This window comes from Euleptes europaea, chromosome 18 (assembly GCF_029931775.1).
Source record: "Euleptes europaea isolate rEulEur1 chromosome 18, rEulEur1.hap1, whole genome shotgun sequence".
Lineage (NCBI taxonomy): Eukaryota > Metazoa > Chordata > Lepidosauria > Squamata > Sphaerodactylidae > Euleptes > Euleptes europaea.
This window is the reverse complement of record NC_079329.1, coordinates 25,163,993-25,236,081: the sequence shown is the minus strand read 5'-3', so window position 1 is coordinate 25,236,081 and position 72,089 is coordinate 25,163,993. Positions and strand designations below refer to the sequence as shown.

The following is a 72,089-nucleotide window of genomic DNA, read 5'->3' as shown; positions in this document are numbered from 1 at the left end:
CGGCTCCAGTCTAAACGCACTGAAATGAATGGATTTGGATGGGAGGAACTCTCTTTAGGATTGCCCCGTTCATGAAGGGAAAGCTTTTCACTGCACCGCGGTAAATCACATCACCTGGTAATATCATCCCATTCAACCTTTGTTCGAGGGACAGGAACACTCACACCCTCCAAGTGCTGGCAACCCTAGAAAAGATCAGCGGCTGCTGACAATGGATGGGAATCCGATTGTCTTCTTATGTGCAGGTACTGGAGCGAGGCAATTGGGTGGCCTAGGCGCCCTGCTGAGAGGTTAAACTGGCTTTCCGACCCCTTGGAGACCCAAGCCCCCAGCAGATGCGCCTCTGGAGAATCCGATCTAGGCATTCACGTTCTCCGATCGGTCTTGGAGGGAAATAGAAGAGGTCGCAGCAGCGGCGCCCTCGGGCCTAGGGCTCAGGATTTCAGTCGCCACGGCGAACAGGTGCTTGACAATAAAGGTCATCTACGCACGGGAGGTTTTGCGGCTTTCTAGATGCACATTTCCCCCGCCTGAAGCCTCAAAACTCTGCATGGGGGCTTCTTTTTGAGTTGTGAGAATTCAGATGGGGGGGGAAATGTGCATCTACAGAGCGGCAAATCCAAGGCAAAACCTCCCGTGCAGAAATGGAAACAGAGCTACACCCTTCTAAACTCACATCGACTTCAGTGGATTTAGCTCTCTTTAGGATTGCACTGTTGTGCCCTTCTGAATCCATGAGGATTAGATGCGGGTGAGTCTGTCGTGGGGTGTGCGGTAAATGCCGTCTATGGCGTCGAGCTGTGCCGCTCTCTGTCATATGGAGCACAAGGCTTAATTTCGGCCCTTGGCTGCTAAAACGACGTATTCATTTTATTTTGCTGCCACTTCCCATCCCTTTAAAGGCTCTGCTGTATCAGCCTCGTTGGGCAAAGGAAGTATTTTGCATAAGAAAATGAAGTCTGATGCGAGTGATTGGAAAGGTGCAGAGGACGGGGCCCTAAAACATCAAAAGAAAAGAAAAGAAGGCGGGCCAGTTTTTGAGTTCCACAGAACCCTTCGTCGATATGGAAGTTCAGTACAAAATGGGGGGTGGGGGAGAGAGAGAGAATTCCTGGCTCGGTAGGAATTCTAGGAAAGTCTAGCCATCCAAAATTTGTTGCTCACAGAGCGATGCTAAATAGTGTCACACCCTTCTAAATCCTTGGAAGGGCAGGCTCTGTCCAGAATCGCACTACGATATTTTTCAAGACGGGGACCAGCAAATGCTGTGCCCCGAGGTTCGACTGGGGCAATCCTAGAAACTCACTTTCCCGGGAGTAAGCCCCATTGAAGAGACCTTAATAGACTTCTGAGCAGACCTGCTTAGGATTGCCCGCTAAGTAAAGCAGAGTTCAAACCGCACAACAGCCGTTAGGGACTGGGAAGAAAAACTGGGAAATATGGCCCCACCGCCTGATGTTTTCCTTGGTCCTAGTAAAGGGCACGATCCTGCTGCTTTCCAAAGCTGGAGTAGCCCTTAGTGAGAGACTAGGCACAACAGGGTGCAGAGGGTTCGGTTGGTTACTCGCGTGTCTCTGAAGCTCCGACGGCTGAAGATGAGTTCAGAGAAAAAGAACCGGGATTGACCACGGGTACCTTATAGGAATGGAGAATCGTGTAAGCCGCCTCCAGCTCTTGGGAGGAAAGGCGGTCATAAAAATACGACAAATGACTTAATGGAATAGGGTTTTTTTTTCCCACAGGGCAATCCTATGAAGAGTTACTCCAGCGTAAACGTTGCTTTCAATGGGCTTGGTTTGGAGTTACTCTGCGCAGGGTCCTTCTGCTAGTGGCATACAGCACGATCCTAGCCGCGTTTGCTCAGAACGGAGTTCCAATGCGTTCAGTGGGGCTTACTCCCAGGTAAGGGATTAGCCTTCGCCTCGAAGCCGCTGTTGCTAGCCAGAGAGAAACACGTCTGCGTCCCCCACACCAAATCTAGACAGATCTCCGAGGGTAGGTGTGTGTGAGAGAGAGAGAGCAGCTATTGGGGGGGGGGCTAAAAAGGGTACGGACATTTCGTTCTTAAGATATGAAGGCTCCAAGGCGAATTTATGGGAAGCAAGTTGAATCGCGGAAAGTGGGGCTTACTTCTGAGTAAACATTAAGCTAATCACTTAAAAAAAAAACGGGCAGGCTATTTGTTTGCCAGAACAGCAGAGGACTGAGGGCCATGCCCAGCTAAAATTAAACACTTGTCATTTTATTGAGGCAATGTGGTGTAGTGGTTATAGCAATAACAATCGTGACTTTCTTTTACTAGAGCGACCCAGTAGGGCCAAGCCTTCTGTAAAGACCTACTAAACCATCATAAAATACTAAGCAAAGTTCCGAGTTCAAATCCCTGCTTGGCCGTAATGCTCGATTGGTGACCTCGGGCCAGTCCCTCCCTGCGTGTCTCACCTACCGAGGGGTGTTTTGTTTGCCGTCAAGTTGCAGCCGACTTATGGTGACCCTTTAGGGGTTTTCAAGGCAAGAGACTTTCTAAGGTGGTTTGCCATTGTCTGCCTCTGAGTAGCGACCCTGGACTTCCCTTGGTGGTCTCTCACCCAAGTACTAAGCAGGGCTGATCCTGCTTAGCTTCCTGACGAGATTGGGTTAACCTGGGCTATCCAGGTCAGGGCCATGGATAAAACTGTGGGGGGGAGAGAACTGTATACACGGCCCTGAGTTCTTTGGTGGAAGGATGGGGCAAAATTGTACTAGATACATAGAAGGGTGGCCGTTGGAGAGTTAAGCAGGGACTTAAAAGCTTTGAAATCCCATTGAAAAAGTAATTTAAGTTGGGCAGGGTCGGGTTTTGTTTGCAGCTATCTCTAGTTGTGTGTGTCGGCTGTGACTTGACGGCACTTTACACACACACACTATGGGTGGATGGGGTGGGGGAACTAAAGCAACAGGTCTATTCAGCGGTAAGTGCCATGTTATTCAAGAGGGCTTACTCCTAGGAAAGTGTCTTTAGAGTTGGAGGCCCTACCAAGCCCCCTCTTTCAGACTTTGGCGAAGCTACCCCGAGGGACTGCTTCTTTTTTGTAATGCTTGAGGTTGGCTCATAGGAAGGGCCCCATGGGAATCAATGGGCATGTTCCCATTCTGTGCAGGAGCCTGGGATGATACCGACAGGCTGGCCTCTCAAGGCCTGCATATTCTCCTCTCCTCCACATGAGCAGTGTGGAGGCTAATCTGGTGAACTGGATTTGTTTCCCTGCTCCTCCACATGAAGCCAGCTGGATGACCTTGGGCTAGTCGCACTCTCTCAGCCCCACCTACCTCACAGGGTGTCTGTTGTGGGGAGGGGAAGGTGATTGTAAGCTGGTTTGATTCTTCCTTAAGTGGTAGAAAAAGTCGGCATATAAAAACCAACTCTTCCTCTTCTTCTTCGCAAATATGTTCAGATTTCATCAGCAGGTCGCAGTGTTATAGTTCCACTTTCTCTCACTCTGCCCACAGACATAGGGATTCTCTCTGTCCAAACTGCACCTTTCTCTATCTGTGTTAAAATAACTTCCCTTTATTTTCCCCCAGTCTGTTGGTTTCACAAGCATCCTTGTGGGAATGAGAGTGCTTGGAAGGAAGTACCAGTAATTTGAATATCTCTGTCTGTCTTTCCAGTGATTTTGTAGCACAGCCCTATGGAAATACCAAGTACTGTTATTAAAGGTGTTTAATAATAACCAACAAAGTAGATAAGACTGGGCAGAAAGGTGCAGTGTAAATATTGTAAGTAAATAAATTTATCTTGCTCTTTCCCCACTGTTGTGTTACACTTCCTGTTGCCACTTTTAGAAATGGTGACCAGGGAGAGGGGGTATTTTCCATTCGGCTTTCTTCCTCCTTGGATCGACTTCCACCTGACCCGGCAACCCGAAGAGTCATAATACTCCCAGGTAGCCATTTGAATGAAATGTGACCTTGCCTTCCCACCTCTGCTTTTACAAGCCAAAGCTGAAATAAAAAATAAAAAAATGTTTTCGTAGCACTTTCTCTTGGCTTGAAACAAAAAGAAAAGAAAAAGTCAACTCCAAATGTCACAGACAAGTCCAAATGGATTCAAGGGTTTTATTTACTGGATCCTTTAAAAGGGTGGCTGAGGATATGTCAACAGAGAAGGTGTATAGGAGCAGCCAGACAGCCAAGAATTTTAAAAGGTCAAAGGCAGAAGGCTTGGGCTGCCTAAAGTACACACCCATCATATACCTCCTTGTTTGCTTGCAAGGAGAGTGGGGGGGGGGAGAAGCCCCCTTTTTTCTTGTTAGCTTATAGAACAGCTTTGAACTATTTAAAGGCTGGCTTTTCTGATTCCTTTGTAGCAGGTCAGAATTCAGGCCAGGGTTCAACCCTAGACTATATGAAGAAGCACAAAAGAAAAGTTTCTTACACCATGTGTGTAAATGCCCTTTTCGCTCACTGCTAAAGAACCATAGTTTGGCACCTAGGAAGCCACCGATAGGCATGAAGGCCTGCTTGAAAAAGAAACTCTCAGGAGCAGGACACTTGTCATATTAAGACCTTTATAGTACAATCCTCCCTGACCTGGATGGCCCAGGCTAGCCTGATCTCGTCAGATCTCAGAAGCTAAGCAGGGTCAGCCCTGGTTAGTATTTGGATGGGAGACCACCAAGGAATACCAGGGCTGCTATGCAGAGGAAGGCACTGGCAAACCACCTCTGTTAGTCTCTTGCCATGAAAACCCCCAAAGGGGTCGCCATAGGTCGGCTGGGACTTGAAGGCACTTTACACACAGTGCAATCCTGAGCAGAGCTATTGTCTTCAACATCCACTGAAGTCAATGCATTTAGAATTGCAGTGCTGGATAACACATGTAATGGAGGACGGGGAGAGGAGGAAGAAGAAGAATTGGTTTTTATATGCTGATTTTCTTTATCTTTTAAGGAGAATCAAACCGGCTTACAATCCCCTTCCCTTCCTCTCCCCACAGCAGACACCTTGTGAGGTAGGTGGGGCTGAGTGAGCTCTAAGAGAACTGTGACTAGCCCAAGGTCTTCCAACTAGCTTCATGTGTAGCCCAGTTCTCCAGATGAGAGTCCACTGCTCTTAACCACTACACCACGCTGGCTCTGTATGGGAGAAGAAAGTGTCTGAGGAGCTGTGTCAAATACAGGCCACAAAGGATGAACTTTTAGAGCTAATTTACACATTACTAATTGTTGGAATGTGCATAGTTGCATATTCCTAATATTTAGCAGAGTGCCTTAAGCTTAGCAAACAGCTGGAGCTGACTCATGCATGCGTATGTGTGAAACAGAGAGAGCAGTCGTTTGCTCTATTCAAACTAAATACATTTATTGTGGAAATACACTTTGGATAGGAAAGGACATACAGGGTCCCCTATCCTAATCTATCTAGCTAATTCCTTAGATATAAAAGAAGTTACCTGCCTTCCACTCCATCTTTGGAGTGGGAAGGCCTGAGCTCACGAAGAGCCCGGCTCTATGAGACTTGCATCGAAGAAGGGTAAAGGGGAAGAGAGGGAGAAGAGGATATTGTCCCTGACAATATAGCTCTAAACATCAAAGGGCAGGAAATGAGGGGAGAGGTGCAACTGCTAACAACCTCCCATCTATCTATCTAACTATCTGGTCAGTTCCCCTCCTTTGAGTGTGGAGGCAAGTGACACCGTTAGGGAGAGCCCAATTTCCAACACTAATTAACTAATTACTTAATTTACTTTGTTTCTACTCCAGCTTTTATCATGGAGACTCAAGGAAGGTTACACAGTTTAAAACAATGCAATAAGGGCAGCATAATACATAGAGCAAACAGTGTAGCAAAAATGGATTATAAAATTAGAGATGAATTGCACTAAAACTGTATACATCATACACTGCCTAATCCTGTTCCCTTTGTAAAAATGCCCCCTCCACAATTTCATTTAACTTGTTCTGTAGAATGAGAAAGGTATGGGAGCCTTCATGACATCATCAGGCCAATTCACCAGGTGGATGCCACAACAGAGAATGTTCAGGTACAGGTAGTTGTTGGTCTTAACCCTTTGTAGGGGGTACCTTCAGAAGGCGCTGGTCAGATGGGGAAGGCACCAAGGCTAAAAAGCCTTCCCTGGAGAGTCTGAAAATCTGAAATTGCTGAAATATTAACAAAAATATCATTGAGCCTTACTATACAGGAAATAAATTATTGACTACCTTTTAATCCTCCTTACCAGAGAAATAGTAGATGGCAAATGAAACATCAATTGTTTAAGAAAACAGTCATCCAAGAAACTCCAGGCACGTCATCTGAACATCTGTCCCAAGTAAATTGGAAGAAACCATTATTAAGCTAGAATTGTTAAGAAGCCAAAATGAACCAGCAATGCTTCTATAAATGGAAGTCACCTGAACACACATGAAGCTGCCTTATACTGAATCAGACCATCAAGGTCCATCAAAGTCAGTATTGTCTACTCAGACCGGCAGCGGCTCTCCGGGGTCTCAGGCTGAGGTCTTTCAAATCACCTACTTGCCTAGTCCCTTTAACTGGAGATACTGGGGGTTGAACCTGGGACCTTCTGCATGCCAAGCAGAGCCTCTACCTCACAGCCCCTCCCCTTAAATCCCACCTCACTTATCTGGTAGACTTCTCTTAGGGTACCAACAAGTATGTTATGTTTTGTTATATCATTATAGTGTGGTGTAGTGGCTAAAGCGTCAGACTAGGATCTGATACCAGGAGAAAAAATCTTCAGAATTTTTCAGCAAGATACTAACAGACGTGGTTTGCCATTGCCTTCCTCTGCACAACAAAACTGGGCCCAACCAGTTTTTCTGCTGTCGAAAAAGGAAGGAGAGATAACCGCCCATAAGGTTGTGATGGGGGTCATGAGACCAGTGTAGACATCTAGAATGGGGGTTGTAGGAAAGAGGAGAATTGGGTGACACAGAGTTGAAAAATTGGGCGGATGATCTTTTACAGATCAACTATGTATTCTCTGGGGGCAGGAGACAGAGCTTGGATGGGTAGGAAGCTGAAGGTTATTTTATACAAGTTGATTTGCTGGTTGAATTCTATGGTTTAATATTTTTTTAAGCCCAGTTAGAAAATTCTAAACAAAGTGGTTTTTTTTTGTGTGTGTTTTTTTAATGATCATATTCCTCACCCTGACCTTTCTGCTTCACGATACAGTGGCATACTGTTTTGGAGTACACTTGTATACTCCGTTGAAGAAACTGCTGAAAGGAAAGCAGAGGACAACCAGTACTTTCATGTTGTAAAATAAAAGTCCAAGATTAAATTTGAAATCTACTCAAGATGAATGGAAAAGGAGGATTGACTGTATGAGGGTTAGATTAATATCAGGCAAGAAATTAATCAATAGACTGGCTCAAGGATGACAATAAATCTTTTCAACAACCACAAGCATTACTTCTGTAAAATTTAACTAAAAATATCACTATCATTACTAATAAGTGGGGGTTTGGATATTTATAAACTATAATATTCATTCAATTGTTATAAATATCAGATTTTTTTTGAACGTCAAGTCGCAGCTGAGTTATGGCTACCCCATAGTGTTTTCATGGCATGACACATTCAGAGGTGGTTTGCCATTGCCTGCCTCTGGGTCACACCCCTGGTGTTCCTTGGAGGTCTCCCCTCCAAATACTTGCCAGAGTCAAGGCTAAGAGTGTGTGACTGGCCCAAGGTCACCCAGCAAGTTTCCATGGCATAAGTGGGGATTTGAACCTGGGTTTCCTAGTTCCTAGTCCAACACCTTAACCACTACACCACGCTGGCTCTCTATAGTTATCCGATAGGTACAAAGAAACATTGACACTAGGGTTGTCACCCTTAGCATACATAATACCATGTTTGATTTGGGCAACCAGTTTGGTAAAGCACATGTTGTCACCCTGAGCTCTTGAAGGCAATGCAGGATTTTTTTTTTTAAGGGACTTGATAGACTTGCTGTATAGTAACAGAACTGTATGAACTTGCTGTTCATAGTAACAGAATTATAACACCTTATGAAGAAATACAATTTTTAAATTTGATTGGAGATGTATATCCTGCTCTTTCTTCACTCAAGGTAGCTCAAGTCAAATAAAAAATAAAAATTGAATCATTTAATAATAAAATACAAAAAAAAGTCTAATGAACTTGAATACCAGCTTGATTTCAGGTTGGATCCATTAAACTTCACTGTACAATTTCCCTTTTAATGCCAATAAAGGCTTTTGTATTTGTAGGTTGGATCCAACCTAGGGTTGCCAGGTCCTGAGGAAATAAGGGTTTGGGGAGGGGATGGACATAGAGTCCAATTGCCAAAGTGACCATTTTCTCCAGGTGAAATGATATCTATCAGCTGGAGATCAGTTGTAATAGCAAGAGATCTCCAGCTAGAACCTGGAGGTTGGCAACCCTAATCCAACCAGTTTTCCCACTAATGAAAACGGGAGACCACCAGGTAAGGTATTGGAAATTATGAGACCTACATGGACAAAGAAACATGTGGAATGGACGTGGCAATAAGAAAGGGAACTAGGCAAGACAGAATGAAAAAGCTGGCTGGATCCAATGCTTTAAATGTATTGATACTTTAAAACTTTAAAAAATTGATGATATGAAGAAGAATATTCAAAGAAGTATAATTCAAGCAGAAAGGATTTCCCTCTCCCCACCACGATACTTGTGAGTAACAGTAGATTTACAGTGAAATCCTAAGAAGAGTCGCATCTCTAGCTCTATGGTGAGATCCTTTGCATTGGAAAACAGAGTGAAAATTGCTTAAGTTTTTATACCTGTAGTAGCTATGATGACTGTACTAGGACTGTACCCCCATGGTGCCACTCAGACAATTAGCGTTTGTGGAGCTGAGCTATTAGTACATAGCAACCAGTTGACTCATTTTATGGCTAGAGCTGTGAGGATACATGGAAGCTAGGTTACCAGTGTCTGTGTGGAGTGGGGGAGCTCTACAAGTTTCTATGGGGAAGGGGCCATGGCTCAGTGGTAGAGCATCTGCTTGGCATGCAGGTCCCAGGTTCAATCCCCAGCATCTCCAGTTAAAGGGACTAGGCAAGTAGGTGATGTGAAAGACCTCTGCCTGAGACCCTGGAGAGCCGCTGCCAGTCTGAGTAGACAACACTGACTTCGATGGACAAAGGGTCTGATTCAGTATAAGGCGGCTTCATGTGTTCATGTGTACCCTTGAAATATCATGAAAACTTTGCTTCCCAGTGTATACAGGCCCAAATCTCATCCAGGGAAGCTGCTGTTCATTCCATGGAGGAAATTTACATGCAGCCGTGACTTCAGTAGACTTTAAAAAGGTGTAACTCTGCTTTATTATCGCACTGTTGATTTACATCAGGAGGATTGGTGTGCCAACGTCAGATGGTTTGTGGGATTCTCTCTTTGATAAAGGTCCTAAACATTTGGCATGTCCTTTTGAAATGGAAAATAGTTTCAAGATAGCGACACGATTTTACCTGTCGCCTTTAAAATTATACAATATTTATGGCACCACAAAAGGCAGATATCCACCCCGTTAAAAGCTTTTAAAAGGTTGAAATGTGATTTTATATACCTGTGGTAGAAAAGTGGCAAAACTAAAAAATATTCAGCAATTATCCTCATATACGAAGCCATGTCAAGCCACCTGATTTCAGAGAGCGTTGGTGGATGGTGAATTTTTCCCGCAGATTCAGATGAGTTTGCAGATCCTGTGTGTTTTAAAACTGAATGGTTTTTAATTGGGGGGTTGTATATTTTAATCTGTTTTAATGTTAAATAAACTATTATTTATGTCCTTGCGGTCTGGTGGCTGCATCGTTCAACGCCTTGTCCAAGAAGGTAAGGCGGGATAGAAGTGTTTGAAATAAATACATTGAATGGTCATGAAAACATTAGGGGGTTCTGCAGCAGAATATGCCATGTGCAGAATATTCATGGGCAGCACAATCCAAAGCGGGGTAGTTGTGGTGAGCCCGGGGATGGCGCAGCCACAGTGCCTTCTGAGTGGCTTGCTGGCCCAGCGAAGCAAGCCAAAAATGGAAATTTCCCCCAAACCCCATGAAACGGCTCTATGCAGTTTCACAGGGCTGCACCACCATTTTTGCACGCGCAGGTTCGCTGGCGTGGTGGCTGCGCTGCCGTGACAGCTGCACCAGCGCCCATGTGTGGTGCTGTGGTGTGGCTCCCCCACACTGGCATAATTGGCCTTGCACAGGCGTTAGTGCCCATTTAGCCAGAGCAGGGGTCACCCCCGCTCCTAAGGCTATTCAGCCTCCCCCCTTCAGGATTGCTCTGTAAATCATGTAAAGCAGGGGTGGGGAATGTCAGGCCCGGGGGGTGTTTAAGGCCCATGAAATCATTTGGTCTGGCCCTTCGTGGGTCCTGGCAGATCTCTAGCTTAGAAGGATCTAAGACTGGTGATCTGCACCCTCCCACAGACAGGAATAGCCTCTACTCAAGGCAGATGTGTGTTTGTTTTGCCAAGAAAAGGAACCTTTCCCCCCACCTTGCAGAAGAGTCATGAGCTATGGAGCTGCTAGGACCACCGAAGAAACTGTGCTAACCCTTTCCCACCCGGGCCATGGAGGAACGTACTGGTCGGCTAATTTTTAAGTTGATAATTTTGTATGGCCCGCAAATGATGTAATAAATATACAAATGGCCCTTGGCGGAAAAAAGGTTCCCCACCCCTGATGTAAAGAAATGTAACAGGCAGGCTAATTTACCCTCAAGTACTGAAAGACTGATACTGACCCCATCCAGGAAAAAAGAAAGTTGGGATAAGGTTTTTAGAAACCATAAAAACTGTGAGGCTGACAGCATATAAAGTACAAACTGCTTCAAAAGTACTGTGGATGAACAGGCTCCTAGGGTTGCCAGGTCCTTCTTCACCACCAGCAGAGGTTTTTGGGATGGAGCCTGAGGAGGGTGGGGTTTGGGGAGGGGAGGGACTTCAATGCCAGAGTCCAATTGCCAAAGCAGCCATTGTCTCCAGGTGAACTGATCTCTATCTGCTGGAGATTGGCTGAAGTAGCAGGAGATCTCCGGCTAGTACCTGGAGGTCGGCAACCCTACGCTCCTATTTTGACTCAAGGATTGAAAACACGAGGAATGTATTAACTTTGACGTGAGAGATAAAATTATCGTTGGCAGTGCTGAATCTAAGATAGATGTCACTGTGTATGTTGTTCATGTGTATAATGTCTAACTATAAACAAATATTAGTGGGGAGCAGAGAAAACTGGTGAAAGGATGGGTATTCTTCCTCATAAAGCCAATGGTTGCATCCTTCTCCTTTAAACCAGCACCTCTCAGACTGGGGTCCCCTACAGGTCTGGAAAGCTACTCTAAGCTGTGCTCTGTAAGGCCAGAGCGTGACTTCCTCTCCAACCAAGGTAAATACAAGCCTGGACCATGTAACAGACACTGGGGTTTGTCCGTGTTTTATATCACACATTTAGGGAAATGGTTTATTTAACAGGATTGATTTGCAGCCCAACACCCCTGACAAACAGACTATATTTAAATATGTGAGGTGGGAAAAAAATTTCTCAGGAAAAATATAGCACTGAAAAATTTTCCACCCTGCATCTCTGGTCCTCATACAGTCATCAAGGTTACTTCTGGTATAAAAACTGAATTGGCCTTCTCTCTGTTATCTACTGCCAAGGGTTTTACTGTACAGATAGAGAAATGCCATTCTGTTTCCACAGATAATGAAGGGTTTCGGCGCAATGCAGCATACTACTGTTTTGTGTGATACTATGTCTATGAGCAGCTCTGTAAGTTTTTCAAGGCCTCTTCCCACCCCTGTAAAATCAGCCTCAAGCTAGAAATTATTAACTGATAAGGCCACTTCTTACTGTCTCTGTCAAGTCTATCGTGTCATTTTGCTTTATTTGATAGTTTACTGGGAGCATATCTTATCCTGTTTTTCTCTCCAAAGGCAACCCAAAGCAGTTTACAAAAACGACCAATGTGTATTGAAATAAACAATTTAAATAAACAAAATACAGTGTACATAGATAAATGGGGGGAAACTCAAAAGGTACACAAAATATCTTGAGCTGGTCTGGTATCCACTGGGGATAGGGTTGCCAGGTCCCTCTTCGCCACCAGAGGGAGGTTTTTGGGGCAGAGCCAGAGGAGGGAGAGGTTTGGGGAGAGGTTTCAATGCCATAGAGTCCAATTGCCGAAGTGGCCATTTCCTCCTGGTGAACTGATCTCTATCAGCTGGAGATCAGTTGTAATAGCAGGAGATCTCCAGCCGCTACCTGGAGGTTGGCAACCCTATCTGGGGAGCCTCATCAAGGCCATAGGCTAACAGTCAAGGGCCAAAATCCCTTTGGCTTTTGCCCTGGTGCCCGATGGCCTGCCACTCTGACTATGAGTCTTTAAGTACCTTCTGCAACAGGAGGGAAGCAGAGTTACCCAACTCAAGGTGGAGCCTGAAGTTCTCCCGGAATTACAGCTGATCTCCAGACAACAGCGATCGGTTCCTTTGCAGGAAATGGCAGCTTCAGAGGGCATCATATCCCTATGGAGCTCTTTACTTTCCCCAAATTCTGCCCTCCCAAGGCACTGCCTCCAAATCTCCAGGAATTTCTTAAACTGGCGTTGGAAACCCTAGTGGGAGGCAAAATCTCAGCCTGGATCTTAACATTAGGCAGCCATCTTCCCATAATCCCATCCCCCAATATGTATAGACCAGGCCCCACCATTTTTCATGGGTATATCTTCGATAAATGTAGCATTGGCCAATTACTTGTATCATGGGTAGATGTACACACATCCAGAAACATTGTTAATTCTGTACCAGATTGTGTGAGCAATTGTTCAAGTGGCAAGACACATAGGGTTGCCAATCTCCAGGTAATAGCAGAAGACCTCCTGCTATTACAACTGATCTCCAGCAGATAAAGATCAGTTCACCTGGAGAAAATGGCCACTTTGGCCATTGGACTCTATGGCCTTGAAGTCCCTCCCCTCCCCAAACCCCGCCCTCCTCAGGCACCACCCCCAAAATTTCCCACTGATGGCGAAGAGGGACCTGGGCTGGCAACCCTAAACACACACAATTTGGGTTAAGAGTTTACATCAAACCACACAAGATAGTAGATAAAAATATCTCATACTGCATTTCCGGATGTGTTTTTAATTAGTTTCTGTATTTATGACCACTAGGGTTGCCAATCTCCAGGTACTAGCTGGAGATCTCCCACTATTACAACTTATCTCCAGCTGATAGAGATCAGTTCCCCTGGAGAAAATGGCCGCTTCGGCAATTGGACTCTATGGCATTGAAGTCCCTCCCCAAACCTCGCCCTCCTCAGGCTCCACCCCAAAAATCTGCAGGTACTTTCCAACCCAGAGCTGGCAAACCTAATGATCACTGAGGAACGCCTATTCAGGCCAAAATGCGTATGGTCCAGTACTGGTCATTTATATTAAATGTATATCAACTGTGTATAAGAATTTTGTAACAGACAATTTTATATGTAGCCTGTAAGACAGGCCCTGTGTTTTTAACAATTTTATAATGTACACCTTATAATAAATGTAATTCTTTTGTTATAGTTTCTAGCTCAACCTTTGACGCTACCTCATCCTATTCCACCCCTGGCTTCTTAAGTTAAAGGTTCTCTGGTAACATGTATCAGGGAAGCCCTTTTCTCTGCCTGAAAAGCTGCTCAGTATTGACAGATGGATCAGGGGTCTGGTTGATCATAAGGCAGCTTCATATGTTCATAGCCCGCCTCCACCCCCCATGCCATCATTATATTTCACAGTTAGCTAATCAAACAGCTCCGGTCACCCAAGATTATTACGACTTGGTTGGGATGCATGAATCCCTTTTATGGTGCACACAAATCATGCCGCATTATGCTGGCTGTTACAAACAGCTTCCCGTCCGAGGAAATGGACTAGTCAAACAGAAATGTTGTCAGGTGAGAATTCTTTTTAATTAAACACCTTGCAAGCAATTAGTTTAAAAACCAAACAAGGCTCCAGGTAATTTAAAACTGCTTCTAAAAACAGATTTAAAGCGAGGTTCCTGAACGAGGTTGCTGCGTCTCATTTCCTAGGTAAGTGCCAATTCTCTAGATAGTTGGGGTGAAATGCAATGCCAGTACAGGAAATCAAGGTAGAGCTGCATTCTCTATATTTACCAAAACAGCTTGTCCCACAAGTGGGCAGGGATGTCCTTGAAAGAACCCAGGGGTGGCCTTTGAAACAAACAGCATTGTAGCCATTCTTTACTGCATTTCTGTGTTAGGAAAGGGAGACCTGGTGTGGGGTAGTGGTTAGAGCTGGGGAGATTCATGCTTAAATCCCCAATCTCCCTGAACCTGTGGGACCTTTTGGCATTTTGAGAATGAGTAGAGGGCAGCTAGCCTGATCTCATCAGATCTCAGAAGCTTGTTGGGAGACCACCAAGGAATGCCAGGGTTGCGATGCAGAGGAAGGCAATGGCATACCACCTCTGTTAGTCTCTTGCCTTGAAAACCCCATAAGGTGTCACCATAAGGCAGCTGTGACTTGACTGCACTTTACACAGAGAGAGAGGGTGCCACCACAAAATGGCTGCCAGATGAGGGATGAAACCAGTATCAAAATGGCTGCCATGGTAAGGCAATTGCTAAAAGATGGACAGTTCCAAGCCAAATGTCCTCCTATGAGGGAAGCAGCTGTTTCTGAAGGGGTGTTATCTACAGACCCAATTGTTCTTCTGCAGCATCCTCTGGTCCAATAAAGCCAAGGAAAGCCAGGACTGGTTATTTGCCATGGGTTATTTCCCATTTGCAAATGGGCCCCAGGAAACCCATCAGTGGGAAGGGTTGCCAGCCTCCAGGTAATAGCAGCAGATCTCCTGCTATTACAACTGCTCTCCAGCCAATAGGGATCAGTTCACCTGGTAGGGTTGTCAACCTCCAGGTACTAGCTTGAGTTCCCCTGCTATTACAACTGATCTCCAGCCGATAGAGATCAGTTCCCCTGGAGAAAACGGCCGTTTTGGCCATCAGACTCTATGGCATTGAAGTCCCTCCCCAAACTCCGTCCTCCTCAGGCTCCGCGCCCAAAACCTCCCACCGGTTGTGCAGACCTGGCAACCCTATCAACTGGAGAAATTGATTGGTCTTTGACCCAAATAAAATTCATTCATTCATTCATTCAACTGGAGAAAATGGCCGTTTTGGCAATTGGAATCTATGGCATTGAAGTCCCTCCCCTCCCCCAAACCCCACCCTCCTCAGGCTCCGCCCCCAGAATCTCCCACCGGTGGCGAAGAGGGACCTGGAAACCCTATCAGTGAACACTACGTTAGAGATCGTTAGAGATCGTTGCCCGAGTTCATGAGTAGCTACAGTAGTTGATTGTCCATTGGTGTGCAGGTGGAAGATGCTATACAAATACTATTTTATGGAGACCTAGACATCATTCCCATTCCTCGCCCCACCTCCCATCTCCACAGCTGCCCTGCTATTGATTCTTGTCTCAGTAGTGAGAGATGGGATGCCATTAAGGGATGGCAGGGAAGGCAGTCTCCCCGCCCCCTCCCCAGACCACTTGATTCTTCCTCTGGAGCACTGAGCTTCCTGGTCAGCTACCTGCTTAGTTGCACTGGGGCCTGATTTTGTGTAAACCTGTGTGTGGGCTGTGTGTGGTTAGAGTCACATGTTCAAGACTCCTCCATACAATGATGACAAAATCCTTGCTCACAGACGAGTAGCAGTAGATTAGAGGCCTTTTCCCTGATGTGCTAGCTTTCTACATGGAAGGATTTTTGCCATGTCAGAACAACTTGTTATACAACACCCTTCTCATCTATAGTCTAGTTCCACTACAGGCTTACTGCCTCAGTGAGAACTGGGCCTGAAATTGGTCCAAGGCTTGCATGTCAAAGGCACAAAGCCTTTTTTAAAGTGACTATCCAGTGGGCAGATGTATATAACTATGACAAATTAAAATACAACAGGGTCCTCCCTCTTTTATCTTGTAAAAATGTGGCGTGGTGATTAGATTGTTGGACAATGATCTGGGAGACCCAGGTTTGAATCCCTCTGCCCTGGACTCTTGCTGCGTGAGGTTGGGCCAGAAACTCTCAGCCTAACCTACCTCACAGGGTTGTTGGTTGTATCTGGGATGCCCAGGTTCGAATCCCCACTTGTGCCGTGGAAGTTTGCTGGGTGCCCGTGGGCCAGTCACACACTCTTAGCCTGATCTACTTCACAGGGTTGTTGGGAGGTTAAAATGAAGGAGATGGTAATGATGTAAGCCTCTTTGGGTCCCCATTGGGGTGAAAGGAAGTCTATAAATAAAGTAAATAAAATAAAAATTAAATAAAGCAGAAGAAGGGAGAATTCGGTTGGCCTCTCTGAGCATTATAAAAAATAACTATCCAAAAAACTTTGACTCTGGAATGTTCTGACCCCCAACCCCTGCAGTGATAGGAAAAGCTAATGTTTTTCTACCATGTTAAAGAGACAGTCTGCTCTGTCCGGAAAAGTATGGTATTCAATATTGCAAACTGAAATCCTATGTAAAGAGGGAGGGACTTTCTTCACAGTGGACATTTATGCATGGGAGGTTTTGCCTGGGATTTGCCGCTCTCTAGATGCACATTTTCCCTGGCCAAACTATCAAAACTCAAAAATAAGCCCCCATGCAGAGTTTTGAGAAATTGAATGGGGAAAATGTGCATCTAGAGAACAGCAAATCCAAGGCAAAACCTCCCATGCTTAAATGGCCAGTATGCATGTAGAAGAAAGTCCCCCTTTATATAGGATTTCAGCGATTTTCAGTTCGAGCTCAAGCAGAGTTTTGGGGAGGCCCGGGCAGCGCTTCCCCTCTCTGCTCAATGCTCAGCGTTCACCGGCTCTCCATTTGAACGGCTGCCTCTGACATTCGCGTCGGCTCCGCTTCTTCCCTTTTGCGGCTTGCAAACAGGGGTCAGAGGATCGTGGGCCATTTAAGCACGGGAGGTTTTGCCTTGGATGCGCCCCTTTGTTAGAGGCACATCTTTCCCATCCGAATTCTCAAAACTCAACAACAAGCCCCAGTGCAGAGTTTTGCGCATTGGGGTGGAGAAAATGTGCATCTAGAGAGCAGCAACTCCAAGGCAAAATCTCCCACGCGTAAGTGGCCGTGGAGACTCCAGCTAGGCATAACGTGGCAGCCTTTTCTTACTCCTCATTCTTTGCCCCGAAGTTGCGCCAGGAGTCGTACTTCTCTTCTCTTAGGCCTGAAGTTCTTCAAGAGATGGACTGACCTGCGGACAGTTTTGTGCGTTGGTTTTGCGTCAGGCATTCGTACGGTTTGAGCAGCATTAGTGTATAGGCAAGTTTTGGGGGTGCGAGTGATTTCTCTCCCTTGTAGAATGTGCGTGTGTATGGGTGTGTGTGGGTGTGGGTGTTTAACTTTATTGTGTATAAATCCTTCGCCACTGTGGGAATTGTCAAAAAGAATCTTGAACTCCGGAGTGTTGGGTTCGGTTGTTGTTATTCTGGGGCTGTGATCCTGAAATCGATGCCATGGGGGGGGGGGGGAAATACCACCTTCTCGAAAAATGTTCCAGTTTAAGACCGTGGAACTATTTACTTTCCGGAGATCGAGAAGGCAAGTCTGTGGCAAAGGGTCTCCCACCCTCAGGCGCACACGCAAACCCCCCTGGGAATGCCCTGCCTTTGAGAAACTCGTCTGAAGGCAAACTTTGGAAAATGTGGCCGCTCTTTGGAAAAAAACACAGGGCGCGATGCAAGGGGAAATTTTCTTGCTCCATTCATTTTGACGGACCTTGCGCAAGAGAATGCCTGTTATTATTCTTCATTATCTGGGGGGGGGGGGGAGAAAGAGATGTTGGGAGAATTATTACTTTAAAAAAAACCAGTTCAAAGGAGTTCTTTTCTTTTCCTCCTTCGCAAAAAGTAGCTTGGGGGGGGGGGGATCCACACAACACAATCCTGCCCACCTGACTCTTCTAGCTACTGAGACAAGAGTTGCTTTCGTGGTTTTTTTTTTATGGAAACAGAATAGCCTAAGCACTTGGTCAGATATTTATATCTGCTCTCACTCCCCCCCCCTCCACACGCACGCACCCTCCAAATATCTTATGCTGTTGGAATTGCCTTCTGGAATCTGTCCAGCTGAACGCATGTCGATCTAAAATAATTATTCGTTCATTTACAATTAATTTAGGAGAGGCGAGGCTACGTTTAACGTTTAAAAAGAAAACAAAGCGTTCCGGGGGGTGCACATTTGATTCTCAGAAATTCTACAGGTTGACTGGGAAAATGTAGTGTAAATAAACCGAGGGGATTCCTATACAGTACTGTCGCGACTTTCTAAACTGTCAAAAATATTTGGGGGGGGGGAGCATAATTCTGCATGACAATTAACAGGGGCGTTATCAAGAGAACGAATTAAAATATTAAACGGCTACAATTAAAAAATCCACTTTTCGAACCGCAGTGACTGCATCAATTAATGAAAGCCACGAATTCTTTTTCTTTCTTTCTTTCTTTCTTTCTTTCTTTCTTTCTTTCTTTCTTTCTTTCTTTCTTTCTTTCTTTCTTTCTTTCTTGTCTGTCTGTCTGTCTGTCTTCTAGAAAGCAAAGCAACCCTCTCTCCGTCTCCAAAGACATTGGTCATCAACGCCAGATTCCTATTTCTCCGCTGCTTGCCTGTATTTCAGTCGCTGTTCTAACGAGAGAGAGAGAGGCAGGTTAAAGGGATTCGGCTCCTTTCCTTGCGAGGAAAAGGGCTTGGGTGACTAATCTTTCCCCGGGATCCTTTTATGGACTTTGTATATTTCAGACGTTTTTCTTTCCCGTCTTCTAACCGACGGCAACATTTTCTGGTGCGTCGCTTTCTTTTCCTGATCAGCTTTACTTATTTATTTATTTTAAATGTGCTCGATGCAGTTAAATAATACCCATCCCCACCCAACAATTCATGGTTTCCTTCCTAGTGGAACACGTTCTCCACAATATCTTCATTTCCCCCCCTTAAAAATGCAGATACTCTCGGAGGCAACCTGTCTTCCCTCTGGATTTCCCTGATGAGGTTAGTTATATCGGTTCCTGACCATCTCTTTAATTCGAATTCCCCTCCAGTTCACGGAGGACTTTATTTTTCTACGTGAACAGAAAGGACAGGATCCGTCTGGACATTTGATTTTTTAACGAAAGTCCAATTGGAAGTGGCAAAGGAATCCGGTATACCGTGCCCCTTCGTTTTTGATAGTACTTATTCGTACACCTGATTTCATACATGGTATTCTTCTTATTTATATTGTAAATCGGATTTTTCTCACCCCCCCTAGTCCTCTACACATTTTCTTTCATAATAATACCTGTGCCCTTTTCAATACGCCATGTTTAGGCTATTTAAAAAATTGTTCAATCTTACCTTTAAAAAAAAAAAGGATTTATACCCCGCCCCAGGCTCCAGGCGGCTTACAATAGTCACAACAATAAATAAATATACAAATACAGAATTAAAGCATGTACTTTAAAACCATAATCTAAAACTTATAATTTAAAACCATAATTTAAAAGTTATTTATTTGCCCGTGGTTCCCTTTGAAATTAGTGAGGGAAGCTAGAATTAGAGGTATTTTCTTATAATATTGTGTCCTTTATTTGTTGATTCTCTTCCCACACCGTTTTTCCCGGCTGCTCAAAGTGGTTTACATTGAAATACGAGTATTCAAGCTAACCAGAAACCTGCACACGTGAAAAACTTTACCAAAATCACACACCATTCGAACCAGTAAGGCAGTCGCATTTTGGTGCGCGTGTGGGAGAGAGAAATCCGGTGTTATTTCATAATGTGCTATTGTTTATTAAAAAAAAAAAACCACCCTTATATACACATATATAAGTGTCATAAAAGTCTCTCTGAGTAAAGGGCTTTCCTTTACATAAGATATGAATCTCACTGCGTCTGTCCCCTATTGTACAGAAGTACCGTAAATCTCTTTGCTTTCAATCACTTTTTCCCCAAATAAAGGGAGTTAATGATCCGTCTCCCCCCCCCCCCCCATGTAAGTTATGTCGTTTTAAAATGCTGGGGCAGGATCCAGCCAAATGTAATTTTACCTGGAATGTACCTTTTGGATTTGATCTACTTAGATTTTTTTTTCTTATTAAAAACCACCGCAGCGTGGGGTTTAGAAGGGTTTAAGTATTATCTGACTAGAGATTTTGGTTCCAAACGAAGAAATATTCATTCTCCCCCAAAGCATTTTCGAGGAAGGGCAATAGGTGATTCCTCAGTAGCACCCCGAGATAAAAAGGGATTCTTCTTTTCCCCTTATATGTGTGTGTGTGTGTGTGTGTGTAGTTCAGTTTATTTATCTCCTGCTATCAGGAGAATGAGTCCAAAGGTCCCCATTAGTTTTTGTTTTTTTGCAGTCAAATCACAACTTACTTATGGCGACCCCGTAGGGTTTTCAAGGCAAGAGACGTTCAGAGGGGGTTTGCCATTGCCTGCCTCTGAGTCATGCCCCTGGTATTCGTTGGAGGTCTCCCATCCCAGTACCTGCCAGGATTGAGGATGTGAGTATGTGACTGGCCCAAGATCACCCAGCAAGCTTCCATGGCAGAGCGGGGATTCAAACTTGGGTTTCCCAGGTCCTAGTCTGACACCTTAAGCATTACACCATGCTGGCTCTAATAAAGCTCCCCATACCTGTTTTTTAAATAGAGACGTCTCAGCCCAGCGAGATTGCAAGGTCTGGTGCTGTTCACCCTATTCTCAGAAGCTGAGAAGCTCAACCCGATGTGTGCTTCCTCGGGAGTAAGACCCAGTAAGCTCAATGAGACTTCCTTCCACAGAAGTGCAAGTGGGTATGACTGGGCAAAGTCAAGGAAATGAACAGAATAGATTCTGGGGCTTTCAAGGTTGCCTTCCCATCTCTCCAAACTCTCCCTCACATTAATATCAGATGTGAAGAAGCAAGCTGTGGTGACTCCCTGGCCAGAAAAAGGCACTCTGCACATGCTTAAAGTCATTCTTGTTAAAAAAAATATGCCAGTACTAAGCTCTGGGACTGAATAATGGTCTCTGGAGGAGGAACACATGAAGCTCTGGAGATACTTCCCGGTTTAAAGATTTAGGAACAGCGGTGGATTTACTATGAAACTAATGAAGCTTAAGCTTCAAGGCCCCTAATCCCGGAGGGGGGGCCCTAAAGCAACTTTTTTTTAAGGAGTGAATTTTTCAACAAAATTGATGGAGTTTTTAAAAGAGTCTGTTATTAAAATAGGGCTATTTTAGTGATAGAATCATAAGCCAGTTGAAGTACTTAATATTGACCTTAGAATATGCTCTAATACTCATTTCATATGGCCTCAAAATGTCCCTGTCATTGGTCAAATTTCCAAATTTTCTCGGGGGGCTTGCAGTGCCCGACCCCCAGCTGAATGGGCCACTGAGCTGGCCAGAATTTACTCATAGTCTACGTTTTGGCCGCTGGATCCTCGAATCCTTCGTTGGTGCACGGCTTAATAGTTATACAGCTGAGCTCTTAGGCTAGAGCCAATCGGAACCATATAAAGACACCTGAATGCTCAATTCAGGCTCCACTCATCTCGCTTGTGCATTTTGACACCAACAATCAGATTTTTACCTCTTTATCCTAACGCGTCCCCTCTGATGACCTTCTACCTCTCTATTAGAGAATGAACCAATACATCTGCCCTAGAACAGCCCCACTGAAGAAGATGACAGTGGTTACCCAGACCTCGTTGCTGGTGGGAAAGGGCTCACTGTATGGCCCATTTTCAAGGATTCCACCCCACCGCCCTCTTCTCTGCCATTTGGACCTCGAAGTCCTTGCAAAGGCAGCAAGGCCCTTTGGACCTTTGCTGGATGTTGCCCTATTGTTGCTGGTTGTGAAGGGGCCCCCATAACAGTTCAAACATCAGGGACCAAAAAATATAGGTCTGTCCACCACTGTTTAGGAATAATTGGTTCTTCATTTCTGGCATGTGGGTACAATCCTGTTACCTTGTGTTGGATCCAGTTCTCTCAAGATCAACAGTTTTCTTTGTACAATGTGGGCTTCAGGATCAAGGCAAGGATCCAAACTAATATTTGAAGTTGTTCCAAACTCCAAAAAAGGAGCAAGAAAACTTGGCCAGATGGAACAAGTGGGGCCAGACTTCCCTTCTGCCTGAAGCATTTGTTGGAAACTGTTTCATGGAAAAATGTCTCCTGGATCTTTCCAAATGTCAACAATTTTACAATTTAAAAAAAAAAAAGAAAGACTTACATAACCAGAAAAAAAGTATGATGTTAAAGTTTAACAAAAATACACCATAAGCACACAGAGACACACACGCACTGGCAGATGAATGAGAATTAATGAGGAGTTAATCCATGACATTTTTGACTATGTGTCAATGCTCTTAATGTGGAAGATGTGCATTCTAGCCACTATAGGTCTGACACAGGCAATGTAGGTATCAGGGTCAAGAGATGGAAACATGAGTGATGTATTCCAGAGGACCTTACAAAAACAAAACAAAAACCATGTCCCTCTTCAGGAGAAAGGCAGCATGGTGCAGTGGTTAAGAGAGACGGACTCTACTCTGAAGAACCAGGTTTGATTCCCCACTCCTTCATGTGAGTGGCGGACTCTAATCTGGTGAACCAGGTTGGTTTCCCCACTCCTACACATGAAGCCTGCTGGGTGACCTTGGGCTAGTCACAGTTCTCTTAGAACTCTCTCAGCCCCACCTGCCTCATAAGATGTCGGTTGTGGGGAGAGGAAGGGAAAGAGATTGTAAGAAGATTTGATTCTCCTTAAAAGGTAGAGAAAATCGGCAAATAAAAACCAACTCTTCTTCTTCAGGATGAAATAAGGCAACTGGATTGAAGAAGAAGAAGAGTTGATTTTTATATGCTGACTTTCTCTGCCACTTAAGAAAGAATCAAACCAATCACCTTCCCCTCTCCATAACAGACACTCTGTGAGGTAGGTGGGGCTGAGACAGCCCTACGAGAGCTGTGACTAGCCCAAGGTCACCCAGCTAGCTTCATGTGTAGGGGTGGAGAAACCAACCTGGTTCACCAAATTAGCATCCGCCGCTCATGTGGAGGAGTGGGGGATCAAACCCGGTTCTCCAGATTAGAGCACACCGCTCCAAACCACCACTATTAACCACTACACCATGCTGAATCATTGGTGCTACTTTGTACTCAGGAAATCAAACCAAGGATGAGTGATGTCCATTCCCTCCAAGAACACATAGAGCAACCTGATGCTGAGTCAGGCTGTTGGTCTATCAGTCTCAGTATTGGCTCTCCACAGTGGAGGTCTTTCACCTGAGCCTTTTACATGGAGATGACAGGGATAGCACCTTAGACTTTCTGCATGCAAAGCTGATGCTCTGCTCCTGGGCCACATCCTTTCCCCGACCATGGTGATATATATCGGGGATTTCCAGTGCTATCCCAAGTAGAGTTAGACCCTTCAAAATTCATGAACGCCCATGAATTATACTGACTCAGACCATCGGTCCACCACAGTCAGTATCATCTACTCAGATTGGCAGCTGCTCTCCCAGGTCTCAGGCAGAGGTCTTTCACATTACCTGCTGCCTGGTCCTTTTAACTGGAGATTCGGGGGGATGGAACCTGGGGTCCTTCTGCTATTAGGTTAACCAGATGGTCGCATGGGTTTGTTCCTATAGTTTTGAGAATGGGGAAACCATAATTAAAAGGTAAAGGTCCCCTGTGCAAGCACTGGGTCATTCCTGACCCATGGGGTGATGTCACATCCCGACGTTTACTAGGCAGACTTTGTTTAGGGGGTGGTTTTCCAGTGCCTTCCCCAGTCATCTTCCCTTTACCTCCAGCAAGCTGGGTACTCATTTAACCGACCTCAGAAGAATGGAAGGCTGAGTCAACCTTGAGCCAGCTACCCGAAACCAACTTCCATCGGGATCAAACTCAGGTAGTGAGCAGAGCTTGGACTGCAGTACTGCAGCTTACCACTCTGCGCCACGGGGCTCTTCAAACCATAATTAGGGATGCTCAAACACCTGCCAGTTTGGCTTATGTGCTGTTTTGCCAGCTGAGAACAGGGAGCCAGTTTTTCAATGGACTGTCTGTCAACCCATTTGCTGCTGTTTAGCAGGTTTCTTCCTAATACTTTCAGTATTCCTAACAAGGCAGTACAGAGCAACAGGTGTTGTGCATATACCCGTTCTTATCTAACCTGGTTTTCTTCTTCTCCCCTTATTGTGCTGCTATTCCGCTTGACAGGCAATTGTTTAAAGAAATTGTCAAATTTGCCACAAATTATACAAAATAGCGATGAATAAATGCTGTATTTAAAAAAAATTCATATCCATTAGTAGCAATTCAGTGGAAGCAATGTTAGCGGCTGTCAATCTGTTTGGGTCAGCGGCGGGTTTATGTGTGTGGTTTTGGAAAAACCTGACGCAAATCTATTCAGCAGGCACGTGACTCGTTCAGTGCTGAACCAAACAGACCCAAAGTTCAGACTGATTGACCCAGCTTGACATGGTAAATTTGACTGTCAAATATGTTTGTCACAACATTCATGCCATCCCTAGCCGTAACAAGAGGGAAATCACAGTAATTCAGAAGGAAGATCTTTGCAACCCCATTGAAATGGACAGGAGCCATTCAATCACATCTTGCCCGTGTTTGTAAAGTGCTGTCAAGTCACAGCTGACTTATGGCAACCCAGTAGGGTTTTCAGGGCAAGAGACTAACAGAGGTGGTTTGCCATTGCCTTCCTCTGCATAGCGACCCTGGAATTCCTTGGTGGTCTCCCATCGAAGTACTAACTAGGGTCGACCATATTTAGCTTCTGATATGTGATGCGATCAGGCAAGCGTGAGCCATCCAGGTTAGGATTTATCATGCCCAGTCATGAACACCTTTCTACAATCTTGAGGCATTTATGCATGGGAGGTTTTGCCTTGGACTTGCTGCTCTCTAGATGCACATTTTCCCCATCCGAATTCTCAAAACTCTGCATGGGGGCTTACTGTTGAGTTTTGAGAATTTGGATGGGGAAAATGTGCATCTAAAGAGTGGCAAATCCAAGACAAAACCTCCCATGCATAAATGGCCACTGTCTACACACAACACATGGCAATAGATTGTGTTGGGGGGGGGAGGACACAGAAAAAAATCAGATTTCCCCAATGAGAACATACCACAAATGAGATAATCAATAAGAGAAGTACTACCTTGAGAAAAGAAGTTAGAATCATCTGCAACAACAGTACTTTCATAGATAAAAAAAACAACCGTGAATATTCTGGGAAGGTACATTTATTCACAGAAGAGCACAGTTGGGTAGTTTATTGAAATTCATTCCAGAAGGGTAGTCTTGCCAGTCTGTGGTAGCAAAATTAAACAGCAGCACCTTAAAGAGGAGCAAAATTTATTCTGGCACCAGCTCTGGTGCATCAGAGTCCAATGGGTTGGATTAGATTAGTTAAATTAATTGAAATTAATATTGAAATTAATGGGAGCTCACGAATGCAGCCACAACCTTCCTGCTACTTTGTGTCTCAGTCTTTCCTCTCAAATTATTTCCAGTAACAGCATATGGTGAAGGGGACGGAGGGGGGGAATCTCCAAGCACTAGCACAAGACAGTTTCTTCTTTGGCCTATCCTCTAGATGGCTAGAAACAACAGCCATGTTGCTGTGCAAACCTGGTGATAGTTATAAAACCATTTGCTCCTCCGGGAGCATCCTAAGGGGCTGGCTGCCATGCCACCCACTTGGATGACTTCACCGGACAATGCATTTCTGAGTCCAACTTCAAAAGCTTGACTTAACCACTATTTTTATCACCTTGGAAATGCAGCTTTAGCAAAGGAGATTGAGAATTGCTGGTAACCTGCCAGTGATTTCTCATGATTGGGTTACAGTAATCCATTATTCTCTTGCAATTCCTATTCTCGGTGCTTTACTGTAGGGTCTGGCTTCAGATGACAGTGATGTAGGCACCTGCTGGTGGTGGTGGTGGTGGCGGCGGCGGTGGCGGAGGAGGAGGAGGAGGAGGAAGAAGAAGAAGAAGAAGAAGAAGAAGAAGAGTTTTTATATGCCGACTTTCTTTACCACTTAAGGGAAAATCAAACCGGTTTACAATCACCTTCCCTTCCCCTCCCCACAATAGACACCCTGTGAGGTAGGTGGGGCTGAGAGAGCTGTGACTAGCCCATGTTCACCCAGCTGGCCTTTTGTGTAGGAGTGGGGAAGCCAACCTGGTTCATCAGACTAGCATCTGCAGCTCAGTGGAGGAGTGGGGAATCAGTCCTGGTTCTTCAGATTAGAGTCCACCGCTCCAAACCACCACTCTTAACCACTACACCATGCTGGCTCTCACCAAACTCCAGAGCATCCTGGCCCAGCCTGAAGGGTCATTATTGTGAGCTGATACAGGGCCTGCCCTACTGGAAGACGGCCTCAAGCAACAGAGTTTGGGTGCCATTAAAGGACACTAGCCCTGACCTGGATCACCCAGGCTAGCCTGATCTTAGATCTCAGAAGCTAAGCAGGATCAGCCCTTGTTACTTCTCCAATGGGAGTCCACCAAGGAAGTCCATTGTTGCTTTGTAGAGGCAGGTAATGGTAAACTATCTTTGTTCACCTCTTGCATTGAAAACCCTGAAAGCCATAAGTTGGCTGCAAATTGATGGCACTTTCCACCACTGAAGGACAATGGGTTGGATCCAGGCACTTTCTTTTTTGCTGGTAAAAAGGGAAGAGCCACCCATTGGCCATCTAAAAGGCTATGCTAGGGATCATGGGACCTGCATGGACAGAAGCTTTGTGTGATAGAGACTGTACTAAGAAGGGAAACTGGACAAGATTCAGTAAAAAAAAAAAAAAAAGGTTGGATCCAACCCACTGGTTATTTTTTATATAGCAAGATGGGGGGCACCATTTGGATTTGTTTTGGGCCAACCATTGGCTGGTTGTCTGGAGCTGCTGGGCTGGAAAGTTGATTGTGTTTTTAGAGAAAGAGTGCCATTGATTTGGGGAAATGTCCCCAGATGAGGATGCTGACCTGGGCAGTATAACTGAGACCTGGCTGGATGACAGGGGTGGTTTTATCAGCTATGTTCAATAGAGTGCAACACCAACCTAGACTCAATTGTCAGTGAGATGGTATTGCCATAGTCCTCTGTAATGCCACCACTCATTGCCCAGGTCTTTGTTCAATAGCATCCACTTTGAGTTTCTGTTTGATATTGTTGGGATCTCAGAATATTCTGTCACTGCACTATCCATTCTGCTATCCAATGCTTTCTCTACCTCCCCTGGGCTTCCAGAACTAGTGTTGAGCTTCTGGGTGGCAGCTGGAGATCTCCCGCTATTACAACTGATCTCCAGGTAACAGAGATCAGTTCACCTTAGGGTTGCCAGGTTGCTGGGATTGGCGGGCAATTTCCTGCCAATCCACTGGGCTCCTCAGAGTGGCAATGGCATGTGCATGTGGCTCTGAGCGACGCGATTAGGCCGTTTCTGGTTTTACCCTGGAAGCACCGCATCACAACAGACCTCTTTAGCACTCGAACCCCCAAAATGCTATAGCCAAAGTGTCCTGCCGTGATGTGGTACTTCCAGGGTAAACTCGGAAGTGACATAATTGCATCGCGTGTGGGATTGCTGCCCAAAAAACGTTCCGCAGGTGGAGAGGGGGGACCTGGCAACCTAGTTCACCTGGAGAAAATGGCCCTTTTGGAAGGTGGGCTTTATGACATTACACCCCATTGAAGTCCCTCCCCTCCACAAACTGCACCCTCCTCAGGCTCCACCCCCAAAATCTCCAGGTATTTCCCAACCTGGAGATGGCAACCTTAATTGGGTGACCTTCGGTCAGTCACATTCTCTCTCTTTCAGCCTGACCTACTTCATAGGGTTGTTGTGAGAAGAGGGAGAGGGAGAGGGAGAGGAATGGAGAGAAACTTAGCTCTTTGTAGAGGAAGGACAAGATTAAAAAAAAGTACTCAATAGACAGGAGTCCCCCTTCTTCACGCTGGAGAACTGGTTTATAAACGTCACATTCCCACTCACTCTCTTCGGTGTACAACTGATCTACTCAAATAAAATCCGGCAATGTATTTGAAAACATCGCCACTGAACCAAAATGACAAAAACAACACAATGGGGATAAAGGCCAATAAAACCTTTATCTATAGCCAGGATGAGGCAACGGTCATATGAGGTAAAGCCTTCAGGGCAGAGGAGTTTATAGGAAAGACTTCTGAAATACACACATCAAAGACAGATGGACAATGGCCGTTTGGTTTATCTCAGCAGGGAATCTTTTTATACAAGGAGAAGAGGGGGTAAAGACTCGAGAGGGGCTATGCCTGATTCTTCCCCCTCCCCAAACATTGGAAGGTGGGCCACCTTGGCATTCAGGACTGCCTCCATCTTGTGGCTCGGTGGCGCCAGAGGAGGTGGGGGGAGCAAATTTCTCTGGTGTTTCAAGGGCATAACTGCAGCCTCCTCCTTTTCCCGGAACGTGCTCTTCCTTGGCTTGTTGTTCATTACTGGTTCCCCGGCCCCCTCCATGTTTGCTGACTCAGAGCTTGGTGGAGATTATTCAGACTGGAAGTCGCATCGTGTTTTTCTGGCTCTGTCATTAAACGTTGATCACTGGAAAGGGCAGTCAGCTCTTTTATTTGCAAGCGAGCGGCCTGATGGCTTGGTACTCAAATGTTGCTGCTGATATCCGATAAACGTTTGAGATGGGTCCCCTGGTGACCCCCTCAGCTTTAGCTTTTTGTGTTTGGCTGGCCCAGAAGCCGCATGGCTGCAGAGTCCTTCTTGCAACATGTAACCCTGTGAGAATTCCTCCCAGCTGCCCTCCAATCTATTGCTTGGATTGCACTGAAGAGAGTCAACTTGACTTCTTCATCCTGGGGTTAGCGATCAAATAAACAATACCTGAGGATGATATCTCTGACATGGCAAGAAAGGTGTATTGTGTGATCATCAAGAAGCATAGGCCTGAACAACTTCTAACCAGCCAAGCCAGAACTCAAGAATGGCTTGCCATTGCCAAGTTCTTGACCCCCAAAGAGCCCCCATATTGAGCCCCCAAACATGACTGGGGGGAAAACAGCACTTGGTTTGGCGGGACACAAATTGTGTAAGCATGTCACAGAAGATACCACTAAGTCCTGTGAATGACGTATTGTCCACAGGTTCAACAGTTTGGGGACCTCTGCTACTCAGACAGGCAGCAGCTCTCCAGGGCCTCAGGCAAAGGTCTTTCACATCACCTATTTGCCTAGTCTCTTTAACTGGAGATGCCGGGGATTGAACCCAGGATCTTCAGCATGCCAAGCAGATTCTCTACCACTGAGCTACGACCCTTCCCCTGAGCTACCACTCCATAAACATACTCTACCACTGAGCTACCACCCCATAAACATAGTCTGCCTAGTAAACATGGTGATGTGACATCCCCCCATAGGTCAGTATTGACCCAGTGCTTGCACAGGGGACTACCTTTACCTCTTAAGATAGGATACCACCCAATAGGTTGGATCCAGCCAACGTTTAATTCAACCCCCCTCCAGACTCCTGCCTTACTACAGCCCCCATCCCACATGGCTTTTGTGTATGTAGTTCTCATAATTCAAGTTATAGCCTTTTGGGGTGGTCAAAGACGACACCGCCTTACTTTTTTTAAAAGCTGGTTGGATTTAACTCAGTGTATGCAAAGGGATGTCAAGGCTTGACCTGTATTATACGTAAGCTCATGAATAATATCACACATACCCATATTGCAAGTGCCACACTGACTTTGGTATGTTGACAGCTTCACCCACATGATAACCAGAGCATTCCTTCACTGATAGCCAGCGAGGTGTGGTGGTTAACAGTGGTGGACTCGGATCTAGAGAACTGGGTTTGATTCCCCACTCCTCCACATGAAACCAGCTGGATGACCATGGGCTAGTCATAGCTCTCTCAGAACTTTCTCAGCCCCACCTACCTCACAAGGTGTCTGTTGAAGGGGGGAAGGCGATTGTAAGCCGCTTTGAGACTCCTTATGGTAGACAAAAAAGGTGTATTAAAAACAACTCTTCTTCTTCATGGAAAGGACATGTTTATTGTTGCCATGCTTTCTTCTGCTCTGAATATTACAGGTTTTTATCACATTTCTGCTCTGCCCGGAAAGACTCTGCTCTGCCAGGAAGCCCCAATCCCTTGACTCTCAGTAATCACAACTATAAACTAGCATTTTAAAACAAAATAAACGTAGCATTTGCAGGGACTTTGTCCCAAATACCGGACTCCATGCTGAACAGTTAATATGCACATTTATTTCTGCATAGCTCGTCCATCACACCAGTCATACGGCTGCCCATCAGTGGCTTGCAAACCATTTGGGGCTTGTGCACTGGTCAAAAGATGCTCCATCAATCCTTCCTTCTGCAAAGAGTGCTGTGTGAGAATGGAAATGGGAACAAAGTTTGAGGAGGAGAAGGAATGAAAAAGAAGAGTTGAGTTTTATACCCTGATTTTATCTACCTTTTAAGGAGACTCAAACTGGCTCACAATTGCCTTCTCTTCCTCTCCCCACAACAGACACCGTGTAAGGTAGGTGGGGCTGAGAGAGTTCGGAGAGAACCGTGACTAGCCCAAGGTCACCCAGCAGGCTTCATGTGTAGGAGTGGGGAAACTAACCCGGCTCACCAGATTAGAGTCTGCCGCTCATGTGGAGGAGTGGGGGATCAAACTCAGTTCTCCAGATTAGAGTCCACTGCTCCTAAACACTACAGCACCGCTACACCATGCTTGCTAAATTGGTAGCAAAGATATATTACCTGTTGCAAAGGGTACGCCAAGCAAAAGAACTGGACCCGGAGCCAATAATTATAACTACAGACACTGCATACTTAATCCAAATATATATAGGATAGTTTTATTCCAGTGGGGGAAGCCTAGCCCCTCTGTGCTAGAGTCTTCCCCATCTTTATTGAGGTTCTATTAACTGTTTACTAAAATAAATCTTTGTCCCCTGATGGATTTTTTTTTCGGGGTGGTGGGGTGGCGGTGTTATGAAAATCTCAGCAGCTGCAAGTGGGAGCCGGAGAGCATTGGAAGGAGGAGCAACATAACCCTTTTCCCTCCAGTTGTTTGCCTGCTCAAAACTGGTCCTGCAGAAACTGTTCTCCTATGGTGGGTGGGGGTGGAGGTGGAAACACAGGGATCTGGTATATCCCCCCACTAATTGGGTCTATGTAGACAAACAGCTGAAGAAGGTTACCCAGACCATCCCCCCGGAACTGTTCTTCTTGCAGCGTGGGCTGATTTTCAGGGGGAAGAATTGTACGACTGCAAATCACATCTAGTTTGGCTGCTGGGATTCAGTTTTCAAATTACGGAACAAGATCGCAGGTGATGTAGGTCTTGAAGAGGATATGACTGGAAGCAACATAGAAGAGTCACTCTTTCTAGTATCTGAAGTTGGCTTGATGCAGCACCAACCTTCATGGGAATGGGCGGAAGAGGATTTTTCAGATGGCAAAGAAGCAACGGCATCAATCAGATAATTCTTCAGGGACCAGAACATCAGGAGTGTCCATTATCTCGAAACCCACTTGTTCTAAAAAGACCCTACATATTTTACACGCCAAATTTCATTCGCTGCATGGAAGCTCCTTTTACACAGGAGTATATATGGAAAGGACACAGTTCAAAATGACAACGGATTCCCAACAAAAAGGAGCACATTTTGGGTTCTAGAGCCTCCCTTTGCTGTTTGCAAAAGATTCACTCAGACCCTGGAAGAAAAAGGAAGGAAATGAAATTATGAGAAAATTATAGATAAAGGCAATGATTCTATTTTATTCAGGTAATCGCCAACAGACTCTTGATTATTCACTAGATGCATTTCTCACTTTTTGTTCGGGAAAACTACATGAGGAAATAATATCAAATTCAACACTGAATGTCTCTTGCAGATACAATCCACATGAGGGGTTCTCTCTCTTATTATAACACTTGGTTCACTCTGTTATAGTCACCATCCAGATGACAAGTGTCTCAACCCTTTGCTTTTCTGGGTTGGCTCCAACCAACTTTTCTGCTGGTGAAAAATGAATCATAGGAGTTGGAAGGGGCCATACAGGCCATCTAATCCAACCCCCTGCTCAATGCAGGATCAGCCTAGAGCATCCCTGAAGAAAAGGCCCAATTTGATCACCCAAAAAGCTATACTGGAGAACACGGAGCCTGTATGTAGAAAAGCATGTGGCACAGGGGCAGTAGTATGGAGGGCAATTGGGTGAGATTGAGTGTAAAGCCGGCTGGATCTGATCCCGTGTGTTTTTCTCATCCTTTCCCTCTTTCTTCCAAGAGTCAGTTTGTGGCCTTAGCAAGCACAACCAGTGTCATATGTGAAATATTGTGGTTCTGTTTCCTTCTCCAGCCAGGAGGGCTTGGTGATAGTAATAATGACCCCAAAACACCACTTCCTTTGAAGCATTACATATGCTTCTACCTGGCCATGCCTTCCCAGTGTTATCTGACAAATGCCTGACTGCCCTGCCTTCTATTCCAACAGCATCTGGATGAACCTGGTTTCTTGTAAAACCTTCCTAGCATTAGCAGATTTTTCTCTGCACCTGCCATTCTAGGCCAAAGCAGGTGATGATCTCTTTTTTATCTTCTTTGTTATTGCTGACCACTTTCAAAATCTACACAGTTAATTGAAACAACAGGTCTTTCCAGTTGTTCTAATACTTGCTGTATACTATGCATGGTCATAGACTCGTAAGTGAATATATGTTGCCTGCTACAAAAAATAAAGGGTTATCTGATTGTGCCCCTGTCTGTAATGTACCACCACCTTCTCCAATCCATATGGATAGGAAATGCAGAATGTCAGTGAGGGATATAATGCAATACTGGTGGAATTATTGGTGGTGTTAAATTTGAAACTTGAAATTGGAAGAGTAATCTCTCAGATGAAAAGAGGTCACTGTAATGATTGTCCCACTGATTGTGAGGGACAGCCCACATTTTCAGTTCTCCTTGTTTCTATTTTATACCCTATTTTCTAGATTCATCCGCAACTGTTCCTAATGGCTTCTAAAGATTACAGACACAACAATGAAGAGGCTTATTCCCCCTGAATGACAAATACAATTATTGTGGCACAAACATTTAAACTAGGCTATGCATTACAATTGTGTTAGAAATAACATCTGAAGTGGGTGAAAACAGGAAGTGGGATGGTTTGGCTTCAGCATCAGAAGAAGAGTTGGTTTTTATATGTCGACTTTCTCTACCACTTAAGGAAGAATCCAACTGGCTTACAATCCACCTTCCCTGCCCCTCCCCACAACAGACACCCTGTGAGATAGGTGGGGCTGAGAGAGCTGTGACTAGCCCAAGGTCACCCAGCTAGCTTCATGTGGAGGAGTGGGGAAACAAATCCAGTTCACCAGATTAGCCTGTGCAGCTCACGTGGAGCAGTGGGGAATCAAACCCGGCTCAACAGATCAGAGTCCACCACGCCAAACCACCGTTCTTAACCTGGCTCCCTGGTGTAGAATCTGAGTTTGTGTTTTTTATAAAGGGTAAGCTTCTAGCCCTCATCAATTGCAAAGGTAGGCTTGGAAGTATTTGACAAATGCCTGGTGAAACTGCTGGAGCTCAAGCCAGAGCTCAGCAGAGTTATCAGTGTTTAGGGAATAAGATTTTAAGGATGTGGTGTAGCTTGTTGCCTGTCACTATGGAAAGTGGAAGAGGAATCCATTTTGCAAATTAAGGAAGTGTATGTAAATCTGAATAATTTTGCACAATTTACCCAAGCCAAAGAACACAGCTTGGCTTGCATTTATGCGGAAATTCTTTTTTAAAAAACATTATATAAACAGTCTTGAAAGGTACCTGCAGCAAGACAACTGCGTGGAAGGTTCTCTTGCCTTAAAGTCACCCTGTCCCTACAGTTTTACCACTCACAACACAAAGGGATTAAATCTAAACCTCTCTACTTGGAAGGAAGTCCTATTTTATTCAGTCTGAATCGATCTCAGGTAAGTGTTTTCAGAATGGCAGCTATAAAATGGTAGCCATCCTTGCCTGTTACCTGGCCCCTGGGATATCCCCCAACATCGGATCACTCGTTTTCTTGGACTGCTGATTCACCGGTGAGATCACCAGGAGGTCTTGCAAGCTGTGCTGTGGAAAGGCTGGATTTTTCATGTGCAAGTGAACGCTGTAGCCCTTTGCCTGCCTTCTGTAGGACGAGTTCCTACTGCTCAGATGGAAATCTCTTGGGAGGAAGGCGCTCTCTGTGCAACACAAAAGGAAGACTGCACACATGCAGATCACACAGAGACAACAGAGGGGGGGGGGAACAGTAGCATATAGGGTAACTTTGGAGGGCCAGGTGGGAGACACATCCTGAAGCCATGGAGCGGGGGGGAGGCTTCTTCCTTACAACCGTAAATTTTGCTTCCACAATCAGCCGAGGGTTGGCAGGTCCCTCTTTGCCACCGGTGGGAGGTTTTTTGGGTGGAGCCTGAGGAGGGTGGGGTTTGGGGAGGGGAGGGACTACAAAGCCTTACAGTCCAATTGCCAAAGGGGCCATTTTCTCCAGGTGAACTGATCTCTACTGGCTGGAGAGCAGTTGTAATAGCGGGAGATCTCCAGCTACTACCTGGAGGTTGGCAACCCTAAATCAGCCTCATTCGCATTCACTGGGAAGTGAAGGAACAGATACACAAATCCCTTCTTTATCTCATCTCATTTTAAGCTAAAAATTTTATGCAGTACAAGTATTACTTAGGGCTGACATTGATATTTCTAGATCCCAGATAAGCGAGAGTGAGAATGAAGTGAGTCAGGTTCTAATTTGCACCTGCCATGAAAACTTACTGGGTAGGTGTATTTAGATGAAGTAATCCCAAGACTTTCACCATTTGCATTCCAAGCTACTGTGCCGAATATTCATTGCCAATAGCTTGCTAGTGAACCAAGGCGTGAACTTGTACCTTTGCTTTCCTTTCCTTTATCCCTTAGAAGCTCCTTGATCCATTGATCTTGAGCAGCATATATCTAATGTTTGAGGGATATAAGGACTGAAACAAATCTTGCCACTGACAATGTAGCCTTGGGATCCCTGTCACTTAGTTAAAAAGGCATTATGTCAGACACAGAGAGCAATATATATATATATATATATATATATATATATATATATATATATATATATATATATATATATATATCCCCTCAACAGACACCCTGTGAGGTAGGTGGGGCTGAGAGAGCTCTAAGAGAGCTGTGACTAGCCCAAGGTCACCTAGACAGCCCAATCCTATATTCTGCCAGATCAAAGTCAAACACCCAATCTGCCCCCTTTTGTGGCAGGTACACAAGATAGGAGCCCCATGGCGCAGAGTGTTAAGCTGCAGTACTGCAGTCAAAAGCTCTGCTCATGACCTGAGTTCGATCCCGACAGAAGTCGGTTTCAGGTAGCCGGCTCAAGGTTGACTCAGCCTTCCATCCTTCCGAGGTTGGTCAAATGAGTACCTAGTTTGCTGGGGGTAAAGGAAAGATGACTGGGGAAGGCACTGGCAAACCACCCTGCAAACAAAGTCTGCCTTGGAAACGTCAGGATGTGACGTCACCCCATGGGTCAGGAATGACCCGGTGCTTGCACAGGGGACCTTTACCTTTACCTTTTACACAAGATGCTCAGATGTCAGGAAGCCAAGAAATCAGCACTCACGTGCTCTGTTGGTAAGTTGACGATGCTGGTGTTGTAGTGAAAGCATGAGAGGTTTATTCAGCGGCGTGAACTTGATCTTGCTGAAGAATTCTGAGTCAAAGATAGTTCTTTTTTCACTGTTGTTCTCTAAGAAATTCATTCTCAACCTCTGGACCGATGAACGTGGAGAGGCTGTGGTTCCTCTAGTATGCAGTTGGCTGTGCTCACTTCCGGAAAACTGGACGTTTTTAATTGTGGCAGTGCTGCAGAAAGACCGTCCAACCGCCGTTGCACTCACAGCACGAGGCTGCAACATCTTCGGAAGCTGCTTGGGAGGACTGGGGCTTTCTTTCGCAAACGTTTTGGGACCCTCATCTGGTGGCTGGAGCTGGTAAAGGCGAGAAAGTAGATCTGTGAGAGTCCCGGCTGCTTACACGGACAACCATTCCAGTAACTCATCTGGTAGAGTCCCAGGGTCTGATCCAATTAAGACAATCTGATCTGAAACTCAGAACTACTATGGGGGGACTTCAATAGTCGAGCATAAGCAAACTAATCAAGTTTCCTATCTGTGTTTAATGCATGGAAGCTGCCACCACTATACCATATAGCTATATCCAGACAGGTTAAAATACTTGGATAACGGATAAAATGGGAGCACCTGGGACCCATGTGAAAGCTATGAACCTTTTCTTTGTGAGATCCAGTGGCTTTGATCCAGATCATCCTGTTCTCTATTCAGAGGTGGTGAGTTGGATCCATCTTAAATTTTCCACTAACAGGGGAGATGTAATTTCCACCCATTTCCTCTTCCTGTTGCAGACCCCTGATTTGCTGATCCTGCCATTCTTTAGGATCCCTGTGTCGTCCCCCCGCCCCGCCCCAGTACCATTTCAGGAAGATCAGTGGGCTACTGTGGGAGGCAGGAAAGTTATGTTCCATTGATGGAAGTGCCTTTCGTTAGCAAAAAATGTAGTCTACATCCAGCCCATTATACCTAAACAGCACTGTACCAAACCAAGAAAGCCTAATAGGCTTTTGAACATCCCTGGGCAAAAGGCTGGCTTTGAGTTTCTTGCCAGATGCAGAGCTGAGATTTGGCACACAACCCATCAATAATTTGCCGCACGGATGGCTTTGAAGAAATTGGTTTTTATATGCCGACGTTCTCTATCACTTAAGGAAGAATCAAACTGGCTTACAATCACCTTCCCTTCCCCTCCCCACAACAGACACCCTGTGAGGTAGGTGAGGCTGAGAGAATGTGACTAGCCCAAGGTCACCCAGCTGGCTTCATGTGGAGGAGTGGGGAAACCAACCCGGGGCACCAGATTAGCGTCCACTGCTCATTTGGAGGAGCGGGGAATCACACCCGGTTCTCCAGAACAGAGTCCACCGCTCCAAACCACCGCTCTTAACCACTGCACCATTCTGGCTCTGTAACTTACTACTGATATAACGTTCACATCCGTTGCAGAGTGATGACTGCTGATGGAGTCCCCCAGTTCTGGGTTGGAGTTACACTGCTCTGCAGTACTGGACGCGTTCTGTCTAGTAAGGTCAGGCACGGAACTATAAGGTCTCACAGGATGTTTCTCAAGTATTTCTGGACAGCTGCTGGACCCGGGGCTCTCTGGATGGACAGGATCTGGATCCACATAGACAGCTTCCTTCTTGGGTTCCTGCTCGAATGAGAGGTTTTGAAGCAGAACAGCAATCCCAGGCTCGGATGGAGGCTGAGTAGGGAGGGAAAAGAAATGCCAAACAGGACTGAATTCAGACGTGGAGAATCAGATCCACATGAGCCTCTAGAACAGACCAGTTTTTATTAGTTGCCAGGAGCATCAACAACCATTATAACCAATCCATACTGGCCAGTGGCACTAGGGCTGCCCAAAAGGCCAGCAATACTCTGGCACCCAGAGCTTAGACTTGGGCTGCCAGTGGCCTGCTCAGTCATCTCATTGAGTTTCTCTCTCTCTCTCCTTCTCCTCATACCCCCCCCCATTTTCTAGTCATCCATTAACCTTCCTTCCTTCCATCTTGAGTAGTAACCTATCCCCCTATATTTTCTCTCCCCCGTTAAATCTTTAGTCCTCTTTTTTGTAACTTCCCCATGCCACTTTTTTCAGATTTTTGTTAGATTAATTAATTAATTAAAATATTTATACCACTTTTCCTTTAGTGGATCAGGACAGCTTACAATTCCTAATGAAAAACAGTGCAGTTCAGTTAAATACCAGTTAAAACCCCAGAACATGCATGTAGCTCAAACTCTACTAAATGCCACAGCAAAGAGAAGGACCTAAAAACCTCCAAAGACAGCGGCCGGTGGGAAAAGGTTGGGTATCAGTGTTTCAAATAAAATAAATACACAGACAGGACTGCATGTTCTCATTGTTTATGCAAAGAAATGTAGAGTTGCATGCCCTAAGTCTAAGGATGCCAACCTCCATGTACTAGCTGGAGATCTCCTGCTATTACAACTGATCTCCAGCCCACAGAGATCAGTACACCTGGAGAAAATGGCCGTTTTGGCAATTGGACTCTATGGCATTGAAGTCCCTCCCTTCCCCAAATCCTGCCCTCCTCAGGCTCCACCCCAAAATTCTCCCGCTGGTGGCGAAGAGGGACCTGGCAACCCTACCGAAGTCAGAGGTCCCCAACCTTTTTCTGCCTGCAGGACAGTGAGGAAAATAATTATCAGGGGAAAGGTTCCAATTTCCATCCCACCTGGGCACAGGCTCTCGCCACTGTTGTTCTGCACACCATCTTTTGCCTGTAAACCTTTATCTTTTCTCCGCAGGACTCTCCCTGGAGCTCCACCTTCTTCTCTCTTGACAGAGCCGCTTTTTGTTCCTGCTTGAGGCGTAACTCTTGGAGTTGCTGCCTGTTGATGAGAAAGAACGGAAGCGTTTATCACAGATCTGGGATGGGGAAGAGGTTCACGCCAACCTCATATCGAATGTGTGAATCACCTTAAACCTCCCGTGGGCTCCTAAAAAGGGGCCTGGCTGCGAGGTGGTTGCTTAGGGCAGTGGTTCTCAACCTGGGGCCATATGGCCCCCCCGAGGGCCCCCAGGATATTCCAAGGGGGCCACAGGTGAAAATTGCATAAATGGGGGGCCATGGCACGAGACTAGGGGGCCACAGAGGGAAGTGAGAAGTGAAGAAAACAGAAACACATGAAAACCTAACACATGACTTTCTTCATTGCACTTCTTTGCATCGTTTGCAACTGTGTATGTTTGTCACGCTGTAATCTTGTGCAACAGTGATAGAGGCTTTGTTCTCCCTTGTATGTGAACACTGTTGTTTATTAGCGTGTTGTATTCCCTTTTTGTGGGGTATTTTTTGTAAATTTCAGTTTCCCAATAAGAACTGAATGTACATTTTGTGTGGCTGTTTATGCTTCTTTGTTCCTTGGCTATTTACAAACAAAACATTTAACTAGTTACCTTTCTACTGGTAGGACAGGGGGGCCATAGGAGGGAAACAAGGTCGGAAGGAGGCCACGGTCGGAAAAAGGTTGAGAACCACTGGTCTAGGGCACCCCCTTGCTGGGCAGCAACAGGAGCAACTGGTGTGATGTCTTAGGTGTGATGTCCTAGGGACTGGGCAAGTAGGTGATGTGAAAGACCCCTGCCTGAGACCCTGGAGAGCCGCTGCCGATCTGAGTAGACAATACTGACTTTGATGGACCGAGGGTCTGATTCAGTAGAAGGCAGCTTCATGTGTTTTTCATGTGTTCGTGTATGACAGGCAAGTCAGGACAGCTGGCTACGGACCTCAGGTTGCCACCTACTGGCAGTTCCCATGCTTAAGATGTCCCTCCTGGCCTCCTCCTGGCCAAATGACACATTTGGGTTTTTAACAAGTTGGGTCTGGGTTCCAGGACCGGATCAACATTTTTTTTTGAAGGGGGGCAAAAGAACATTAAATACTCATTTTGTCTTTATATAATCAGCTGCTGCTGCTGCCCCACTCTGCATGCTGCCTGGGGCAGGCGTCCCCTTTGACTGTCCCCCCCCCCCCGAGATCCAGCACTGCCAGGTTCCATGGCTCTCAGAGGGGAGATGATTTGCTGATCAACACCACAGGCAGTAAAGGCATGAAGATTTTCACCGTGTGCAGCGCACTCATATAACTCATTGTCATAAGACAGGGTGATGGACAGGGGCTTATCTGCCTTTAGAAAGGATTACCCAAATTCATGGTAAGCAGCTGTAGCAACACCTGTCATGACAACTCAACAGATCTCTATGTTCAAAGGCATTGACTCCTCACATCTAGGGTTGCCAACCTCCAGGTAATCCCAAACAAAAAACAATGCTGCAACAGCCAAGCTAAAAAGAATATAAAGCAGCATGGAGGCTCAAATTGTAGCACAATATATAACACAACATACAAAGACGAGGCATAAATCCTTACATAATGCCAATGGGAATCCACAAGTGGTGAATCAAGCACTACTCTGCAATGCACACATGTTGTGGACTGGACTTCTTGTTTTCCAGTGTTAGATTTGTGTCTTTTGTGACATTTGTGTGTATGTATAGCTGGACTCTACACCTTATTGTGCTTGATTTCACACTTGTGGATTCCCATTGGCATTATGTAAGGATAGGGTTTGTCTTTGTATGTTGTATTATATATTGTGCTACAATTTGAGCCTCCGTGCTGCTTTATATTCTTTTTAAACTCCAGGTAATAGCTGGCGATCTCCTGCTATTACAACTGATCTCCAGCCGATAGAGATCAGTTCACCTGGAGAAAATGGCAGCTTTGGCCATTGGACTCGATGGCATTGAAGTCCTTCCCTTCCCCAAACCCCACCCTCCTCAGGTCCCGCCCCCAAAACCTCCCACCGGTGGTGAAGAGTGACCTGGCAACCCTACTCGCATCTGATGCCGAGGACACACAACAAGAAAAACAAGGCAATCCCAGAAATATCTGAATGGGTTACAAAAATGAGGGAATATGCAACGATGGCAAGACTGACAAACTCAATCCACAGCACACAACTGGAAGAACATCAACAAAAATGGCGACCATTCTATGAAAAATATGGCTGAAAACCGATCTAGGTCATAATTAGGCCGCAAAGTCAGTACACCCAGGATAGTGCCCAGAGCACAGCAAGGAGAATCTGCGATCCTTACTATGAGATGGACTAAACACCGAGTATTGAGAGAAACACCGCAGAACATAAACTAAGCAAGGAGTTGCGCAGGTTCACATGAAGAACTACCAAGTGAAGACCTAGAAGGGGGTTGGAAGGGTCATAACACACCCACCACTCTCCCATCTCCCTATTCCCCTCGCTCAACCCCTCCCCTTCTCCCTCCTGCGCCTCCGAAAAGACCAATACTATTAAAGACAATAACAATAAAAGCAGAAATGTAGACGGGGTTTGACAGGCATGGATGCGAAACAAATTGTGTAACTTTTCCCTACCTGCCGCTTCCCTTTTTTTCCCCTTTCCTGTACCCCTTTTAAAAAAGGAATAAAATTATTCAAAAAAGAAAAAAAAGAAGGGCTATCATCTTCCTGCCCTGCTCGTCAGCTTCTAGAAATCGTTTGATCCAGCAAGACGATGTTCTTAGGGTTTCAGGGAATCCAGCTGGGCTGTCCCGGAGGACAGAATTGGGGAGAAGCTGGACAGATTGGTACAAGCCACAAAAACAGATCACAAGCAGGGCCAGTTTGCTGCACAGGCAGCCCAATCCTATGCAGAGTAACTCCAGTCTAAGCCCATTGAAATGAATGTAGACCTGAGTAACGGTCTTTAGGATTGCACTGAAGAAGTATTTGAAGAGGGGAAGGGAAGGACTTCAATGCCATATAATCCAATTGCCAAAATGGCCATTTTCTCCAGAGGAACTGATCTCTATTGGCTGGAGATCAGTTGTTATAGCAGGAGATCTCCAGCTAGTACCTGGAGGTTGGCAACCCTAAGGCAGAGAGAAAGAGGGGTCCAGAAGGCTTCCTGGCTTGAGCCTCTGAAACAAAGAAGCAAATGGTCTGCCTTCTCCTAACACTTGACGTGTCTTGTAGATAATGTGCTGGCCATTCAACAGGCTGAATGGTGAACATTATTGGCATTGCACATTGCATACTGCAAGTTACTCGACTGCAACAAGATGACCTTAATATGCCTTTGTGGAAAGACCCTTGGAGTACACCAGTAACCCACATGCACAAAGTCTCTCTGGGGGATAAAACCTCAGAAACTGCCAGGAGGGATTAAGGAGGAACAGTCTGGAATTTGCTGGGCTTCAAGTAGGATAAGCATCCTGGGAAATTGCCATGGGACTGAGAACTGCCTTTGTGATGTAATGGAAATACCTACTTGAGCTGTACACTTTTGTATACCAAGATATTAAAGTAAAGACAACAGTAAAATACCAATACTTTGACTTCCAAATCAGTTTTTATAAAGGAAGCATCTTTATTTCCTTAAAAAACTACTAACGGCAGCGTGGGGAGCCCGGTTTCAATTACAGAAACCAGTTGTGAGGCTTGTGGGGTTAAATCCCTTCTTCCCTTCCCGCTTGGCTCTAATCTGGATAGCAGCTGCACGTGCACAGTTTATTGTTTACAGACCGATGGAGATCCATGATCTGGTCATGTCTGTTCTAGCCCAAAAGGCTGCCTTGAAAGCCAAAGAGAGAGGGAGTGAACTGTTGCTTAGCCCTAGGCCCCAACAGCACTGCTAAGACTATAAACGGGACTAAACATAGCACCCTTTAAACAACAACAACAACATGCTGCACCGTATCCAACAGACTCTTCTTTACCTGGCATACTCTTCACGTGCTCTGGAAGCCGCTGTCTCTTGGAAAAGCGAATTGTGGTGCTCGAAAAACTTATCATATCTGTCCGGATCAGAAGCGGGGTAAATTCGTCGGTAGCCTCCAATGTGTTTTTCCTCGTATTTCTCTGCTTGCTTAAGCAAAGCTGCTTGGCAGTTCTTGTATTCTTCGGCCCTGGTTAAACCACCCAAGTAAAACTGTTAAGTCCACAGAAGGACATTTTTCCATTTTCAATGTTATGCTTCCATTTTGGGCTCTTAAATCAGATCTCTTTAGTTTTGCACACAGAGAAATCAAGGTCAAAGGCAGAAGTACCGCTCGCAATACCTTTGAAATACTTTATTGCTTATTTTAATACACACCGAAAATCTGAAAGCAGATCAGAGTTAATATAGTACAACTCTACTCTCTCCTGGCTGCCTTTCCAAAGAGGAAGAAAAGACTAGAAGGAAGAAAAGGCCCACCATGCTAGGGTCCCCTGCAGTATGGGAACTCTGCCTCCTTGCTTTTTCCCCCTGATAGGGTGACATGTGCTGAAAAAAGCTGCCAAAAGTCCCAGGAAGAATTCCTTGCTCCGGCTCTCCTTTTTCTTTTTCAAGTACTGCCTATATCTCACCTGGGGCCAGTCACACACTCTCAGCCTCAACCCTGGCAATATTTGGATGGGAGACCTCCAAAGAATACCAGGGCCGTGATGCGGAGGCAGGCAATGGTAAACCACCTTTGAACGTCTCTTGCCTTGAAAACCCTACGGCTTCACCATAAGTCAGCTGTGACTTGATGGCCAAACCCCCCCCCATATATGAGTGGGGACTTGAGTACCTAAGTGGCCTCAGGAAAACTATCAGTGGAATACCATGATAGAGCTCACTTACACTGTGGGTTGGATTCAGACAGCTTTTCCACTCAATCTCACCCAATTCCTTTTCATGTTACAGGCCCCAGTTCCCCATGGGACACACATGGCTTTTGTCCATGCGTGTCCCATGCTCCTTGGCATAACCTCTTTGGTGGCCAAAAGGGCACCCTTCCTTTTCCACCAGCAGAAGAACTGGATGGATCCAGATCCTTTGTTAATTTTTGTTCCCTTTGTTTTCTTGATACCCCTTCAGGCTGCCGAAGAAATCCAACTGAAAGAATGAAGAAGAACTACACAACCTTTTAAAATGTCCTGCATTTAAAAAATTTACTTATGCTCAAATGCAAGATTAATAGTGTGCACGTTTCTGCTCCGACGAGTTCCTTTCTGCAAACTAGCTGCTCCCACCGCAATGCTTACAGGTGATGATATTTGTCTTGTTTTATTCCTGCCTTTTGCTGAATGCTCTGAAGCTCTTTAATAGTACCTAGAAAAATCAGGACAGGACATAACACAAGCTGGGCCTGCTGTACCGTGCTGCTCCCAAAAACCCTCTGGACTGCCGCTGGATCTTACAGCACTGAACACTTTCAGCTGAAACGTGCCACGTCTTCAGTCAGAAACCTAAACCTGGATACTTCACAATCACATCTTAAGGAAGCCCAACCCCACTCTGCATTTTTCAGTATATTCCACAAAAGTATATTGGTAAGGGGGTGGGGAATAATACGGCACAATTGCACCAATTCGGCTATATTTTAGGAGATAAATAAATGCCGACCTGGATTTGGTGAGAGAGGAAAGCATGTATGCAGGAGAACAACACAGAGGAGGACAAAACTAAACCAAATATGAAACATGCTAAAGGGCTGGGGTGGCCACATCCACGTGGCTTTAAACTGTGTCCTTTTCCCTCTGGGTACCCCAGCTAATTCCCTTTTAATTTGCATTCTTTTGGACAGGGGGAAAACCCTCCTCAAGTTGGCTGTTGTTGTTTTTTTAATGTGCATGCTTTTCCTATGCTGTGCTCCAGTAATGAAGCTTGTGAAGGGCAGAGTTATTATAATACACAGACACAGTTTCCCATGGAAAAATGTAGTGCTCAGTGGGAAAAGGCACTGTTGTGACATCAGGATATGTATAGGTTGTAAAGTTGAAGGCAGCAGGAAAAGAGGAAGACCCAACATGAGATGGATTGACTCTATAAAAGAAGCCTCGGTTTGCAAGACCAGATCAAGGCTGTTAAATATAGGACGTTTTGAAGGACATTGATTCATAGGGTCGCCATGAGTCGGAAGCGACTGGACGGCACTTAATGCACACGCAGGCATTATGAAGGGGACGGAGACACTAGATGCATGCATGCCTTTTTTCTTGGCAGCAACTGTGCATATATTGCAGAATCTAATTGCACTGCAATACCTAAATTGCCAGGTATTGCACTGGTTGCGCTTGCTAATTTCACTGTTTCTGGGAATATCTTTTAATATATCTGTGAGACTCCTATTTAAAGCGGGATACTGAATGAATGGGAAGTTGCATCAAAAAGATAGTATTATGCTCGGCGCAAAAGCTTTTTAAAAAGAGAGAGATGCAAATCCATTCCACTTTGAACAATGTACACAGATCCCAGAAGAGCTCACACCTCAATTCTCGATTACGGCAATGCTTGAGAAGTCTCTCCTTTCCTCGCCGTCTCTCTTCTTCCAAGACCTTCCGCTTATCACAGGCTCCCAAATTTATCAGAACCAGAGTGTCATGCAGGAGTTGGTCTTTCACTTCTTTGTCGAGCCATGAATCGGTACTGAAGCTCGGAGAATGATTCACCTGCAATAACAGGAATTCAGCCGGTTTGCATTCGCTACCATTTCAAATATAAGAGCCAGGAAAAGAAAAGAGTTGGGATACCAGACACACAATATGTACAGGATAAATATGCTGAAGCCAATTTCTTTAAGCTTCCAGTGTTGAAAACAGTGCTCCCATTTGCTAGAACATTCAGGACATATTTCCACAACCTTCAGCTACTAGGACCATATTACATAATCGCTGTACATACAGATTTGGACTGTGGTAGCCCAGTTTTCTACGAATTCCCCAATATTCACACTTGAAAAACTTTCTCATGTAGTTCCCGTTTGGTATTGACTAGGAATAAGATGACATTGAAGGTTTCTTAACTGCAATTTTAACCATTGGGCTCTTCTGGGCCTTCAATCTTGTCATTTAATGTTGGGGGTTTTTTTAGCAGCAGTATTAACTACTAACTCGATTTTGTAATTAGATTTTTTATGGCTAGAACAAGGTGTAATTGAAGCTTTCTACAGAAGTCCATGGCCAAGAATCATGTTTGGACAAAATACTTTTCAGAGGCAGACTACTACAAATTCAAGATTTTTGCAGCTGGGAGAATGGCAGATGGCTTAAAATGCAGCATGAAAACAGAACATATCCACATTTGCTTACTCAAATAACAACTAATGGATTTGCCCTTTATGTACTTAAATCAAAGGTAAGTAAAAAAAATGGTCAAGTAAAGAAAAACGTATATGATGGCTGAAGAAAGATACACTGCATTGAACTGTACTAAATCCACCGGGAACATTTACTATTAAAGCACAACAAATTGGGACAGGAGAACTGATCTAAGAAAGAGATCTGAATTATGGTTTGTCATTTCTTTCTTTTAATGTTGAGATATATATCAGAATCGATGCTTTTATAGTAAAATTTATATAGTTATAAAATTTTATAGTTATAAAATATTATAGTTATGATATTTTTGAAAATATTTTGATAGCTTTTTTGTCTTTTATGTATTCTTTTGTCAGGCGAAAGTCCTGAATAATAAACCTTACATTGAGAATCACAATGAGTATTTTATTTGATCGGTTTTATTCCTGATAAATATTGATAGCTAGCACTGATCCCTCCCTGATCCCTCAGTATGAGGCAGGATTTTTTAAAAAAACTAAACAAATGAGAACAATTGACAATGGATAGACAAGAGACATAAGAAGGGAAATGTTTTTTCATACAGTACATAATCAGTCTAGAGCCAGTGTGGTGGAGCAGTTAGTGTGTCCGACTGGGATAAGGGGGACCCAGATTTGAATCCCTGTTCTGCCATGGAAGCTCGCTGGGTGACCTTACCTTGGGCCAGTCACTTTCTCTCAGCCTAACATACCTCACAGGGTTGTTGTGAGGATAAAATGGAGGAGAGGAGAACAAAGTAAGCTGCTTTGGATCCCTCACTGGAGAGAAAGGCAGGGTATAAAGGAAGTAAATAAATAAATATGAGGCTTATCACCATAGGCAACACAAAGCCTGTCCTAAATGGCTTAAATTATATGAAGCCTTGGCTGGCAACAGGCAAAAAGTACAACCCCTGCTTCCAGAGTAGGGATGCTGCTTTGATTACCAAATATGGAAGATCAGCAACACAGGACGGGTCCTGCTGCTGGGCCCGCTTGTGAACCTCTCTGTGGAATGCATCTGATCGCTCTCCCAAGACAGAAAGATGAATTCGATCAATCATTGCAGATATCCAGCTTGGTAGTGTTCCTCTTCTTAATCCTCACAGGAGATTTATTTACACAGCCAGTTGCCTACCTTCCCAATATATGCTTCCAATGTACAAGACTATGTTTGAGGATTGCAACAAAAGAAAAGAAAAAGACCATTCCCTGTAGTCTAACACCCTCTGCTGGTCATCCGCATGACTGGAAGAGTTGCCACAGGGTGACATTTCTGAAGAAAGCCAAAAAAAAGACAGACAGACAGAAGTGGAAGAGTAGAGAGAAAGACGAGGGGAGGGGACAAATTCTGAACATCAAACAGATACCTTGAAAATCTTATTTGTCTCAAAGGTGCCACTGGACTCGAATCTAGCTCTCCTACTGCAGATCAACACAGCTACCCTCCTAAAACTGAACATAGCCTAGGGGCCATTTGCTTTGTAAGAAACATACCTCAAGCAACCATGGTTTGAGTTTGCGATCCAGTAAAATGTCAAACCCCAAGATCTCAAAGCAAGCACTTCCCATGGTGTGGTTGGGGAAACAGGTGAGATAGTTATGTTTGATGATAGGATAGGCTGATAGCAGGGTTTTAACCACCACCTCTTCAATGTCCTTCCATATCGGTTCTGTTTCATAGCCATTTTCCGCCATGTGCTTATTAAAGGTAGACAGCTTCCTTAAAAAATGCGGTGGTGAGGGAGGAGGGAGAAAAAGAGAGACATTCTAGTTGAAGGACTTACACTTTTATGCAAACTGTTTTTAAGCACATTGTTTTAACTCGACAGCAGTCATAAACCGTATGCACACTATCATATCGTTCCATTTCACATGAATGAATTTGGAATAGCTACCAATCTACAGGACCGTATTTCCAATCACTAAAGTAGATTTGAACTCCCGTTAACAGCCAGAACCATGAGCAAAGAAAGCGTTGGAAAATATACCCTTTCGCAACTTTGTAAGAATCCACATTATGAATACACAAAAGGAGATATGAGCGAGGAAGGGGATTAAAGAAGAGAGCCAAGTTGCAGTAGCAGCTTCTACATGGGGACAGTTCCCTGCTGTGCTTTCAACGGAAGGTCCACATGGGGGTATTTCTTTGTGGTATCTCTTTGTGCCTGCCATTTGCCCCTGCCCCACTGCCAGTGGTTTTGGCTGGCCTTTAAAAAAAATAGGTAAATTGCTATAGCATACAACCAAATTAAAGAAGAAGAAGAGTTGGTTTTTATACCCCCATTTTCTCTATCTTTTTAAGGAGACTCAAACAAGCTTACAATCGCCTTCCCTTCCTCTCCCCAGAACAGACACCTTGTGAGGTAGGTGAGGCTGAGAGAGTTCGGAGAGAACTGCGACTAGGCCAAGGTCACCCAGCAGGCTTCATGTGTAGGAGTGGGGAAACCAACCCGGTTCACCAGATTAGAGTCCACTGCTCATGTGGAGGGGAATCAAACCCGGTTCTCCAGATTAAGCCCACCGTTCTTTAACCACCACACCATGCTTGGCTCCCCAGCAAATAAATAAAGCCAGCAAATAAAATTATGCCGGTGTCGAGCATGGGGGGAAGATAGGAGACACATGGGGATATGCAGGGGAAATGGCACCAGGTTTGGGTGAGGAAGTTCAGAACCTGCCTGTCCACACTATTGGCAAACCCACTTTAACTCTGATCTTTCCAGAATGAAGCAAAGCGGATCTGTGAATTACCAGAGCAAATGGGAGGAAATGTACCAGCTGGATATTAGGAAAAATGTTTTTACAGTAAGAGTAGTTCAGCAGTGGAATCGGCTGCCAAGGGAGATGGTGAGCTCCCTTTTACTGGCAGTCTTCAAGTAGTGGCTGGACGAACACTTGTCAGGGATGCTTTAGGCTGATCCTGCATTGAGCAGGGAGTCAGACTAGATGGCCTGTCTGGCCCTTTCCAACTCCATGATTCTAAACAGGCAGAAACAATGAAAGGATAAATGGTGCCGCGCAATGTCTTGGGAGTGCTCTGAAAATGTCCACTCCAGTTTGAGAGCCAGGACGGAGCAAATTCTCCAGGTAGAAGCGGCTGGTATGATCTCAAGCATGCCTTCTGCAGATTCCCCAGGAACAAAATGTTAATGTTATTAGTCAACCCCGAAGGATGGGGTTGGGTGGGGAGGCATCAAGGAGTTTGGCTAATCCACTTGGGAATGGGGGCTAATGTACAGAAAGCATTTTCCATAGAGGGATAAAGGCACAAAGCATAGGGTGAGAGTGAATTTCTTTTTCTGAGGTCTGGTCCAGACCTGCTGCAGAATTAGATAGCAGAATTCTGAGGGGAATGGAATAGGCTGTGCCATTTCAGACTGGGGGGGAAGGGGGGTGTTTAAATTTTTATTGCTCCCTCATGTAATTTTTTTAAAATAGCACATCGGAGGAAAAGGTTTTATCCTTGCCTTTCATATTCAGTCCTAGTTTTCCACTTATAAGAGAGCATTAATATAGGGGGAATATTGTCGAAGGCTTTCACGGTCAGAGTTCATTGGTTCTTGTAGGTTATCCGGGCTGTGTAACCGTGGTCTTGGAATTTTCTTTCCTGACGTTTCGCCAGCAACTGTGGCAGGCATCTTCAGAGTAGTAACACTGAAGGACAGTGTCTCTCAGTGTCAAGGGTGTAGGAAGAGTAATATATAGTCAGAAAGGGGTTGGGTTTGAGCTGAGTATTGTCCTGCAAAAGTATTGTCCTGTAAGTATCAAGATAATGTGCTAATGAGGGTATGGTATGTTAATATGGAACCATTGTATCCTGAAGTGATCTGTTAATGTTCAGCAGTGGCTGAACATGGACTGACACAAACAGGACACAGGGTCTTATTCCAAGACACTGAAAGACTGGACAATTCTACCAACTATTTTGTCAGATTGCACAGAGAAGCCATTGAAATTCATAAACATCAGCACAACTTTAACAGAAAAGAGGAGAGTTTAAGAATGAATAAGGCTTGGCTTCCTGCCCTGAAAAACCTCCAGACAAAGACAACATTCAACAACAGCCATACAGATTAGTTTTGGATTACACACATTAACAGATCACTTCAGGATACAATGGTTCCATATTAACATACCATACCCTCATTAGCACATTATCTTGATACTTACAGGACAATACTTTTGCAGGACAATACTCAGCTCAAACCCAACCCCTTTCTGACTATATATTACTCTTCCTACACCCTTGACACTGAGAGACACTGTCCTTCAGTGTTACTACTCTGAAGATGCCTGCCACAGTTGCTGGCGAAACGTCAGGAAAGAAAATTCCAAGACCACGGTTACACAGCCCGGATAACCTACAAGAACCAATATAGGGGGACTTTGAAAAATACAGCCCCTCACCTGCAGTCTGAAGTGGTACAGCCATTCTGCCCCCTCTGCACTCTGTCACCTCATTATCACCTCGTTCCGCTGCTCATGTAGACCAGACCTTAGCCCTCGCCTTAAAGTGTCACGAAACCCCGAGGCACTAAAAATTAATTCCCTAAAGCCCAAATGGAGCTGGAAATGTGTGTGTAAAGTGACCTCAAGTCGCAGCTGAATTATGGCCACCCAGTAGGGTTTTCAAAGCAAGGGACTAAAGGGGGTGGTTTGCCACTGCCAGCCTCTGAGTCATGACTCTGGTATTCCTTGGTGGTCTCCCTAACTAGGGTCCACCCTGCTTAGCTTCTGAGATCTGATGAGATCAGGCTAGCATGGGCCATCCAGGTCAGGGCTAGGAGATGGAAATGTGTGTGTGTAAAGTGCCATCAAGTCGAAGCCGACTTACGGTGACCCCTTTTGGGGGTTTTCATGGCAAGAGACTAACAGAGGTGGTTTGCCGGTGCCTTCCTCTGCACTGCAACCCTGGTATTCCTTGGTGGTCTCCCATCCAAATACTAACCAGGGCTGACTCTGCTTAGCTTCTGAGATCCTACGAGATCAGGCTAGCCTGGGCCATCCAGGTCAGGGCTAAATAGCTCTACATAAAAAGTGAACGCCTTTCTCTGATATAAAGGTTTTTAAAGCTGTATTCCAGAGCTGTCTTTCTCTTTTTTCCTCCTAGGACTGGGTTCAATAGCACATCTAATTCCAAGGACAGAGAGTAAGCAGACAGTGTTATGGGGGGGGGGGAGGTTATTGGAGAGTGTTGAGGGGGTGTCTCTCGGACTCCTCTGGCTTGTTTATTGATCTACCCTACTGCAGACCCTGTTTTGGCACTGCAGCCACAAGGTCAGCCAGCGTTGCTGATATTTGATTCTCTTACTGGGCAAGCATGCTAATGCTAAGGGAAAGCGAGCAGGGTAAACCAAGCTTTTGCCGCAGTGGGCAGAATGCTGCAGAAGAGCGGCAGCCAGCAGATTAATAAGGAGTTGAAGATCAACAGCAACAATGACAAAAAATAAAGCCAAAGAGAGCTGGGGTGGGGTGGTGGGGAGAGAAATTGAGATGACAATTAGATCGAACTGACCGTTCCATGCAAGATTTAGAGAGACGGCTAATTACGCCCACCAAAACAATAAAAACAGAGGGCGGCAATCCAGCAATTCCATTTGCAACAAATTCATTTGTATTTCCTTTAGGGGGGGATAAATCCAGGCTCCTCTCGCCTTCTCCCGGTCCCCTGCTGTTACTCATCTGAGCTTTTAAAATGATTTATTTCACCTAATGATGGAGAAGACACCGCGAGCTGGCTGAATTCAGAGAAATGTTTCCTAAACACGTATGAAACGGCTGTAAAGATTCATGACAAGAGGCCCACCAGCGTCCCCCCAGCTGTGATTATTTTGGAAAACATTCTGTACCTCTTGCTACCAGAATCGTCGTCTCGTACAAAATTAGCGCTGTGCTTGTTAATTGAATAATTAGTCAGGTGCATGCAGACGTCGTCCTGTAAATAATTAAACAAACAAGCAGGTTATGAGGCTAGAGAGATTTCAGGCTTCCTTCTGTTCCTCCTTTCTTCGGAACTGGGGAGGCAGGGTGGGTGTCAGAGGAGAAGGCACCTATACCTTACTGGAGAGTCTGTTTATGAACTGGACAGCCTTCATAATCCTCTCAGATCTAGGAGTTCTTTGATTTCCTTCTGCACTCCTTCAGAATAATTTATATCAGGAAAGCAACATCAGAATCATAGATCTGAAAGGGATATAATGGCCATCTGATCTGCACAAGCACTTCATAAAACACAGGTGCTCAGAGTCAAAACCGAACTGAACCCTGCTTCATAGTGAGGTTGATGACTATTGGGGGGGGGGGAGGTTCTTTGAGAACAAAAGAAAGGACTGCAGGCTATTTGAACTGAACCACAGACACTGCTAACTGGCTGCAGTGTCAGATTTCCTTATGGCCATCTAACTGTATGTTCTACTCAGGCTCCATCTACAGATTATAAAGCACTTGTGTTTGGGGGTGGGGGGAACAACACGAAGACTTTGTGTCACACATGCAATGGGAATTTTGTGCCTCCCAGACCAACACTGGCTCTTTTCCATTCGCGACCACACCGCACATCGAGAAGCGTCTTTAGCCTCCCTCCAAATTGTTCTCACGCCCGCAAACCATCCCATGGACCCGCTGTTGGCTGTGTTATTAAACTTATGTGTAGCCATGTAAGTAATGTGATTTTTACAACATATCCAATAGTGGCTCTGTGGAGCCGCTTGAGGACACAAAAACAGCATAGGGGGAGGGAGGAGCTATGCTCACTTCTCCCTACGTGCTATGGCTGCAAAGAGAAAAGAGCTGGCGTGTCTCTGGGAGGCACAACACTCCCATCGTGCTTGCAGCACAAAATCATTCAGTTGTTCCCCAATTAATACAAGGACTTTGCAACGTGTAGATGGAGCCTCAGGTAAATATTAACAAAATAGAAACACAAACTGGGAACTCGACAGGGGCCAAAGGATCCAGGGAATGATCTGGAGGGGAGAAACAACAAATAAGGAAAGGGTTAAGCACTCCTCCTCCTCAGCTTCTCTGCTCCAAACTGCACCCTCCGAAAGCTTCTCTGTGGAGCGTTCTTACATTCAAATGTTCAGCTAAGCCTTTGGAGCAGGGTTATCGAACTCAATTGTTAAGGAGGGCTGGATATGAAATAAATGTCACTTGGTCGTGTCAGGCCGTGCCTTGCCTTGCCAGCTCAGATCGGGACTGGGGTGGCTGCCTCGGCTGGCTTGCAGGCCGGATAAGAGCTCTCAAGGGGCCGGATGTGGCCCACGGGCCTTATGTTTGACACCCCTGCTTGAGAGAATTGCTAATCCTCTGTGGTTTGTGAAGAGCCTCATTTGCAATTGCCACCAACAATACAAATCACATGGCAAGTGCATGCCCTGTGAGCCACCCCACCAAACTCACACATGTAGTGGAAGATATAAGTATGTAACTATAACTGGGTGCTGCGATAAGAGGTCAGAGAAAGGTGTGGATTGCTAAAGACGATGGGCCCTTTACTTTCATTTCTAGCATTAGACCCACAGCCCTGGGGGGTCTTCCAATCCCTCTGCTGGTGGCTGTTCCAAGGTGGGAATCCCCTGCCAACCTTAAATGCAACCAGGTAATGGCCTTGCCCACTTTCCTGGGACATGGGGAGAGCGCCACATTGGGGAACAGCGCTCGGAAGAGCCATAGGTGGCATAGCTTCTGAGCCACTGAGTATCAACTGCTTTAAAGATAACCATAACAAATCAAACACAATGCCTTTTAAAGTTAACTCCAGCCCTGCTCACGTTTTGCAATGAGTGTGTGCACATTTGTTTGTAAGAAACAGCCAATGTGTGTTTTCTTCAAAAATGAAACGGGAGACCAGTATCTGGATAAATGTGAGATTTATATCACCTGTTCAACTGTCTGTGCATTTAATGTAACAGATTTATTCAACACATGTATTTTTTAAAAGTGTACACCAGATACAGGTTGTATCTGCATTTGCTACAACTTGTGAATGGGGGAGAAGACAGAAAGTAAGAAAAATGCAAATTAGAGTGATGTAGAAGTTCTGAGCTGAACATCATTCTATCCCCCCTTGGCCTCTGCCCTCATGCTGGTCCTATCTCCATCACATGAAAACCCCAGATATCGTGAGATCGCTGCAGTCTCCCCTAGTACTGCTCACAGAGGAATGATGCGTTCAGTCCCAGACAACACAGAGACTCTTTTCCTCCCCTGCTGGTAGCACTTTCCTGGCATAGTTTTTTAGAAGAAGAGTTGGTTTTTATATGCTGACTTTCTCTACCACTTAAGGAAGAATCAAATTGGCTTACAATCACCTTCCCTTCCCCACAACAGACACCCTGTGAGGTAGGTGGGGCTGAGAGAGTGTGACTTGCCCAAGGTCACCCAGCTGGCTTCATGTGTAGGAGTGGTGAAACAAACCCAGTTCACAAGATTAGTGTCCGCCGCTCAATGTGGAGAAGCGAGGAATCAAACTCGGTTCTCCAGATCAGAGTCCACCGATCCAAACCACCGCTCTTAACCACTACACCACGCTGGCTCTCAAAGCAGCAGTGCCAGAAGCTCCCATGTGAGCCTTCGAGGAAAGATGTGGCTTGAGCTTGAAGCCATCACCCTTTTAGCATTCCACAGTCCACGTTACCAGGATTTTTGCTCACCAAGTTGCTGGCTGATGGGTCCGAGTAAGCGGACGTTGCAAAGCGTGCCAGGCCTTCCTTATAAATAAATACCCGCAGTGGATCACATGATGTCACCAGCGCATAAACCCGGAGATCAAACTTGAACCCGTCAATAATAAAAGGCTTGGAGAAAGGAAGTGGAAGCTGAATTAGTGCCATGCTTGCAACAAACACTGAAGGAACAGTAAACGTTTGGTGAATCTGGAGAGTGCAATGTCTCCTAAGAGCCCACCTGCAAGCCAGTATTCTAAGAATGGCTTCCTGTAGCCTTCTGGGATGAAATCTACATGTACTTTGGGACATTGTGGGGGGTGGGGGTGCTCAATGTCTTGCCGAGCCTGTGTGCATAAAGACTGATGGACAACAGCCTCTACTCAACCCCATCCACACTGCATGTTCATAGCAGACAGGCATGCACAGAAGGGTGTTTAAAGTGACTGTTCTACAACTATGGAAACCATTTTTTCTCCGGAGGGTCACCAAAACAGATCTGAACTTTTTCTGACGACACAGGTATCAGTTCTAATGACCAAGGACTTGACTCAGCTGCTTATTTCCCATCAGTACGCATGATTCAATCCCTTCGACCTCCAGCTTCCTGAACCACAGCACCCTTGTCCCCCTGTACCCCTTCTTATCAGGCTCCCCCCTTTCCAAGGATTCCTGTTTCCCATCCCACTGCTCCTTCCATCACCTTCCTTATGGGGGGGGGGAAGTCACCGGTCTCCCCAATTCTTTTCACCTCCTTAAATCCCCCTGACTCCTGGGTTCACCAACTGCACAGCTCTTCCTGTCTCTTGCTGTTGTGTGTGAATTCCTTCCCCCACCCAGTAGCTTCCTTCACAATCGCTTTGCTGACCATCAACACTCTTTGACCGATTAAACCTTTCCCTTCGGTTGCAAACATCTGCAATGCTGCAGCAGCTCCCAATGACTAGAAGAGTACCGCAGGTGGCCCATTTTATGCCTCGGATGAAAGCCGGTTTACCCTTGAGATATAGAGCTGGCAGATCATATCTTCTCCTGGCTTGATATCTTTCACAGATTTCGTGATGTAGATGCCTCTGCCTTGACAGCCGGAGTCTGGCTTGCAGATGAAGGTCTTATGTTTTTTCGACCGGCTGTAAGACTGTAATTCTCCATAACTGAGAGCGGCGGAGTTGAAAACAAAAGGAGACGTTTGATCAGCAGCTTGTTATGTTTTCAGTTGGGTTGCTTTCTTTTTTAAAAATGTCTTCTTCCCAGCATGAGATGGTCACAGTCTGATACCAGCGAGCCACACCCTCTGCCCATTGAAGTTAGCTAAACATCCAATAAGTTTATAAGATGCAACAGGCCAAAGGACACGTTATGTTTTAGACGAGTTTGCCACAGGGATTTGCAGCTGCATGGCAGCAAGTGACGGTGGCAACTTCGTGTGGAAGCACTGCAGGGGCCCAACTTGAACTGGGACTGCACGGGGAAGAGAGGCTTCTGCATCTCCCCCTCCCCCTCCCACACCATTTTCAAGAGCTGAAACAGCCCAGGGAGTGTTGTTTGGCCCACTGTGAGGCTACACAACAGGGCAAATAATGCCCCTTGGACTCTTTTAGCGTGGGAAAAGGGCATGGGGGGGAGAGGAACCCCTCCCTGCCATGGTCCTGATCGAAATTGGGGCGACCATTTGGCTTCTCGGCCGCTTGACTAAGATCAAGTGTAGTAATGCCCAAAGGCTGCAAGCAGTAAGGAAGACTGGCCAGGCCCTGCTGGCCACCACGATGCAGGGACCAGGGCTCTGCCCTGCTCCCCCACCATGGACAATCTCCTTATGGACTTTGGACAATTTTCTCAGTCGCTGGACAGTCTGTGTATGCAGAAATATCTTCTGTTGTATTTGCTCCTTATTACTGTTGTATAAAATGCACGCACCCACATTTTCTGGGACTGGTTTGTATTGACTCAATTTTCCTTACTGTTTGTAATATTTGAAACATTCTCTAAAAAAAGTCAATCTGTTCTTATCAGTTAAATATCCCCTGATCTAAATTGGACCAATGCAGCACTTTTATATGGCTGCTAGTCCCCTTCGGAAACCATGTAAAATATCATGTGTAATTTGGCCCAAAGACGCCTTAATGCCACAATCTGAAAGTCGTGTTTTTCTCCCCTGCCCCCAGGCTGCTTTTTTTTTTTAACATCCAGTTTGACAAAGAGTTCTGGATAACACAAAACCTCGCATAGTGTGCGGTGCTATTCTGACTGATGTTAATAAAAAGTATTACATGGATTTTGTTTTTCAGACTTCATGGTCGACTAACGCGGCTACTACCTTTTTGGGTCTTATTTTTATTTATTTATTCAGGGTATTTATAGCTTGCATTTCTCACAGGGACTCAACATGGATTACAGAGTATAGAAAGGGGGGGGGGAAATGTAACCATACGGTATAGGACCTCGAATGAAGAAAGCAATAGGGCAGGGGTCCCCAACATGGTGTCCGTGGGCACCATTGCACCCGCTGGCACCTTCCCAGGCGCCCACTGAGTGTTTTGGGGAAATGGGCACGGCCAGGTGGGGCTTTTGCCCAGCAAGCCTTCTGGCTGGCCACTGGCGATCTGATTGGCTGTGCAAATTTTTAAAAACACTGCTTTGGCAGAAGATGCCGCCACAGCACAAAGACCTTCCCTGTATGACCGAAGGGAAGCTGAGGCAGCCGCTGGGGTGGCTTGGCTCTGCCTCCTGTGGCAACCATTGTGTAGCGGCCATTGTGTGGATGCGCCTTGGGCTTGAAAAGTTTGGGGACCCCTGCTACAGGGACTAGGAGTACAAAATTGAATCGCAAGGCAAGCAAGCAGCATCGTATCCAGTGACTAATACAAGTATGCAGAAGGTCCCAGGGTCAATCCCTGGCAGTTAAAGGGACTAGGCGAGTAAGGTGATGTGAAAGACCTCTGGCCTGAGACCCTGGAGAGCCGCTGCCGGTCTGAGTAGACAATACTGACTTTGATGGACCAAGGGTCTGATTCGGCATAAGGCAGCTTCATGTGTTCATGTGTGCTCATGCGTCTGTAGCAGTAGGAAAGAGCAAGAGTCCAGTAGCACCTTAAAGACTAACAAAATTTCTGACAGGGTTATGAGCTTTCGTGAGTCATCTAAAGCTCACTTCAGATACAGCTAGAATCAAGGCATTCTCAAAAGGCACAAAACAGGAAACTCACGGGGCAATGATCTACCAGGAACAAGGAGCAGAAGAGACTGGCACGGGCAGCAGCACACACTGTATACCAGCCCAGAGATTTGGGGACTTTCTAGTTACAGAGGGTCTGAAACCTACAGAGCATTTGGAGCCTTTGAATCTTTAACTAGACTGAATGCTGCAGCTACACTTCCTCTCTGAAATCTTTCAGTCACACCTGCATATATTTTGGACCTAAATATTCTAAAGTCATCTTGTATAGTTCTTTATTATTATTTATGTAATGATGGGCAGCTGTGTTCGTCTGTCAATAGCAGTAGAAAGAGTCCAGTAGCACTTTAAAGACTAACAACATTTCTGGCAGGGTTATGAGCTTTCGTGATTCACAGCTCACTTCTTCATTGTTTAGTAGTGTATTTTTTTCTTAATTGAGAGACCTGCAACTGGCATCCCTTCCCCCAGGCGTTCTTTTCTTCCCCCAGTAGCAGGGCAGCCAGGAAGAAAGCTCGCAGGATGGTGCCAATATCTCCGGCATTATTTGGCACTCTGGTTCTCATTAATTTGCTACAAACAAGGCTCGAAGCATACAATCAACAGCTGGAATGCTTTAAAGCCAGCCACGAGAGAGCTCCTACGTCTCCCGCTCATCCGTTCACAGAGACTCTGGTAGTATTCCGCTTGGGGAAAAAAACCTGAGAGAACCCTCCGGGGGTTGGTTTCGGAGGGCACTGCAAGGCTATTAAAAGAGCCTCGTAAACAGCCGTGCATCTGGTCAGCCATGGTGAGTTAGAGCGGAATAACACATTTCGGGGTAACTCCATGGGACCATTTTTTTTAATGAACCCCCCTCTCCCCTTTCCAAATGCAGCATCTAGGGTGGCTTTTTTGTTTGTTAAAGAAAACAGCCATTTTCCTGGTAAAAATGCTCCCTGCTCAAGCCATTTTTTAATTCGCAATGAGGAAAACTTACGGGCCATCTCTTTTTCATCGGCATCTCGAGCACACAGAAGACGCTACGACAGGGGTGTCGAACTCAATTGTTACGAGGGCCAGATATGACATAAATGCCACTTGGTCAGGCCGGGCCATGCCCCGCCAGCCCAGATTGAGAGTGGGGTGTGGGTGGCTGCCTTGGCGGGCTCTCGGGCCGGATAAGAGCTCTCAAGGGGCCGGATCTGGCCCCCGGGCCTTGTGTTTGACACCCCTGAGCTACGACGAATGTCGTTTAAAGTACCTCAAGACTCATCTTTGTCTTTACTGCAACAGACTAACGCGGCAGCTTCATTGATTTCCCTCCCCACCCCCATCCTCATAGAGTTCTTTCCCTCAACAAAGCAGTCCCAGCTGCTATGTTGGAAAAAAGGGGGGAGCCTTTTGGAATAAACATGTAGCTCTGCCCTAAGCTCTGCCCTCCAGCTAAGACAGGCAGGGGAGTCTTTCAAAAACCGGGTTTCTCTTTCCCCTGGGAGAAAGGCTGGCTTGTAAAAATACTGTACATGACAGGATACCGAACTGAGGCAGACCACTCATCGCTTTCTGCATCCAGGACTGAACATCAACTTTTTAAATAGAGGGAATGTAAGGCAGGTATGGAGATACCTCTCTCCACTGGGAGGGACATTTTATCATTACAGCCTGGTGAGCAAATCACAATCCGTTCACAAGCCTGCAGTGCTTCCAGACTGGGGGGGGAGGAGGCATGAAAGTACGCCCCTCCCACAGCTAGGGGTGCCAACCTCCAGGTGGGGCAATCTCCTGCTATTACAGTTGATCTCCAGGCAATAGAGATCTGCTCCCCTGGAAAAAAATGGCTGCTTTGGAGGGTGGACTCCATGGCAGGGGTGTCAAACATAAGGCCCGAGGGCCAGATCCAGCCTCTGGAGAGTTCTTATCCAGACTGTAAACCAGCCAAGGTAGCCACCCCCCTCAATCTGGGCTAGTGAAGCATGGCCCAGCCCGACCAAGTGACATTTATGTCACATCTGGCCCTAGTAACAATTGAGTTCGACATCCCGTTCTATGGCATTGAACCCTGCTGAAGTCCCTCCCCTTCCCAAACCCTGCCTTCCCCAGGCTCCACCCCCAAAATATCCAGGTATTTCCCCATTAAGAGCTGGCGACCCTACCCACAACAGCAGCAAGCGGTGCAGGTGGGAACAGTGTCCACACCTCCCCACTTCGACACTGCTCATTGCTGCCGCCTCCCCTACAACCACCATTCCTCCCCTCCACCTGTTGTACCTGTACAAAAGCACAAACGGAACAGTGATCGCACTGGGACACCCCAGGGCCTGGGACCCTCCCTTTGCCCACTGAACCTCACTGTAACATTACACTGCAGCTCAGCAGGGAAATGGGGAAAAGTCCTTTAAAGGGCTACAAGAAAGGGGAAGAGAATGGCATGCAGCATTTTGAAAGTGGAGCTTAGCTCTGCCTAGGGTTCCCAACTGCCCGGGCTACCCGCCACCCCTCAGCTGGCCGGCTGGGAGAAGTAGGCTAGATCTCCTGCTATTACAATTGATCTCCAACCGATAGAGATCAGTTCACCTGGAGAAAATGACCGTTTTGGCAATTGGACTCTACGGCATTGCAGCCCCTCCCCTCCCCAAACCCCGCCCTCCTCAGGCTCTGCCTCAAAACCTCCTGCCACTGACGAAGAGGGACCTGGCAACCCTAGTTTCCATAGAGTTTTTGACGGAAATTGCTAAAACATCTTGCTCCATGCCTGCACTTCTGGGGTGAACCTAGAAGAGACAGTATTGCGCCATGCGCGCGTATCGCTCCCCTACAGCCCCACATAGATGGATCTCCCGCTGATGGCCAAGTAGGACCTGGCAACCCTAGCTCTACTCCACCTCGTCATGGTGGCTCCACTCACAGCCATCCCACAGATCCTCCTTTAAACCTGGAGAAAAACAGGCTTTGTTTTTTCAACGTTGAAGGAGCATGACATCATGTGAATGCTCCCCTTTAAATTTTCTATTTTCAATTTCTGTGTTTCATGCAGAGAAAAATCCCCATGTTGAAGCAGCAGCCCTGAATCCAGATAGGCTTCAGGCAGGGTTGAAATCCCTGTGCTAAGCCAGGAAGAGGTGATCAATGGGCAATTCTTCACTTGGCTAGGGCAGGGATTTCAAGATGATGACAGTCATGCTTAAGAATGTATTTGCATATAGCTATGGGAGGGACTTGGATGCATTTACCAAGTAATGCAGATCTCCACAACCACAGAGAAGCTTTGCTGATTTCTTACCAGATCAAGCAGTTAGCGGTGGCACATTCCTCTCAGGCAAGTTTTCCGTAGGACAGAAAGTGTGTGTGTGTGTGTGTGTGTGTGTGTGTGTGTGTGTGTGTGAGTGCTGTCAAGTTGCAGCTGGCTAATGGAGACCCAGTAGGGTTTCAAAGCAAGAGACTAATAGAGGTGATTTGCCATTGCCTTCCCCTCTGCATAGCGAACCTGATATTCCTTGGAGGTCTCCCATCCAAATACAAACCAGGGCCAACCCTGCTTGTCTTCTGAGATCTGCCAAGATCAGTCTAGCCTGGACCATCCAGGTCAGGCAGAAAGCACTTAGGAACAGACGTAACAAAGAGTTGGTTAGCAAGGTGGTAAAGGTAGTCCCCTGTGCAAGCACCAGGTCATTACTGACCCACGGGGTGACTCCACATCACAATGTTTACTAGGCAGACTATTGTTTACGGGGTGGTTTGCCATTCTATTCCCCAGTTTACCCCCAGCAAGCTGAGTACTCATTTTACTGACCTTGGAAGGATGGAAGGCTGAGTCAACCTTGAGCTGACTACCTGAAACTGACTTCCGTCGGGATCAAATTCAAAATAATGCTTTAAAAAGAAAAATCCCCTTCCCTTTTTCCCTAATACTGCCTGCCTAGTTTTCTGCCCACCTTCTGAAGAGCGCCCGCGCACACACACACACATATATATTTTAAATGAAGACTCACTCAGCAGGAAGACACCATGTCCTGGGGAAAAAGTTAAAGTCCTTGGGGAAAAGTTTTAGCATCCTGCTCATGTTCCTGGCCAGAAGATCCTTCCGACAGATTTCAGACATCCCAGGGAAATGATTTATTTTCTAGAAAAGAAAAAAATCGTGTCTAAGTCTGTGGATTTTTTAAATGAATTTAAAAAACAAAACCAGGAGATGCTTTAGCTCCACCCTGTGGGTGACAATAAATACCTGATAACTTTTCATTTCCAGCACCCGGTCCAGTGAGACTGAATAATCTGTCCAATACAGGGTCCAGTCATCCAACTCGCTGCCTTCCCGAAGGCCGCACATCTTAGCCGCTCGCCGCACTGCGTCACCAAAGGAGGAGACGTTTACATTTGTGTAGGAACATCTCATGACATTTTAGCACTGAACAGAATATATGTTTACCAGAGACATTCTTAACCCTGATAAAACAGATACACTTCCATGTGGGAGATTTTCTTGCATACCAAGATCAAGCCAAGATGCTTCTGTGATGGCGGGGGTGGGGAGAGAGAGAGAACTAGCACAGATGTGCTGTTGTACAACACAGGCTCCTGGAAACAAATATTGATTTATTTATTCTTATTTGCTTCATTTTTAAAAGGTAAAGGTAGTCCCCTGTGCAAGCACCGGGTCATTACTGACCCATGGGGTGACATCACATCCCGACATTTACTAGGCAGACTGTGTTTACGGGGGGGTTTGCCATGGCCTTCCCCAGTCGTCAACACTTTACCCCCAGCGAGCTGGGTACTCATTTTACCAACCTTGGAAGGATGGAAGGCTGAGTCAACCTTGAGCCGGCTACCTGAAACTGACTCCTGTCGGGATCGAACTCAGTTCGTGAGCAGAGCTTGGATTGCAGAGCTTACCACTCTGTGCCACTGAGGAAAGGGGCACATAAATCAGAGAAAGGTTCTATAGACTGGATAAATTTTTTCCAGCCTGAAATAGGATACATGTTCCCACCTATACAATGGGAAAGACTGTGACGTCCATGTCTGGTTATCTATTGTCCAGGAGAAGTAAGGGGGGATGAATAGCTCTTTGCACAATTGCAAGGAGTATTTTATTATTTCTATTGTAATATGGGTTCTGCCCCATCTAGCACAATTACAAGTTAATACATTAATAATAATGGAAGGCTGAGTAAACCTTGAGCCGGCTACCTGAAACCGACTTCTGTCGGGATCGAACTCAGGTCATGAGCAGAGCTTGGACTGCAGTACTGCAGCTTACCACTCTGTGCCATGGGGCTCTTCACTTCATTTATAACCTGCTTTTTTCTCCATAATGAGGACCTAAAGCGGCATACATCGTTCTCTTCTCCTCCATTTTATTGTCACAACAACCCTGAAACTGTGCGACTGGCCAAAGGTTACCCCAGTGAGATTCCACGGCTGAGTGGGGTTTCAAACCTAGGCCTCCTAGATCAGGGGTCCCCATCGTGATGCCTGTGTGTGCCATGGCACTCGCCAATACCTTTCTTGGTGCCCACCAAATGTTTTTTAGAAAGTGGGTGGGGCCAAGTGGGGCTCTTGTCCAGCAGGGCTTTTGATTGGGCACTGAAGATCTGATAAGCTATGCAGGCTTAAATAACATTGTTTCTGTGGCAGCTGTCACCACAGTGCTTTGTTTTATTCTCTCACATCCCTCTTTCCCGATGTATTCTTTAATTACTAGGGTTGCCAGCTCCAGGTTGGGAAATACCTGGAAATTTTGGGGGTGGAACCTGAGGAGGGCAGGGTTTGGAGAAGGAAGGACTTCAAGGCCATAGAGTCCAATTGCCAAAGCGGCCATTTTCTCCAGGGGAACTGAATTATATCGTCTGGAGATCAGATATAATAGTGGGAGATCTCCAGCTATCACCTGGAGGTAGGCAACCCCATTAATTACCCTTCTTCTCCCCTGCACTTGGGCTTTCTTTTTTGTATGTGAGTTCACTCCCTGTGGCAGCTGTTTTATCAATGCACACACCATCCTGTGTCAGAATCCCAAAGGTGCCCACAGTATCCATAAGGCTGGAGACCCCCGTCGTAGATCCTATGACACTCTAAACCCTACAACACACTGGCTCTCAATATTTTGTAAGACAGGATCAGCAACTAGATTTGCAAGAGGACCAGTCTGTATCATGAGAAAGGGGTGGGTGGGTAAACTAAGCCTGTTTCTGTAGGCTTGAAGGTTTCTTGCCTAGAGATAGCAGCAGCAGAGTGGGGAATATAGTTAAGATTTCAAGTAGACAAAAGGCAGACCTTCCGTGTCCTATTATCTTGAACACATGAAGCTGCCTTAAACTGAATCAGACCCTTGGTCCATCAAAGTCAGTATTGTCTACTCAGACTGGCAGCAGCTCTCCAGGGTCTCAGTAGAGGTCTTTCACATCACCTACTTGCCTAGTCCCTTTAACTGGAGATGCCAGGTATTGAACCTGGGACCTTCTGCATGTCAAGCAGATGCTCTACCACTGAGTCACAGCCTCTTTTTGTCTCTCTCCACTTTCTACTCATTTCAGAAGCAGAATATATTATAGAAACACGAATATGGATATGATTTTATGTAGGTTGCCGTATTCAGCTGTTTTTGTACTAGAGTTGGGTTAGCATGGTGCAGATTTTTGATTTTCCAGTGCAAAGCCTTCAGTGTAAGATGGGGATATGTAAGGCTATCAAAGGGCCTGGGATACGGTTGCCAACCTCCAGGTACTAGCTGGAGATCTCCCGCTATTACAACTGATCTCCAGCCGATAGAGATCAGTTCACCTGGAGAAAATGGCCACTTTGGCAATTGGACTCTGTGGCATTGAAGTCCTGCCCCTCCCCAAACCCTGCCCTCCTCAGGCTCCACCCCAAAAACCTCCTGCCGGTGCCGAAGAGGGACCTGGCAAGCCTAACCTGAGATGCAGTCGTGTAGGATACAACTCTATTGCTTACGGAATCCATAAGTAATAGAAGAACTGAAAGTCAGCCTCAAGCTATGCAACAGCTCTGTCCACTTGGCCTTCATGTATTCAAGCACCATTATCCCTCAAAGGGGAAGGGCTGTACAAACCGAGGGCTGTTCTAATTTCTTGGGTGCCGATCAGTTAAAGATAAAGGGAAAACAATGTCTCTATTAATCTGACCTCTTGCTCCCTCATGAAAACAAAGAGTTCCCCCCCCCACACCGTTTGCTATATCTGACTAAGGAGCAAGCAAAGGCTTTCATTTTACAACTGGACAACTGGACTCACCGCTCTCATATTTGCAATTGGTCAGATTTATCACTGGTCATCTGAAAAACATAAAAAGAAGAAGAAAGACAGAGGCAGACAGGCAAAAACAGAACTCATGGTTTTGTGACAAAGCATCTGAGAGCCGAGGTCTTCAGTGGTCCCCAATCTCATGGAGCCTTTGAGAATTCCTGTGGCACCAAGCCTGCAGGCTCCTTCCAGTATTAAACAGGGTGCAACGACCAGCAGCTGCATGCTCGCTCACGGATGGCTGCAGTCAGAGTAAGTGAACGCAGAACGGCTGGGGCTACGAGCGGGCTATCAGGTGAACCATGAACAGTGTGGCTCATTTGGCAGCGAGGCACAGGCCGAGAAGAAGCTGCCTTGCCAGAAGGCCAGTAGTGCATGCAGCTAGATACCCGCCCCTCCCAACAGCCAGTTCCAAACAGACTAGGCATTGCTTTGTATACATAACAAATGACAGAGACAGAGGGGTTTAGATGTGTTATCCCTACATTCAGATCACCTTTCAGCCATGATTCTCACAGGGAGGCCGTGGTGCGGTCAATGTCACACAATTCACAGGTTTAATGCAAGGATTTTTAAAAAGAAGCAAGGGACATACTGCTATTCTTGAAACTTCAGGACAGAATGGAGAAAAGATTATGAATGCACAGTATAGTTCAATTACAACCTCACCGCATGATACTATTAACTTGGCCCATGTACATGCGGGGGGGGTATGTAGAGTTTAGCGGGGGGGGGGGGTTGACCCATTATCATGATATGGTCTAAACCAGGGTCGCCAACCTTATATTTAATGAGAGTTGCTTTTAAATAAAGAAAAATATCCTGAGCTGCTACTCCCCCCACCTCCCTGGCATATTACTTACTTTTGTTCTGTCCTAGAAACAGAACACGGACTAGCAAAAGCACCACAAATCTTCAGCTAAGCAGCACAGAGAAAAATCCTAAGAAATAAAAGCTTTAACAAAATTAAAGAAGATCCTTTCCTGGTTCATCTAGGGCAGTGGTTCCCAACTTTTTTGTTATGGTGACTCACAAGTCCAAAATACAGAGCATGCACAAATCAATAAAACTGCAAAAATATGAGGCCCCCCTTTCACAGGTTTCATGACCCACTTTTGGGTCAGGAACCACAGGGAGGGAAACACTGTTCTAGAGGACGTATGAATTCCTGTGCAGCAGCTGGTGAGCTATCAGTAGCTCACAAGCGATCTGTCGAAGACCCTTAATCTACACGCCATTAAAAAAATACAGCTGTTGGTGTAGTGGTTAAGGTGTAGGACTAGGACCTGTGAAACCCAGGTTCAAATCCCCAGTCGCACCATAGAAGCTTGCTAGGTGACCTTGGGCCAGTCACACACTCAGTCCTGACCCTGGCTATTATATTGATAGGAGACCTCCAAGGAATACCAGGAGACCATTAAAGGAATACCAATGGCGGTTTGCCATTGCAAACCTCTTGCCTTGGAGGCAGGCAATGGGCAAACCACCTCTGAACATCTCTTGCCTTGAAAACCCTATGGGGTCGCCATAAGTCAGCTGTGACTTGACGGCAAAAAATAACATAAAAATGAGACTGCATGTACAGGATGCAATTGCAGTGCACGGAGGGCCTTGCACTACTCTCATCCTGAGCCTGGCTCGCTCACCCCATAAATCCTGCATCCCTTCCATTTCTGACATCCCCCATACAGATTTGCTGTGTTTCTCCCAATATCCCCTCTTCTGTATTCAAGAGCTTTAGAAATCCAGTTTTCTGTCCTCGATCTCGAGTCCTTTCAATGCTTATTTCTAACCTCTTTTTCTTCTTCTTCTTCTTCCCAGCCATACTGACACATGACATTTTCCTGCCCTCCTCTTCGCACAGGACCGTTTCTTGGTCGGTGGTGTCCAGCGCACTCTCCTCTCTTTCCAGCCCACCTGGAAAAAGTTCCAGCTCAGATACATCCTTCTCACCCAGCTCTTCTAGCACTTCCCTCTCTCTGGGAAATGAACCATAGGGTCGAAGTTCATCTGATACCTTCATCCTGCAAAAAAAGAAAATTGGATTCGCAGGTGCTAATGGGTCTCCGCATTTCCTGGTTAAGAAACTAAAAAAAATAATAAGTTGGATCCAGACAGCTTTTTTTGCTCAGCTAATTCCCCTCCTTATTATGACATCTTTGTCCCGCATGGCTCTTGCCCATGCTGGTCCCGTATTCCCGAGCATAGCCTATTTGGTGGTCCAAGGGGGATCCTTCTTCCTTTTTTGCCAGCATAAAAGCTGGTTGGATCCAACCCCAAGTTAGCCCCATACACATGCTCGATGTACATGTTTTAAGGCTCCTTAATGGCAACCTCCATGGATTTGTCAACATTCCGACAAGAATGGCTTCTTCCTTTCAAAAGAGACAGTCACCCACCGTTATCTCTTTTTCATTAACAGCAATATCTAAGTGAATGGATGTTTCTTACAAGGAAAAAAAGATACTTTTACCCCCAGCCCTTTTCTTGTCTGTTATGCCCAGAATATTTCATGCATCAATCCCAGCCCAGATGCTACAGCTATACATATCCTTCTCCATTATAGTCCAGTGCTTCTTTAGTACCTTGCCCCTGTTCATCTCTTAAGTGCCGTCCTCCTCAGATTCTACAGTGCAATGCTATAGCCCAAAGGAACAGGCACCTCCACTTAAGTGGCACCTTGGTATTGACACCGGATCGGCAGGATGAGAGAATTCTGGGCCTATCAAATCTACAGGCTGAAATTTGAATCTAACCGGTCAGGTTCTCCTGCAAGCAAGAAGTCTGAAGTGATATTAAGACACAGGAAATCTCCATCTCGTCTCTGTGCATTCTGAGGATTAGGTTAGTGTGTCCATCAGTATCAAACGTATTCTCTGCTGCTACAAAGCTGGAAAGCAGGATGAAAATTTAGGGTCCCATAATTCAGTTTAAGAATGTTAATTGACAAGTGGGTAGAAGAACTGTCAACATTCCTTGTATAACCAGCCATGGGGGGAGGGGACCGACGTGAAGCACTATATAATAGGGAGGCTGTCAGTTATTTATACCTGCATTTTGGATGGTCTAGATGTAGATAAAATAAGGAGCTCTACTAAACCAGAAAGCCCCTTCAATAAAGTTCTAAAATCCATTTTCCAAACCTCAAGCTATCTAAAATGTTTGGATAATCAGTTTAGATAGAAGGGAGAATGGTTTACAGAGAAATTTGCACCGATCTGGTGAGAAATTGGTGAATTTGGAACATTAGACGTCTTTATACAATGAGATTCTCTGTTTATTTAGTTAGTTCATTTATAGAACTAACTAACCTTTCAACTGAGAAAGCACCCCCAGGTGGTCTGTGCAGGTGTGTCAAGTGCCATCAAATCACTTCTGACTTACAACAACTCTATGAATTAATGACTTCCAAAACATCCTATCATTAACAGCCTTGCAAACGGAGGGCTGTGGCTTCCTTGATTGAGTCAATCCATCTCATGTTGGGTCTTCCTCTTTTCCTGCTGCCCTTCAACTTTTCCTAGCATGATTGTCTTTTCCAGTGACCCCTGCCTTCTCATAATGTGACCAAAGTACAATAGCCTCAGTTTAGTCATTTTAGCTTCTAGTGTTCAGGCTTGATTTGATCTAGAACCTGCTGACTTGTCTTTCTGGTTGTCCATAGTATCCTAAAACTTTCCTCCATATTTCAAATGAAGCAACTTTCTTCCTGTCAGTTTTTTTCATTGTCCAACTTTCACACCCATACATAGTAATACTATGGGAATACTGTGGCATGAATTATCTTGATCTTGGTTGCCAGTTACATCCTTACACTTAAGAATCTTTTATAACTCCTTCCTGGCTGCCCATCCCCCTCTCCTTCTGATTTCTTAGTTGGCGGTCTCCTTTTGGTTGAGGATTGAGCCAAAATCTTTAACAATTTCAGTGTTTTCATTGTCAACCTTAAAGTTGTGTAATTCCCCAGTCATCATTCCTTTCATTTTCTTGATGTTCAGCTGTAATCCTGCTTTGGTACTTTCTGCTTTAAACTTCATCAGTAGTCGTTTCAAGTCTTCACTCTTTTCTGCCAGTAATGTGGTATCATCTGCATATCTCAATGTTCCTTTCTCCAATTTTCACTCCACCTTCATCTAAATCTAATCCAGCTTCCCTGATGCTATGTTCTGCATACAGATTGAACAAACAGGGAGACAAAATACATCCTTCTCTGACCCCTTTGCCAATTGGAAACCATTCTGTTTCTCTATATTCTGTCCTAACTGTAGCCTCTTGTCCAGAGTACAGGTTGCACATCAAAACAATCTGATGTTGTATTATAAACAGGTGGTTTATAATACAATAAATGCAAGTTTTAAAAATTATCTGTGCTGTCAACCTCATTTTCTGAATTTTGGATAAGGTTAGGGTTTGCTTAAATAGAGGTTTACAGAAATTGGAATACTGTTACACAGTGATATAGTGGTGCAGGTGTTGCACAGAGATTATAAATTTCAATAAGAAGGTTCAAAAAAATTCTGAAACAAACGAGACAGTAAAAATTCACCCTCTTCTCTCTTCCACAGCAGGAAAAAAGGAAGGTCAGGCTTCCTCTTTCTCTTGGTCCGCTGCCTTCTGTTCATTCCCATAGAAGAAAACAACTACTTTAATTAGACAAAGATTCATCTTTAGCAAGATTAGAGTTCAGCTTCCCTTTATGTTTCCATGGGACTGGCATGCAGGACTGACCCAGGTTTTTTTGTGCCCTGGGCAAACCATGACTTTGGTGCCCCCATTCAGTAGAGAGAAAAGTGAGAATGAACGTTTTCCTTGCTGGGCAGTTAAAATGAACAATGTAAACATAAAAAATAGCTAAGCTCTTCAAAAGCCCTACATGTTCTTCCATGGCAGCTACAGAAGACCAAAGTCAACAGATATGGAGATTCTTGAAGCCGGCTAATATTAAACATCCCTTCAAATCCATAGAGGCTCCTCTCAACTTTTTGATGCTGTGGTACAGAGATCAGTTCTCCTGGAGGGAATGGCTGCTTTGCAGAGTGGACGCTACGGCATCACATCCTAGCTGAGCTTCCTTCTGCCCCCAAGCCCTGCCTACCTCAGGCACTGCCCCCAAATCTCCAGGTACTTCCCAAGCAAGAGTTGGAAGCCCTATGGCAATATCTTACTAGTTTTGCATGAGTAGAAGCAATTTCTTTTAGCAAGTAGCAATGCAGCTGCAAATACTTCAAAAAATACTACTTGTTCAGTTCCAGTCCCAGAAGAAAGTGAAGGGAGGCTGAACTCTTGTTTAAAGACGGGCCTTTGCCTTTTTCAGGGCTTGTTTTCTTCAGCGAGTGATGGGAGAAAGGGGGGTTCTTACAGAATTCCTAAAAATTGCAGCAATTATTCTGAAACAGGACATAACTACATTAGGTTATGAATACAAAGCATTTTTTAAAACCCTGAATATGCTACAAACATACACCATTTTAAAACTATCACCAGGACTGCAGAGTAAAACATAAACATGGAAACATCACTAATTATGAAATAACTCACAGCTTTCACGCTTAGGTTGTAATCCTCAATACCTGGATGTAAGTCCTTTGAAATCAATAAACACTGATCAATTCTAATAAACATTGTTGGGATTATTAACACTAACCTGGTCCTCTTCTTCCATTTCTTAGAATGCTTTTTAGTTTCTTCCCAGATCTGTTTATAAGTGAAGGAATAGGTCGTTGCAGATGTCATGTTGACGTCTCTAAGCAAGGTAAAAATCAAACACAGAACAAAATTGAAGCCTTAGCTGATAACATTTTCAGTATACAATCCACCTATGACACATGAATGCAGTTATAACAGACTCTAGCATAAATCAGGAGTCATTTGGAAGGAGTCAATGGAGGAGACACGGAGTACCTGCTAACAGAATCAGTCTTGTCTCCAAGGAAAGGTTTGTTTGTTGCATTCACAGTTGCCTGAACATGCCTTTACATTTATCAGGTGACAAAGAGTGTGTGTATGTTTACACAGATTCAAGAGAGAAAAACATGGGCAGTTTTTAAAGGCCTAACTGTATGTCTTATTTGTATTTATTTTTGTAAAAGAAAACGAGCTGTAGAAACATGTGCCTGATTTAAACTCAGATGTTCTTCACATGATATACCATGCAAACACTGCAGTTTCTAAGGTTGCCAACAACTGTGAGAAAATCCTGACCCTTTAACAGAGACTTACAGTGCGATCCTTAACAGAGTTACGAGGCTTGGACTGGAGTAACTCTGTTTAGGATTGCACTGTTAATATGTGGAAATGGGCAGGTGAAGCTTTTCATAGCCCGGAGGGAAATAACATCACCTGGTAAGTAACATCCCATTAAGCATCTATTAAGGAGGGAGGTCACTTTTTCTCCAGGTTGCTGTCCACCCTAGCAGTTTCATGTTAGAATAAATTAGACAAAATAGTTAAACAGGTGATCAGCCTACTGCATTACCCCCCACAAACAGGTAAGCACGCAAAAGGAACTTTAAATTTCACACACGCCCAGCATTTTTACTAGCTATGCTAGACCCCAAAGAAGACTGTGTGTGCCAGAGTCCATGAGCAAGTAGAAGCACTAACATTACCCTTTATCGTTTCTGTGTGTGCAAGACATAGCTCAAGATATTTTCTCGAATACAGTTCCAAAAACAGTTTAAATAAAAACATGCACATGCCATTGCTTCATATGCATTGTTATTAGTGAAAAATTATACTGAAGTGCAATGCGCTGCTGCAGCCCTTTGAATAAGAATTAAGGTTGCTGCACAACCCTTAATTCCCAAAGCCAAAGCTTGGAAAACATACGTGTTCCTGCAGGTATTCAACAGACTGCAAATGAGAACCTCAACAGGACAACATGGGGGACTCAACTAGCCTGATCCAGAGACCTCCTGCAGATATAGCAATCGGATCAGGTGTACACAAAGCTTTCCCACCCATAATAGCTCCTCCATTCATTTCAACCGAGGTCAGCTTTGCATGTGCTAAAGCAGTAAAGTGAGCAAGAAAGTCTCCTTTCACAAATAAGGATTTTGCATTTTTACACAAAATAAATAAGTAATCTATGATG

At 45.3% G+C, this 72,089-nt stretch overlaps 1 protein-coding gene across 1 annotated transcript; it reads right to left on the bottom strand.

Moving 5' to 3' along the window:
* Positions 1-31,780: 31,780 nt before the first annotated feature.
* TTLL6 (tubulin tyrosine ligase like 6) lies at positions 31,781-65,028 on the bottom strand. The gene is made up of 14 exons (XM_056863953.1): positions 64,988-65,028; positions 61,960-62,078; positions 61,724-61,854; positions 55,575-55,731; positions 54,566-54,709; positions 51,761-51,846; positions 47,406-47,631; positions 45,080-45,261; positions 42,561-42,749; positions 38,494-38,650; positions 37,209-37,496; positions 35,782-36,148; positions 34,206-34,339; positions 31,781-31,822 (listed from the first exon to the last, which is right to left on the bottom strand). Exons 2-14 carry the CDS (start codon positions 62,059-62,061, stop codon positions 31,781-31,783), a joined length of 2,205 nt encoding a protein of 734 aa, XP_056719931.1. The 5' UTR covers positions 62,062-62,078; positions 64,988-65,028.
* Between the last annotated feature and the right edge of the window lie 7,061 nt (positions 65,029-72,089).

Coding starts and splice junctions, on each gene's coding strand:
- TTLL6 (XM_056863953.1), bottom strand. CDS start 62,061: ATGTGCGGCCTTCGGGAAGGCAGCGAGTTGGATGACTGGACCCTGTAT. Junction 55,732..61,723: donor ACATGGTGTCTTCCTGCTGA/GTGAGTCTTCAT, acceptor CGCCGCTCTCAG/TTATGGAGAATTACAGTCTT. Junction 38,651..42,560: donor GCACGTGAAGAGTATGCCAG/GTAAAGAAGAGT, acceptor TCTCATCAACAG/GCAGCAACTCCAAGAGTTAC.